Source organism: Lolium rigidum, chromosome 6, assembly GCF_022539505.1.
Source record: "Lolium rigidum isolate FL_2022 chromosome 6, APGP_CSIRO_Lrig_0.1, whole genome shotgun sequence".
NCBI classification, from domain to species: Eukaryota; Viridiplantae; Streptophyta; class Magnoliopsida; order Poales; family Poaceae; genus Lolium; species Lolium rigidum.
Genome location: NC_061513.1, coordinates 158,553,127 through 158,625,215, shown reverse-complemented (window position 1 = coordinate 158,625,215; position 72,089 = coordinate 158,553,127). Strand labels below are relative to the sequence as shown.

General features: G+C 45.3%; 3 protein-coding genes and 1 long non-coding RNA gene across 4 annotated transcripts; 2 read left to right on the top strand and 2 right to left on the bottom strand.

Moving 5' to 3' along the window:
- Window positions 1-34,399: 34,399 nt before the first annotated feature.
- LOC124663947 lies at window positions 34,400-39,132 on the bottom strand. The gene is made up of 5 exons (XR_006990431.1): window positions 38,914-39,132; window positions 38,026-38,194; window positions 37,886-37,941; window positions 34,848-35,144; window positions 34,400-34,694 (listed from the first exon to the last, which is right to left on the bottom strand). It is a non-coding gene; the product is annotated as an uncharacterized LOC124663947 (long non-coding RNA).
- On the top strand, window positions 35,543-39,547 carry LOC124663946 (polygalacturonase At1g48100-like). Its single transcript, XM_047201574.1, has 7 exons — window positions 35,543-36,094; window positions 37,123-37,254; window positions 37,643-37,819; window positions 37,905-37,946; window positions 38,036-38,243; window positions 38,610-38,800; window positions 38,944-39,547. The coding sequence occupies exons 1-7, from the start codon at window positions 35,546-35,548 to the stop codon at window positions 39,337-39,339; spliced, it is 1,695 nt and encodes a 564-aa protein (XP_047057530.1). The 5' UTR covers window positions 35,543-35,545; the 3' UTR covers window positions 39,340-39,547.
- Window positions 39,548-41,841: 2,294 nt separating this feature from the next.
- Window positions 41,842-45,629, bottom strand: LOC124667263 (peptide deformylase 1B, chloroplastic-like). The gene is made up of 7 exons (XM_047204564.1): window positions 45,407-45,629; window positions 45,170-45,308; window positions 44,631-44,823; window positions 43,233-43,343; window positions 42,889-42,951; window positions 42,189-42,300; window positions 41,842-42,095 (listed from the first exon to the last, which is right to left on the bottom strand). Exons 1-6 carry the CDS (start codon window positions 45,615-45,617, stop codon window positions 42,202-42,204), a joined length of 816 nt encoding a protein of 271 aa, XP_047060520.1. The 5' UTR covers window positions 45,618-45,629; the 3' UTR covers window positions 41,842-42,095; window positions 42,189-42,201.
- Window positions 45,630-58,549: 12,920 nt separating this feature from the next.
- On the top strand, window positions 58,550-59,357 carry LOC124663462 (MYB-like transcription factor EOBII). The gene is made up of 2 exons (XM_047201160.1): window positions 58,550-58,697; window positions 58,786-59,357. The coding sequence occupies exons 1-2, from the start codon at window positions 58,559-58,561 to the stop codon at window positions 59,355-59,357; spliced, it is 711 nt and encodes a 236-aa protein (XP_047057116.1). The 5' UTR covers window positions 58,550-58,558.
- Window positions 59,358-72,089: the final 12,732 nt, after the last annotated feature.

Here is a 72,089-nt window from a genome sequence, read left to right as displayed (position 1 = left end):
GCCAGTGTGGAAATTTTGATAAAACAACTTAAAATCCACGCATAACAGTATTAAAATAATAATAAATTAGAAATATGAACCTAACTATTGTTTATTTTACTGCGTCATACGCTCTCACCCGAAATCCGAATCAATATAACCCTAAATTTGTGTTGACCGGGCTTAGAAGTTGGACATGTCTGTCTTGAAATCACCATTTGAAAAATTTCGTAAACAAATGTAGCCAAACATAGCGGTGAGTTTGAAATCCAAAATCATATAATAAATTACTTATAATCATTTACAGAGCTTTTTCTAAGATGTTTCTTTAAAACATTGCAGTCTATCGAATATAATTTATCTAACACGTGGCTTATTCACTCTCCGAAACCAATTAGACAGTTTCCTCATAATAACTGATTAACAATGAGTTGTGATAAACCCCATGGTATGTATGTGTGATGTACACACAGTATCATGCACTCACCATGCATGAGTGTGTGCGCTTAGGAAAATGACCCGCCGTATATTACCTGAAATTGTGGAGAATGACTTGTATCCAACGCTTCGAGCTAAATAATTGTGGAGCTAGATTCGTGTGCAATATTTACGGATAATATGATTTTTTTATATTATACATACACGTGCTCTACTTTTCACTACCTCCTGGAAAGGTTGTTCTAAGTTTTTTAATTTTAAATAATCTATAAACTTTTTAATGTAAAAATACATCTGAGTTTAGAAAAATCTTCTACATTCTTCTCAAGAGGGAGGGATTAATTTTTTTCCTTCCAATTGTTTAAATATACTCAATTTATGGATAATATAAATCACTTCACACTATTTACCATAATGTCCACCATGGTCTTCTGGGCTGCCGGGCTCGACAACGGAAAGACGGCAGCAGCTCGACACACAACATGTTCTCCTCAGCGGCACTCTCGATCCGCGGGGGTGGCCTATGGTGCATGTGGTTACTAAAAAATCTGAATTCTGATTTTTGTATGTTTCACGTTCTAGTCTAGAGATGTTGCCATGGTATTTACACGCGACACGTTTCCAGCTCTTGCATGGTACACTCATCTGAACTTTTTAGAAAACTAGGACAAATGACCGTGCGTTGTCACGGGAAGACAAAATATATTGAAAGACAAAATATATTGAAAGGCGAATTCAGTTTGTTGTGCGTACCCAAATATGGTAACTTATAGTTTTTGAAACACATTTTTATCTTCTTACTAACCCTTTGAGGACCAACAACAATACTTTTATAGCCTTTTCAACATGCATGTGTCTTTTTCTATAGCACACAATCTTGCAATTTCCACCATATTGGCCACTTTTGCGTAGGACAATTATTGGTATTTTCATTGCCTAAGTGTCCTAATTCATTGTCTAAATCAATTACAAAAGTGCAATATGACACTGAATGTGAAGCAACGGGAAAGAAATATAACATACTAATTTTTTTATACACTGACAACATTTTTTTTTTTGCAAGAATAGTAACTTATTCAAAAATACATTTAAAATTTCTTGCAATGCAACCTAGTAAAAACCTATCCTCATTTTTCTTTCCTCCAAGGAGGTATTTGGTTCGCGTCTGAAATCGTGTTTTCGTCCATTACATCGTTACCACTTACCGTTAATCATGTTTGATTCAGTTCCTCCGAAAACAGGTATCTTGTAATTGAGTCCCAGCGCACAGCTCAAAACTGTTACCGGTCAGTCCCCACTGGAAACGAAACACGTTACGAGAGCTAGCCGGGTTGAGCGGCCGCTTCTGATCTCGACCCCAACTGCTACCGATATCGGTTCTCCTCGGCGTCCTCTATTTCGGTAACAGCGATGCCTCACGGGCATCTCGCCAGGCGACCCTCTCCTGTGTTTTAGGCAGTCTCCTCCAGATCCCCACCGCCTCACCGACATTCTCCGTCGGTGGCCACGCGTCCACCGGCTCTTCATCTGGATCTCAATTTATGTTATAGAATCCATGCACATGGATGATTAAGTTGCTTCTGTTTTACTCCCTGCAAAATAAAAAGTTGCTTCTTTTTACCTTTACAAATTTCATGTGCCGATCAAGTTGATGCAAGTTAATGCAACCATTGCACTGCCATGCTGCAACTCATATTCACGGTAGTAAGTAAATAAATGGTAAATCCAAATATTCCATTGTTGATCTGGTTTTGCACTCACGTATCTCATTTTCATTGTTACCGGAGCTACAGTAAGCAAACATGATCAATATTTCTCAAAAGAAAACAAGCATGATTAATCATGTACTGGTTGAAAGTTTACTTTAGAAAAGAGCGAGCATCTTGCACACCACCCAAGCCGACGCTCTGCGGGAACAGCTCCTTGGTCTCCTTCCTCCCAGCCTCCTCACCCTACCCTCCGGGCAAGGTAATATTCAACCTCACCTGAAACACAACAAACAAAGCCATATTCAGATGGCATAGATGAATCCTCAATTCCCGGCGCCCGCCTCAAATTCCAGCCTAGATCACCCGAAATTCCAAAAATATACACAGATCTCACACAAAACCTCCCCCAAGAAACCAGAAATTTTCACACAAATCAGAACGCAAACTCCCCCAAGCAAAAAAAAAAAAAAAACTGAACAAAAAAAGGAGAAGCTGACAATTGTGAAACCAATGTAATTCTACCTGCTTAAACATTGTCTATGATGTTCTCCATGGCTTTGATTTGGTATTTGAAGTCACCTGGACTTTTATCTCTGTTACCATCCACACAACTATTCAAGCATGAGTAATCTGAAATGAAGCTTTAAATACAGCAGCCCTAAGCATGAGACACTAATGCTTCTAACCACCTTATTGTGTGTGAACTTCAGAAGCGTGTACACCCTTTTGAGGATGGTCTCTAAACATAAGGCAACATAATACTTGAATTTTGCAATAAGAACTAGATGGATTGGATTTATACTGAACAGGCCAATTATGATCTAAAATCATCATGTGAATTTTAGGGGCAGCTACCTTTTCGTGGACAAACAAACAAAAAATAGAAGAATGGAACTGTCAGACTTCTACAGGGCATGGGAAACAATTAGTCTTACAGCTTTATCTTAAGATTCTCAATGGATTGTTAATCTTCTAGTATGCATATATGCACAGTATAATTGAGCATAGCATCAACAATTCTTTCACGTTTTATGCCCGGGAGAGGTTTTATTCTCCTTTTCTCTTCTCTTCCTTCCGTGTCCACCGATCGACCTGCTATTGTGTAGATATGGATCACAAAAATTCTTGACAAAATAATTCAAGTGCAAATTTAAAGTTAGTACATTACATTTAGAAGCTACAACTTTTCAACATATTTTAATCTTAAGCTATACCACCAAGGGCCATTAGTATATGTATACTTAGAGAGAGAACCTAATAATCCCTGAAAGCGCTAGTTCTGAGCATTTAGCACTTAATTCCGTAAAAGAAATTCCAAAATATATGTGAAGTATTTAGAGACCATATAAAGGTGAGTTTTACATGTCTAAGCTCTATTGTGGACTTATCTTAATAGTATGTCAGTAATTGGCTCAAAATAATCACATACTTCAAGTTGGGGGAGAAGGAGGCACAATGCATGAGAGCGGCTAATGGAAATAGCTGGGACAGTCATTTTAGCCAGCCACGTAGAGTGTAGGAGGCACGATGATGGAAGTATCAGTCAGATTACAATATCATTGACCTTAAAGAGATCAACTGAATATCTCTGTGGAAGTGGTTGACAGTACTTTCACCAATTTATGCATGCACATGAAAATAGGAAACTAATTTTACAATCAAAATATGAACTTTTACTTTTGAGAAATCAGATCCGTTTAAGGCATAATTGTTCTGCATATATGGACATACATATATGAGTCCAGAAAATTTTTCAAAATAAAGGGAAGGCAACCAAAGGAGGTGGCAATGCATAAAAACTACAGACAACCAAACAGTACAACAATAAGAGGAAAACGTGAATCAGGAACTAACATGGAATATACCTATGCTTCACTATCTGATAGAGGATGCTCAAACAACGTGGTAGAAGATCATGTTATTGTTATTCAAATGAGTAATCTACATGGACTTGAAAACGAATCAATTGAAGTGCTTGGTCCTCAAATCAAGAAGCATCTGCTAGCAAGACCAGAAGGTCACTGACATATTTTCTCTAGTATACAAAATACAGTGAAAGGGGAAACATACCATTAAGTGAATATTACTAAACAACAATTGTATCTCCTATCCATGATTGCCCACAATCTGCATCATGAACAAACTTTCAGCTGAAATAATTACTCAACAATATTCTAGCCAAATTTAACTCAACATGCAATGCACTACCATGAATTCTAGTTTGATGAAATTGTGCCTGTAACATCAAGTTTCTGGACAGGGCAGTACAGAAACCTATTTGAATTCAAATTATCTGAAACTGTGTTTGGGGCATGAAAGGTTTGATTACCGCCGATGGCAATGAGGACTAATATGCACATCAAGGTTTGATTAGGGGGTGGATCCAGACTCCAGAGCGAGCTACCGGAAAAAACATAAACATCTAGCTAGCTGCATATCCACTCGCTGGATGACCAGCAACCTCAAACTTCCAGGAATACAGTGGACATAAAGATGTTTCATGACCAGCAATGAGGAACCAGAAACTTCCCTATGCGCGTGGATCCCAAAGACGCAGATACAAATATGTGCAGGAGATCGAAGAATTCGTGTCGCCTGCGTCGTGCTACCAGTGCATCCCGTAGACGGCGGTGACCATCAGCAAACCATCCCGGATCCCTCCTCCGGCTACGTGCAAAAGGAAGATCCCATTTTTTCAGAATTGGGGAGAATAACATTGGTGGCTACGGGTTGGGGCACGGGTCATACCTCGAGAAGCACCTGCGGTGCTCGACATCCCGGCGCCGGCGACGCCATTGGACGGCACCATCCGCACGGCCATGGCCTGCAGGCGCGAGGACCCGGTGGTGAAGCGAGCAAGGGGACGGAGCAGCGAGGCGAGGAAGGGTACGCGGAAGACATGGGGGAGATGCCACGCGTGGCCTGGCCCACGCCGTCCTCGACGCCGATGACCTAGGGTTTCACGACAGCGAGGTTTGAGGTTCGATTGGAGGCGCGTCGGCGACGGATTCTGCGGGAGGGGCGGTGCCGGAGCTGCGCTAGACTGTGGCGAGGTCGGGGTCGCGCGGCCCGCAACGAGAATGGAGCGCCGGAGCTGGGGTGAGGCGGCATCGATCCGTTCCAACAGGGCGCGCTAGGGGTGCAGGGGCGGGGGCGGGGCGACAATGGGAAGGAGCCAGTGGTTTGGGGCGGCGGGGGTCTGCGTGGACAACGAGATTGAGGTGACGGAGAAGATCGAGAAGGGAGTCGGGACTGGGATGGAGGGGACTGTTTTGCGCGAGGGTGGGAGGGGCGAAAGGATGTCGAGCGACGAGGACGACCAAAACATTTGACCTATCGAAGGGAGGGGAGGACGACCAAAGGACGACCAAACTGGGGGAGAAGGGGGAACATATTCGTTCTTTTTAAGTAGTAGAGATAGAGATTAGTCTGGACAGGATAAGCAAATAAGTACGTAGGTATATGGCTTACTCAGATGTGATCAAATAGGACTCCTACGGTTAAAAAAGGCAATACCCTTTAATCGTACAGGGAAGAGACTCAGATTTCCATGTTTTTAATTAAACTACACTTTTACGTGACTTGACTTCCCGTGTCAAATAGAAAAAATGGTACTATTTTTTTTTCCATAAAATCCCAGCCGTGAGTTATAGACTTAATTGTGATGGTCTGGATATTTTGCCAAGAAATAAATAGATCGTGTCAAGTTCACGTCCGTGTTATACATGTGTACGTTTATGTAATTATTCATCCCTCATTAAATCCTGACCATGCATTACAGATCCAATGATAAATAATAATTTGGGTGATGTGGATTAACCTCGTGTCTCTATTTAAAACCCCTTATTTTGCTTTTAATATATAATAGATATAGTGATCAAGATCGATATGTTTATCTAGTCTTTTGCCTCAATCTTAGAACTTGTCAGGTACCCAAGATCCCGAAAATTGATAAAGGTAAAAGGCGAGGAGGTGACTACACAGCTAAGGGCATACCTCCTTGATAGTAGGGTAGTAGGCTAGTTGTGAGTTACTTTTTAGGAATAAATGGTGAGTTAATAGCTCTTAAATCTTTGGAATGTCAATCTATGGTTAGAAATTTAAGTTGAGCCTCTGCATACTTAAAAATGGAAAGTACCCCCTCCCGAAAAACCAGTTCTGAACCTCAGCTCATATGCTACTGGTTGATTAAAAATTTGAAAAAATAGAAAAAAAATTCAAAAAAAAAAAACTGAAAACTTTGTAAAATGAACATGAACAAGTGTTCTAACTGTACACTTGTTATCACCAGAATTTGACCGAGCCAGAGGTGGGCCGCGATCAAGATGGATTTAAAGAATATACATGGGAGAAATATGTGAATCGGCCTTTATATGCAAAATGTGGGCTAGTTGGCCCGTGTATCTGTAACATATTAGGATACCTGTCGGTTAGTTAGAGTTTTACCCGTGCACGGTTAGGTGCACCACCTAAATTAGAAAGTCCCCTGGACTATAAATATGTATCTAGGGTTTATGGAATAAACAACAACCAACGTTCAACACAAACAAATCTCGGCGCATCGCCAACTCCTTCGTCTCGAGGGTTTCTCCGGTAAGCACCATGCTGCCTAGATCGCATCTTGCGATCTAGGCAGCACAAGCCTATCTCGTTGTTCATGCGTTGCTCGTGCTTGAAGCCTTTTTGATGGCGAGCAACGTAGTTATCTTAGATGTGTTAGGGTTAACATTGTTCTTCGTATCATATGCTTGTCGTAGTGCGACCCTCATGCATCTAGCCGCCCTTACACCTATCTTAGGTGTAGGGGCGGCACCCCGCTTGATCATAGTTTAGTAGATCTGATCCGTTACGGTTGCTCCTTGTTCGCAAGGATTAGTTTAATATCCGCATTAGTTAGGCCCTACAAAGGGTTGGAGGATCCAGCGGCGTGTAGGGTGACGTTCGCTAGCCCTAGAAAGGATGTTCCGGGGATCAACCTCGTGTTGGTTTTTAGGCCCTCGTCTAGGATCGGCTTACGGTCACCGTGCGCGAGCGCGAGGCCCAATCGTGAGTAGGATGATCCGATTATGCGGTGAAAACCCTAAATCGTCGTAGATCTCATTAGCTTTATCTTGATCAAGCAGGACCACCATATATTCGGACACCCTGTTCGAATCATGGGTGGATCGGCTCTTTGAGCCGATTCACGAGGATAACTCGAGAGCCGATCGAGGCTCGTATTTAATGTTTACGTGTATGCCATGCAGGAAACTAAGCGAGGCATCATCCAACACCTTCCCGACCGGGTATAGGTCGGGTGGCACGCCCTTGCGATAGCATCGGACGTGTGACCGAGGAGGCTTTGCGGGCCGCCGCTCTGAGGGACTGGGGCCAGCCGCAGCCCTAGTTGTTCCCGGCTCTACTGTGTTGCCCGTCGCTGCCCGCCAGTGGGTTTCTGACGTCAACACATTCTGGCACGCCCGGTGGGACGACCTTCGACATCCGCCACATCGCCATCTACATCCGAGATGGCGGAAAGCACTCCGGTCAAGTACGAGGATCTGCCTGATGAACTCAAGAAAAAACATGACGAGATCAAGGCAACCCTCGAAGCCGAACTCATCGGCTCTTTCCACGAACCCGCTCCCATGGCGTCGGTGGAAGGGGTTCACACTCGAAGGCGCACTCGATGGAGTGGACCTGTCCGCCCCGTCGGAAGAACGCACCAGTGTCGCTGCGTCGGGAGATCAACTACATGGTGGCTCATTCGCTGCACCGCCACTGCGAGAGCTCGGTGAACACTTTGGAGCGTGTCGCTCTGCGCGTGGTCCAGGAAATCATGAGCCACCGGTATTCTCCGTCGGGACCAGCTCTGTGGACTTTCAAAGGAGAGATGCCACTCCAGTCCCATCCGCCGCTGCCGTTCGCATGGGCGGCACCGGAAGCGCCGAACTCATCGGCGTACGTCGTCTACAAGATTGGTGGTGATCCTAGTGACTACCAATTCCTACCTGAGGCACCCAAGGAGATCCCGCACGGATACGCGTGCGCATACGTACCAGACTGCAATACCGGGCACTCTCGAACCAGGTTGCAACAGCGAGGGGCCTCACGGAACAACGGGAGGAACGTCGGGAGCAGATCTTGAGAAGCAAACGTGGCTAGCTAAGTACGCCACTCCGACAAACCTCCAGAGCCCAGCTCCTGAAGTTGGCTTAGAACCGGAAAAGCAAGCATGGCTGGTTAAGTATGCCACCCCGGCGAATCTTCAGGGTTCGACACCGTCAGCCATCACCGCGGATCAGATTTGTGCAATCCTGAAAGATCAGTTCGGCATGATGCCGAAAAGGAAGACGTTCGGCTATACCAAGCCGTACCCCAACGACTACGAACTGATCCCGCTACCACCCAAATATCGGCTCCCGGACTTCACAAAGTTTAGTGGATCGGATGGTTCCAGCTCCATCGAGCATGTGAGCCGATATTTGGCACAGCTGGGCACGATCTCAGCATCAGACGAGCTGCGTGTGAGGTTCTTCGCACAGTCCCTCACAGGATCGGCTTTCGGGTGGTACACATCGCTGCCACCGAACTCCATCCGGACTTGGAAGCAGTTGGAAGAACAGTTCCATGAACAGTATCACTCAGAGGCTTCCGAGGTTGGTATTGCCGATCTAGCACAAGTACGATAGAAGCGCGGGGAGACAGTGTCAGAATACGTCCAGCGCTTCAGGACCATTAGGAACCGATGCTTTTCGGCTCATGTAAGTGAAAAAGAAGCGGTCGAGTTGGCGGTGGTGGGTCTCTCATCATCGATTAAGGACGTGGCCTCCCAAGCAGACTACCCTTCATTGGCGCACATGGTGCGTAAGCTGTCGAGCATATGAGCGAGCGCCACCCGGATGTCTACCAGGACAAATTCAAGCGTGCGGTGACCCTGGTTGAGGCGGACGAGGATGAAGGTGTCTGCGGGAGATCGAGAGGTAGCAGTGGCTGAATGGACTCGAGCGGCAGGCCCCGTGTCCTGCAAATGGGTGAAGCCACAAGGCCCTCCAAAAGGGTTCGACTTCGACGTGACCAAAACTGAGCAGATTTTTGATCTCTTACTCACGGAGAAGCATATAAAGGTACCCGAAGGCCACAAGATCCCCACGGTGCAAGAACTGAACGGAAAGCCATACTGCAAGTGGCATAACACGTTCACCCACACCACCAACGACTGCAGGGTGTGGCGGCAGCAGATCCAAATGGCGATAGAGAATGGACGGTTAATTTTCAACCAGTACACCATGAAGGTCGACACACACCCCTTCCCCGCCGTGAACATGGTGGAGTATACTTACCATGGAGGGTGCCGGCCGGATTTCTCGTGCAATATCAACATGGTAGGACCCGGACACCACTCCGGTAAGGACGGAGATGAGGGCAAGCTGCTCTCATAGCAAAGATACGAGAGGAAGCCGCTCCACGCGATCGGCTCCGCCAAGACGGCAAGCGCTACGTCACAGAGGGAGAAGTGAAGAACATAAGATATCAGCGACCTCTCTCTGATCACCTCCTCAACAAGTACGTGAGTCAGTATGATCAACGCCGGCGATACGGCGATGATGATGAAAGAGATCATCTGGCCAGAGAGGCCAGAAGACATCGTCGGCACGATCGCGAGGAGGAGGAGCACGAGCGCCGTGCCAAGGAAAAGTTGGGGGAGCGAGTCGACGAGGATAGGCACTGGGACTGTCCCTTCTTCAGACACTGCTGGGATTCAGGAATGAGCCGATTGCCCACAATCGGCAATTGCCCGAAATGCAACCAGAAGAAAAGGAGGCAGCCAACGTGTCCGTATTCAAGCGCCTAGGACCTCTCCCGCCACAAAGCAAACGTCGCTGAGTCCCCTCGGTTAGAAGATCTCGAGGATTCAGAAGACGAGGGGAAGAAGAAGACGGTACCACCGGCCAAGGTGGTGCCCCGATGGGCTCAGCCGTTCCCAGAAGCGCAGGGTTCAGCGATTGCGCGGCCTGGAGGAAGCCGAAAGGCTATACTTGCATACACTAAGGAAGGCACGACCTGATCTGGCTGCGAAAGTTCAGCGAACCCTGGATGAAGAAGGTCGCCCACGGAAAATGGAGTGACGCCCCAAGCAAAGGAAAGCCGATGATGAAACATCGGCTGGCACAAACATGGTGCTCGTCCTTCCGACGAAGCTTAGTACTCCACGTTTACACGATGCACTCAAGGTGGACGACAGCAAGCGCACCAACATGATAAAGTCAGAGATTGGGCTGGTTTTATCTACCGGCCTGAACGAGTAGCAAGAGCACGTCAATGAGCAAACGTGGCGAGGCTGATCCTTGTGATCGGCCCCAAAAAATTTATGAAGGGACATTACAAAACCTTCACCGAGCAAGCAGCGTGGAGGCCGATTCCAGCAATCGGCCAAAATTATCCTCACCATCCATTCTGCCTGGGTTCAACATGTAATCCAACAGAGCCGATACCATCAATTCTCTTGACAGAATCGGCTCGGGGGGCACCCAGGTGGATAAAACACGAGGATATGCAGTAGAAGCGTCTCATCCTTTGGTGATGGGTATTGGAGTATGGGGGCCGATACATAAATCGGCTAAAAAATTCGAAATTTTTTAAGCACAGCCGATGCAGCAGACATCGACTTAAGGATATAAAGCCGATGCAGGGCCATCGACTCGAGAGGTATAACTGTGATAATCAGAGGATCAATGGAGCAGGAAGTGGATCCTCTCTTCAAGGATCTCCGGGGTCTCTTTGCGAGTATTCGTGTTTGCAGTTTGAGGATCATGACCCTGACCAATGCCAAGGACAGCATGGACGTGCAGATCAGGTTAAGGATGGATTGCATCAAATCCGCCAAAGGAAGGAGCTGATCTGACCTGCAAGGCGCAAGAAGTAGACTGAAGAAGCTCGGGGGGCAGCTCACCCTGAAGGTTCTCTACTCTCGGGAGCCGATGTTGTTAAAATCGGCTGGCTACGTCATGATTTGAGGCTAATGGCGGCACATTTGGCTGATTCGCCTTGATTAAGGCTCGGGGGGCAGCTCGCCCTAAAGGTCCTTGCTGCGGGAGCCGATTTGGTTGGAATCGGCTAGCCCTACATCGCAACTGGTCTGGAGAGTGGTGTTTTTTGTTACGGAGTCATCAGTTTGAGCATCCAAGACAGTTCCAGGGCTCTCTTAAAGACGCCTGCTCAAGATCAAATCGCCAGCCTACTAAGATCGGCTGTGCCATCGTCATCGGCAGAATTGGCTAGCTTGGATGGATGACTGAATTGGCATGTCTTGCAGATTATCGTAAGAAACCGATGTGTTGCCTGATACGTCTCCGACGTATCGATAATTTCTTATGTTCTATGCCATATTATTGATGATACCTACATGTTTTATGCACACTTTATGTCATATTCGTGCATTTTCTGGAACTAACCTATTAACAAGATGCCGAAGTGCCAGTTCCTGTTTTCTGCTGTTTTTGGTTTCAGAAATCCTAGTAACGAAATATTCTCGGAATAACATTGGCGCTATGTCCGAGGATGTAGTTGTTGATTACATTACGCACCATACTTAATGCAATTGTCTGTTGTTAGCAACTTAATACTGGAGGGGGTTCGGACGATAACCTGAAGGTGGACTTTTTAGGCATAGATGCGATTGGATGGCGGTCTATGTACTTTGTCGTAATGCCCAATTAAATCTCACTATACTTATCATGTCATGTATGTGCATTGTTATGCCCTCTCTATTTGTCAATTGCCCAACCGTAATTTGTTCACCCAACATGCTTTTATCTTATGGGAGAGACACCTCTAGTGAGCTGTGGACCCCGGTCCATTCTTTAATTCTGAAATACAAATCTGCTGCAATACTTGTTTTACTTGTTTTCTCTCGCAAACAATCATCTTCCACACAATACGGTTAATCCTTTGTTACAGCAAGCCGGTGAGATTGACAACCTCACTCGTTTCGTTGGGGCAAAGTACTTTGGTTGTGTTGTGCAGGTTCCACGTTGGCGCCGGAATCCCCGGTGTTGCGCCGCACTACATCCCGCCGCCATCAACCTTCAACGTGCTTCTTGGCTCCTCCCGGTTCGATAAACCTTGGTTTCTTTCTGAGGGAAAACTTGCTGCTGTGCGCATCATACCTTCCTCTTGGGGTTGCCCAACGAACGTGTGAAATACACGCCATCAAGCTCTTTTTCTGGCGCCGTTGCCGGGGAGGAAAGGTAAAAAGGCACTCATACTTCGGTCCCAGGTAAGAGTACTTTTCTGGCGCCGTTGTGTTTGTGCTCGAAGCTATTTTCTTTAGATCCTGCAATTGCATCTTTTTGTTTCTTGTTTACACTAGTTTGGCATAATGGACAACAATGAGCTTCTTATTCTATTTCCTGATTTAAAACATGGATTGTTTGATGCGAAAATTAAAAACCCTATGAAATCTTATTTGCATGCCGGTAGTAATATTAGTATGAACGCTTTGAACACCATTGTTGATAATAATATAGAAAGTTCTAAGCTTGGGGAAGCTGGTTTTCATGATCTTTTTAGTCCCCCAAGCATTGAGGAGAAAATTTTCTTTGATGATACTTTGCCTCCTAATTATGATAGTGGTCCTTTGATACAACCTACTATGGAGAGTAAATTTTATTGTGATTATACTATGCCTCCTACACTTGATGAGAATAATAATGATAGCTACTTTGTTGAATTTGCTCCCGCTATTACTAATAAAATTGATTATGCCTATGTGGAGAGTAATAATTTTATGCATGAGACTCATGATAAGAATGCTTTATGTGATAGTTATATTGTTGAGTTTGCTCATGATGCTACTGAAAGTTATTATGAGAGAGGAAAATATGGTTGTAGAAATTTTCATGTTACTAAAATGCCTCTCTATGTGCTGAAATTTTTGAAGCTACACTTGTTTTATCTTCCTATGCTTGTTACTTTGCTCTTCATGAACTTGTTTATTTACAAGATTCCTATGCATAGGAAGCATGTTAGACTTAAATGTGTTTTGAATTTACCTCTTGATGCTCTCTTTTGCTTCAAATACTATTTCTTGCAAGTGCATCGTTAAAACTGCTGAGCCCATCTTAACGGCTATAAAGAAAGAACTTCTTGGGAGATAACCCATGTGATATTTTGCTACAGTACTTTGTTTTATATTTGTGTCTTGGAAGTTGTTTACTACTGTAGCAACCTCTGCTTATCTTAGTTTTGTGTTTTGTTGTGCCAAGTAAAGTCTTTGATGGTAAAGTGAATACTAGATTTGGATTACTGCGCAGAAACAGATTTCTTTGCTGTCACGAATCTGGGTCTAATTCTCTGTAGGTAACTCAGAAAATTAAGCTAATTTACGTGAGTGATCCTCAGATATGTACGCAACTTTCATTCAATTTGAGCATTTTCATTTGAGCAAGTCTGGTTCCCTTTTAAAATTCGTCTTTACGGACTGTTCTGTTTTGACAGATTCTGTCTTTTATTTCGCATTGCCTCTTTTGCTATGTTGGATGAATTTCTTTGATCCATTAATGACCAGTAGCTTTATGCAATGTCCAGAAGTGTTAAAAATGATTGTGTCACCTCTGAACATGTGAATTTTTATTATGCACTAACCCTCTAATGAGTTGTTTCGAGTTTGGTGTGGAGGAAGTTTTCAAGGATCAAGAGAGGAGTATGATGCAATATGATTAAGGAGAGTGAAAGATCTAAGCTTGGGGATGCCCCGGTGGTTCACCCCTGCATATTCTAAGAAGACTCAAGCGTCTAAGCTTGGGGATGCCCAAGTCATCCCCTTCTTCATCGACAACATTATCAGGTTCCTCCCCTGAAACTATATTTTTATTCCGTCACATCTTATGCACTTTGCTTGGAGCGTCGGTTTGTTTTTGTTTTTTGTTTTATTTGAATAAAATGGATCCTAGCATTCACTTTATGGGAGAGAGACACGCTCCGCTGTTGCATATGGACAAATATGTCCTTAGGCTCTACTCATAGTATTCATGGCGAAGTTTCATCTTCGTTAAATTGTTATATGGTTGGAATTGGAAAATAATACATGTAGTAATTCTAAAATGTCTTGGATAATTTGATACTTGGCAATTGTTGTGCTCATGTTTAAGCTCTTGCATCATATACTTTGCACCCATTAATGAAGAAATACTTAGAGCTTGCTAATTTGGTTTGCATATTTGGTTTCTCTAGAGTCTAGATAACATCTAGTATTGAGTTTTGAACAACAAGGAAGACGGTATGGAGTCTTATAATGTTTACCATATGTCTTTTATGTGAGTTTTGTCTGTACCGTTCATCCTTGTGTTTGTTTCAAATAACCTTGCTAGCCTAAACCTTGTATCGAGAGGGAATACTTCTCATGCATCCAAAATACTTGAGCCAACCACTATGCCATTTATGTCCACCATACCTACCTACTACATGGTATTTATCCGCCATTCCAAAGTAAATTGCTTGAGTGCTACCTTTAAAATTCCATCATTCACCTTTGCAATATATAGCTCATGGGACAAATAGCTTAAAAACTATTGTGGTATTGAATATGTACTTATGCACTTTATCTCTTATTAAGTTGCTTGTTGTGCGATAACCATGCTTCGGGGACGCCATCAACTATTCCTTGTTGAATATCATGTGAGTTGCTATGCATGTCCGTCTTGTCCGAAGTAAGAGAGATCTACCACCTTCATGGTTGGAGCATGCATATTGTTAGAGAAGAACTTTGGGCCGCTAACTAAAGCCATGATTCATGGTGGAAGTTTCGGTTTGGACATATATCCTCAATCTCATATGAGAATAATAATTGTTGCCACATGCTTATGCATTAAAGAGGAGTCCATTATCTGTTGTCCATGTTGTCCCGGTATGGATGTCTAAGTTGAGAATAATCAAAAGCGAGAAATCCAAAATGCGAGCTTTCTCCTTAGACCTTTGTACGAGCGGCATGGAGGTACCCCATTGTGACACTTGGTCAAAACATGTGCATTGCAAAGATCCGGTAGTCCAAGTTAATTAGGACAAGGTGCGGGCACTATTAGTATACTATGCATGAGACTTGCAACTTGTAAGATATAATTTACATAACTCATATGCTTTATTACTACCGTTGACAAAATTGTTTCATGTTTTCAAAATAAAAGCTCTAGCACAAATATAGCAATCGATGCTTTCCTCTTTGAAGGACCATTCTTTTTTACTTTTATGTTGAGTCAGTTCACCTATCTCTCTCCACCTCAAGAAGCAAACACTTGTGTGAACTGTGCATTGATTCCTACATACTTGCATATTGTACTTGTTATATTACTCTATGTTGACTATTATCCATGAGATAAACATGTTACAAGTTGAAAGCAACCGCTGAAACTTAATCTTCCTTTGTGTTGCTTCAATACCTTTAATTTGATTTATTGCTTTATGAGTTAACTCTTATGCAAGACTTATTAATACTTGTCTTGAAGTACTATTCATGAAAAGTCTTTGCTATATGATTCACTTGTTTACTCATGTCATTACCATTGTTTTTGATCGCTGCATCCACTACATATGTTTACAAATAGTATGATCAAGGTTATGATGGCATATCACTTCGAAATTATCTTTGTTATCGTTTTACATCGCTCGGGACGAGCGAAACTAAGCTTGGGGATGCATTGATACGTCTCCGACGTATCGATAATTTCTTATGTTCTATGCCATATTATTGATGATACCTACATGTTTTATGCACACTTTATGTCATATTCGTGCATTTTCTGGAACTAACCTATTAACAAGATGCCGAAGTGCCGGTTCTGTTTTCTGCTGTTTTTGGTTTCAAAAATCCTAGTAACGAAATATTCTCGGAATTGGACGAAACGAAGACCCGGGGCCTATTTTTCCACGGAGCTTCCGGAAGACCGAAGAACATACGAAGTGGGGCCACGAGGTGGCGACACCACATGGCGGCGCGGCCAAGGGGGCCCGCGCCGCCTATGGTGTGGGCCCTCGTCGGGCCCCCGACTCGCCCTTCCGCCTACTTAAAGCCTCCGTCGCGAAACCCCCGATGCGAAAAACCACGATACGGAAAACCTTACCGAGACGCCGCGCCGCCGATCCCATCTCGGGGGATTCGGAGATCTCCTCCGGCACCCTGCCGGAGAGGGGATTCATCTCCCGGAGGACTCTACACCGCCATGGTCGCCTCCGGAGTGATGAGTGAGTAGTTCACCCCTGGACTATGGGTCCATAGCAGTAGCTAGATGGTTGTCTTCTCCTCATTGTGCTTCATTGTTGGATCTTGTGAGCTGCCTAACATGATCAAGATCATCTATCTGTAATTCTATATGTTGTGTTTGTCGGGATCCGATGGATAGAGAATACCATGTCATGTTAATTATCAAGTTATTACATATGTGTTGTTTATGATCTTGCATGCTCTCCGTTACTAGTAGAGGCTCCGGCCAAGTTTTTGCTTTTAACTCCAAGAGGGAGTATTTATGCTCGATAGTGGGTTCATGCCTGCATTGACACCTGGGACGAGTGACGGAAAGTTCTAAGGTTGTGTTGTGCTTGTTGCCACTAGGGATAAAACATTGGCGCTATGTCCGAGGATGTAGTTGTTGATTACATTACGCACCATACTTAATGCAATTGTCTGTTGCTTTGCAACTTAATACTCGGAGGGGTTCGGATGATAACTCGAAGGTGGACTTTTTAGGCATAGATGCGGTTGGATGGCGGTCTATGTACTTTGTCGTAATGCCCAATTAAATCTCACTATACTTATCATGTCATGTATGTGCATTGTTATGCCCTCTCTATTTGTCAATTGCCCGACTGTAATTTGTTCACCCAACATGCTTTTATCTTATGGGAGAGACACCTCTAGTGAGCTGTGGACTCCGGTCCATTCTTTAATACTGAAATACAAATCTGCTTGCAATACTTGTTTTTACTATTTTCTCTGCAAACAATCATCTTCCACACAATACGGTTAATCCTTTGTTACAGCAAGCCGGTGAGATTGACAACCTCACTTGTTTCGTTGGGGCAAAGTACTTTGGTTGTGTTGTGCAGGTTCCACGTTGGCGCCGGAATCCCTGGTGTTGCGCCGCACTACATCCCGCCGCCATCAACCTTCAACGTGCTTCTTGGCTCCTCCTGGTTCGATAAACCTTGGTTTCTTTCTGAGGGAAAACTTGCTGATGTGCGCATCATACCTTCCTCTTGGGGTTGCCCAACGAACGTGTGAAATACACGCCATCATTGCCATCAGTCATTAAGCGTGGATTAGGCCAACAGTCGACAAGGTCAGATGAGGAAAAATCGGCTAAATCAGCATGAAAGAAATCGGCGAAATCAAGTTAAAAGGAAATTCTTCATTAATATTGGGATTTCTTACAATGAAGAGCCGATTGCTCAAAAGAAGAACAAAAGAAGAGCCGATTGCTCAAGGGGCTACTGGTCCTACATAACTACTCCTCGCTAGCGTCATCGTCGGCGTCGCCATCGGCGCTACTGCCGGAGAAGTCCTCGCCGCTGCTGTCCCAGCCGTCGGCTGGGGCTTCCTCCTCCTCGTCGTCATCATCATCATCCTCGCTATCCGCCCAGCTGCGGAAGCGCTTCGTTGGAGGATACCCAGCGGAGGAGGAGGAATCATCTTCCTCCTCCTCATCTTCTCCTTCCTCGTCGTCATCGTCGTCCTCGCTGTCCGCCCACATGCGGGAACGCTTCTTCGATGGAAGCTTGGCGGAGGGGGAGGCCTTGGCCTTCGCTGCTTCTCCTTCTTTCTTCTCCTTGTCGGAGGAAATGGGGTTCGCCCCGGAGTGGAGGTCGTCCTCTTTCTTGTTCTTCGGCGACGATTGAAGGGGGAGGCTTGAGGCAGAGGAGGAAGGGGAGGACATGGTTGCAGGAGAAGAGGGTTTTTTGGCGCTGGTGGACAGAGCAGAGCGAGGGGATGGAGTGGTGAACCGTTTGGCACAGATAAATAAAGGGAGTATAGTGGAGATTTAATGCCATGACGGTTCTCGAGGACGTGATGCCGAAATTGTCAATTCATACAGAGAAGCCCAGGAGGCGAGGCGTAATGATGGAAGATTCTGCAGTTTCTGCTCTGCCACGACATGACCCGACGAAAGAAAAGCGTAATGATTTTGGAAATTTCATTTCCAAAACCAGGGGGGGAATGTGTTATCACCAGAATTTGACCGAGCCAGAGGTGGGCCGCGATCAAGATGGATTTAAAGAATATACATGGGAGAAATATGTGAATCGGCCTTTATATGCAAAATGTGGGCTAGTTGGCCCGTGTATCTGTAACATATTAGGATACCTGTCGGTTAGTTAGAGTTTTACCCGTGCACGGTTAGGTGCACCACCTAAATTAGAAAGTCCCCTGGACTATAAATATGTATCTAGGGTTTATGGAATAAACAACAACCAACGTTCAACACAAACAAATCTCGGCGCATCGCCAACTCCTTCGTCTCGAGGGTTTCTCCGGTAAGCACCATGCTGCCTAGATCGCATCTTGCGATCTAGGCAGCACAAGCCTATCTCGTTGTTCATGCGTTGCTCGTGCTTGAAGCCTTTTTGATGGCGAGCAACGTAGTTATCTTAGATGTGTTAGGGTTAGCATTGTTCTTCGTATCATATGCTTGTCGTAGTGCGACCCTCATGCATCTAGCCGCCCTTACACCTATCTTAGGTGTAGGGGCGGCACCCGCTTGATCATAGTTTAGTAGATCTGATCCGTTACGGTTGCTCCTTGTTCTGCAAGGATTAGTTTAATATCCGCATTAGTTAGGCCCTACAAAGGGTTGGAGGATCCGGCGGCGTGTAGGGTGACGTTCGCTAGCCCTAGAAAGGATGTTCGGGGATCAACCTCGTGTTGGTTTTTAGGCCCTGTCTAGGATCGGCTTACGGTCACCGTGCGCGAGCGCGAGGCCCAATCGTGAGTAGGATGATCCGATTATGCGGTGAAAACCCTAAATCGTCGTAGATCTCATTAGCTTTATCTTGATCAAGCGGGACCACCATATATTCGGACACCTCGTTCGAATCATGGGTGGATCGGCTCTTTGAGCCGATTCACGGAGATAACTCGAGAGCCGATCGAGGCTCGTATTTAATGTTTACGTGTATGCCATGCAGGAAACTAAGCGAGGCATCATCCAACACCTTCCCGACCGGGTATAGGTCGGGTGGCACGCCCTTGCGATAGCATCGGACGTGTGACCAGGAGGCTTTGCGGGCCGCCGCTCTGAGGGACTGGGGCCAGCCACAGCCCTAGTTGTTCCCGGCTCTACTGTGTTGCCCGTCGCTGCCCGCCAGTGGGTTTCTGACGTCAACAACACTACAAAGAGTGAATTTGGTGATCAGGGGATACGTGAGCACGCCCTAGTCATCGTTGGATCAACGTTGAGATTCAATTTTAGGCTAACAACAACCATACGGCGTGAATACGAGCATGTGAGTGCTGCTCCCGGAACCGTGAGGTGACACTTCTACATATTATTAAAAAAGGAAGCGTGGCCCCACCCACGTTGCTTTCCTTATCCTCTCCCCGAGCCCAATTCTCTACCTGCAGCGGCACCCCTGCGCAGCCTCCTCCCTGGCAGCCGCGCACGAGGCGCTCCGTGCGCTCCACACCCCGCCACCAAACAACTATAACGTCACCTAGCTAGTGCCTTGGACCTCCGCATCCCAGCTTGCGACTACCCCGACCCCGTACTCTTCCCCAAGCGTGAGCGGGATTTGGGATGGCTCGCATGAGGGAGTAGGGGAGTGGTGAGCCATCGAAGATGTACGAGCTCGCGGCCTAGGGCGGAGGGACGCCAGAGCTCGTAGCCTGAATGCTTCCTACCGGAGGAGGGACGGCGCTGAGTGGGCCCGATTTTCCCAAATCAAGGATGCCTGGTCGCCCATCTCCAATTCCCGCGGCGAAGAATAGTGCTCCTGGTCGATGGCCGTCGACGCGCGAGATCGACTCCCGCCCCTCCTCTGGCTAAGACGCTCAACCACTACAGCTCGAGCAGGCCGATGAGGCCAAATCTCCATACGCGGCGCAACCACCACTCCTCCGCTTTATCCCCGACCACCGCGCCCGAGCTCCCGTTGTCAGCCATGGCCACCCCTTCGAGCACCCATTGACTCGATTTGTGCCGCAGTGGCCGCCCCTGGAACCAGTTGAATCGATTTGGAACTTTTTTTTGAGATGGATGCTCGATGGCGTCGATGTGCTGCAACGGGTGGGCGCGGGGCGGGTGCGTCGATGTGTTACAGTGGGTGGCCCGGCGAGCTTGGCTGGCTTTGTTTTGATGTGCAGGTCCTATCCCGTTCTTCCTCCCTGGATGACTGCAAGTGGGCGGAGGAATACACTGGGCGGAGGGCGCCGTCACGCCAGAGATTGGCGGAGGGTGCCGGGGTGGGTCATCTCGAGAGCTCCGTCGTTCCCGGAGGTGGGCGCAGCAGCCGGACTGGGAAGCTCTGCCCCAAAAGCTGCGAGACCGCGCTTGTTTCTGGGGGGCGCTAGGAATCAGAAGCCGATTTCAGCTTCATATCGGACTAGTAGCTGGCCGTAGGATTAGAATCAGGGTGGCCGCTGGATCATCAACCAGGCCATGCACAGTTATTTCCGTGATTCCAGCAGCTAATTGCACGCTTCCATTTAAACTGCTACCATAATACACGCGATCTATCCAAAATAATCCCATAATTTTAGGAAATATATTTGGGAAATAATGAGTTGTTTGCCACTAATAAAGATAGCAAATTAATTGCGTTTTTGCCTAATCACATCAACAATTTTTTTGCCATAAGCATTATTTTTCATTGACGGAGCATCATTTTCTTCTGTCAAATATACTTTATAGTGAAACTTAAATTTGCTTCCTACCAAAATAATTTTGCTTCCCGTTGGCCAACAAGATTGCTTCCAAGGCAACTGGAGGTCGTTACCTTATTATTTCCATAGTAGAAAAGACGTAACAAATATTTGCTTGTACAAACATTGCTTCCATGCGGTGACCCGTTGGCCAACAAGATTGCTTCCTACCAAGATAATTTTGCTTCCCGTTGGCCAACAAGATTATTAATTGTTTCCCTGTCATTTGGGTATTTTTTTTAGAATTCAAGTTTGATCAATAAATCAAACTTCCATTTTGAATTCATGTAAATTTCTTGGTGAATCTTTAATTCCCATTTTCACAAATAGCAACAAAGGTTATGTTGCTTTGTATTTTCACACGCTAGTGATACTAGATCATGTAGCAAGAATACAATGCTCCACACTTTGTGTTTTAAATTTAAAAGAAAAAATTTCCCCACATTTATGAATGCACAAATCCTACTTCTACCCTTTTGCGTTCCTAAAACCTAGGTTGTTACATTCCAACGGAGAATTTTTTTTACAAATAAAATAGCGTTTGCTTCCAATGTAACAAACATTGTTTCTATCAACATTTGTTTCCATAGGAGCATATATTTCTCTTAGGAAAGAACTGTATCTGTTGAAACAAATAGCTTCCTACAAAGGATATAACTGCTTCCCACTAAAATAGTTCATGCTTCCTTTAATATAATAACTTGCTTCGGTATACAGTAAGAACTGCTCATAGGGATTTTGCCATTGGGCACAATTCCCTCCGCCTGCCTCTCATGGCGAAGCCACATGCGCGTTGACGTGAGCATCAGAGGCTCGTCTATGACCTGCAACAACAACTTCATGCCTCCACTGCCTCTTGGAGTGCCTACATCTGAACACCATGAGGAAGTCGCTCATCTCAGCAGCCGTGCTTCACACAGGTGATCTTGATCAACATAATCTCTATCTTGAAGTATAGTAGCATAATCTCGACCTTGACATTGACTAGCATAATCATAACCTCGACGTGCCAATAGTCAATGTCGTTGTATCCTGCCAATAGCACTCATTGAGGGACAAAAAGGTAATCTGGAATGTGTATCATGAGCAGCATATATGAGAAATGTAGGAAGCATGAGGCAATGCTTAAAACGCATTGTTATTGACAATTTGGACAACGAAGGTAGAAAGGGTTCTAATTACGAAAACTTTCAGGAACAAACACATACATGATTTAGAAGCATCAACTTGTGATGCCTCAACATAACTAGTACCACATTGAAGCTTGGAAGCCTGAAACACAACTAGGAACACGAGGTTAATGTTTAAACTACAATGGTACTGAATATGAAAATAACAAATCTAAAAGGAGGAAGCATGGTTCTATGCAGCAAACTATCTAAACCAAAAAAAAACATATAATGACATATAATAATGGAAGCATTGAGTTAGGAAGCATGGAAGCATATAGAGTTACGTATAGTGATACAGGGAGTCCCACTCCCACACGAAAAGTATGATGAACACAAATAGAGATACAAGCATAGCATAATTGGCCTCAACTACATATGCCGTAACACTATAAATAAAAAGCTAATTGTACAACATGAAGAGGCGTTGCAAAAATAAGACAGAATTCACACAGGCAATGCCATGGATCTGTTGCAGCTTAAACGAGAATTACAGGAAGGATGATAGTTTAATATGTATGATTATAGGAAGCACACATAAGTACTAAAGAAGCCAATATATTGGATATAGGAAGCATTGATTCTCTGAATTAGTAATTTGTTGCCAACCAACGTAAGTGAGACATATCAGAAGCATGGATTTGACAGTGTAAAGTAGCATGCATTTGCCCTCCATATACGCTTGTAACTTTTTTGATATACCGACCAATTTCATCCAACATAATCGGGATTTTTGTCAGCTTAATCAACTAAAAGATGCACAGACAAAATCGGAAGATACAAATTTGAATAAAATACAGTCTAACCTGACTACATGATTTGGTCTGTATTACGCCAAGTTTAAAGAATCAATTGGTACCTTAATGCTTCGAGGTTGGATATAAATCACAGCCTAGAAAAAAATGGAGATGCAAGCACGGCTTGGTGCAGGTGTACGCACCTGCTGCCGCTGAGGTTGTCGCTAGTACCTTCTCCAGTTCTCCCCGGATCTTGAAGTCGTCGAAGTACGGGGTGGAAGCAGCCTACGGCCTGAATATTCGGACAACGTCTCCCAGCCTAGAGCGTCATGCGTGCCGCCGGCGCACGAGACGAACAAGGCGGAGGCAGAGGTGACGACCTAGAGGGGAGGGAGCGGCACCGTGGGAGAGATCTGGGCCATGTGCGATCCTGGGGAGAGCAAGAGCAGAGCGACGAGCACGAGAAAATCGCTCGGCAGCGCGGCATGATTTAGGGGCGATTGGGGAGGCACCAAGGCAGGGATCTAGAGGTGTTAATGACCAAGAAATTTAAGGATCGTGCGTAGTTGACAGGGGAAAAAAATCAAGGTGGAAGAAACCCAGGCCGTTTGATAGGAACCAGATGGACGTCGCTCGAGAGGTCCGATGAATTGTTTTCCATCGGGCTCTGATAGATAGTATTTACCTTGTTTCTGGGCCGTGATGAGGATTGACTCGCTGTTTTATTATTGTTTACCTGATTCGGCTGTCATCCCTGGAAAAGATAGCGAGCCAAAGCTAGTACAAGCGATTCTCCCCTTAACGTTTTCTTGACGGCGTTAGACACCTGTTGAACAGCTAACGCGTGCTCGCGTATACACGTGATCACTGAGCTTCGTCCGGTACACCAAAAATTTCCAAGAAAATACATATGCAGTGATCTGTGCAAAAAAAAAAAGACAAAATACGGTGATGTTTGGAACATCTAGATTTGTTGCTTACATCACTCTGATTTGTCTTTTTTTGCACAGACCACTGCATATATCTTTTCTCGGAGATTTTTATGTGCAATTAGAATACTTGTTCATGTTTATTATACAAAAAATTTCAGATTCTTTCAAATTTATTTGCTATTTTTGCATTTATTTTATTTATCAAGGAGCATATCAGGAAACGCCTTGCCCCCCCCCCCACCCCACCACCCCACTACCCCTGTTTGCCTACTCTGTTTTTTTCTTCAGAACAATCTAAGGTAGCCATAAAAACTGTTGTTAAGTAGCTGGCTTGCTCTTTGTACTAGATGTTGGACTGCAGATAGAAGGAAATAGAAAGGTCTTGATGATCTTGACAGTTGCACTGTGTGTGATCAACCCTTAAATCATAGACCACTTACTTATGCAATGCCCTTTTGCTAAAGAATTTTGATACCAAATTTTCTATAAGTAAAAGGTATGGATGTTATCCCAGACTACTTCATGAAACTGATCTATGTTGGTGGTCCTATCTTGGCAACCGAGACCCAACATTGCAAAGGAAGATAGTTAAAGCTATTGTCATTGCTGGACTGCGCAGTGCATTGTCCAACTTGATAGTGTTGCCGACGAAAACCTACGGCGCATTCAAGGCATGTCAGTAGAGTATTGTGTGCCGGTGAGGATGAGGAGTAGCAGGTGACACTAGCATGGTTCATGTGGGTGGCTTGGCTACCTGTAATCCTCGGTAAAACCCTCTCACTCATTCTTAAGGAAAATGATGAGCAGCCATTGGTTGCCATTTTGAAAGAAAAAACTCTAAAACTTGTTTTAGATCGACACGCACGCGCGCGCACACACACAAGGGATGCTAGCTTCGGTCCTTATGATCAGTTATGCTCAGCTTGATCCGTGAGAAAATGATAGCGAATTTGGGACCTAAGGTAAATAGGTTGGATAGAATAATCCCAAGATCTTCACAAACCGACTCATTTCTAATTTTTTAGATATTAAACGCCCAACCGTACAGGTGGATTAGGAATGGAAGAGTACTAGGCTATCCATGAGATGTATGGCTATGAACTTGTGAAATTCAGCCTACTAACAACCAATTTTAGTGTCTTTAGCATACTGACCGGTCCAAATTTTCATGCCAAAATCCGCGGTTGATCGCCGGTCTATGGTACGGCAAATCAAAATATCAACGGCATGGAAAATCAAAGCACTAACATGAGTCAGCAAGTATGCACCCACACAGCCCAACAACAAACAAGCATGCATGCTGACCCAACACAACAACACCCCCTAAGAAACACAACAACAAGCATGCAGCGGAAGCGCATGCACCACAAGTTCGCGACATGCAGCAACAACAAGTACGAGACTACATGATCCAAGAGGGATGGAGGATGAGGGGAGTGCAGGCCTTGGGAAGGTGGGAAGAAGTTACCATCATAGCGATGGGAGATGACCGAAGCAACTTCATGCGGGGTAGGGAGCGAATCGAGGTGGTGGCGAGCGACACCAAGTGATAGAGACGTAGGAAGAGACTTTAGGCCGAGGCGGCATGCAATCTCGGTCGCTCGGTGGTGAAGGGATGCTAAATAGGCAAGGCAGTTCGACCGAAGGAGAGAGAGCAGAGGAAGTTAATCGGGAGAAGAGGCGCGAGACCGAGACATGGTGGATATGCAAAATGCAATCAACGCAGAGGACCCGACTTGGAATCAACACATAGAACCAACTTGGTATGTCACCGACATGTAGGCCCAAACCGAACGTCCACAACAGCTCAATTTCAGGGAGCTTAGATAGAGTTGTTTTAAGATTCCCATCCAATCCGCAATTTTATTGGTGCCTTACAATCTCGTAAGGAGGAAGTGCATACGATCGACTCACACGATGACCGAAACATATTATTAACTTATAAATACACTCTAAGAAATAGCTTAAGGAATTGGTTCCTTCTCTCCTTTTTCTTTTTTCTTTTTAGGGAACTTCTCTCCTATTTTCACCCCATGGATTTGGATTTGGGATGGGAGGAAATTTGGTGAATCTCTCTCTTTCACCCAATCCCTACAATTCTCTTGAATATTCTTTTCTAAAAAGGAGAATTTTAAATCTAGGCAAAAATAAAATAATTTGTTGGCATGGCTCATGATTACTCGATTAACTATCGGAGATTTTTCGGAATTTAGGATTATCCCGTCCTTTCCGTTAAATACACTCAAAACACTAGAAATAAACAAGTCCTAAGAGTTGCATTATTCGTCGCCGGGGGATGCAATGCGGGCAACCGACGTACTCAGACTTTATGCGCGCCTTTCAGTAGTGTCGCGATAGTGGTAGCCGTGGAAGCCAGTTCCATGGTAGCAGTTATCTCCTTGTCGATGGGGCTCTGGTTCTTCGCATACACGTACGGTAGAAAGCACTGCTCCGGCATGTTTTCGGCATATCTTAGCTTGTTCACTCCCGCGTCGATACGGCCGGCACGGAGGTCTTGGATCCCGCCCGCCACCGTTTCGCTCATCTCTTTGTATGCCTGGAGGCAGCTCTGGAGGTTGCCGATGAGTTGTTGGATGAAGGCCTCCATGTTGGTGACGTTGGCGGCCGTGAGGTCTGCCGCCGCGATGGCTACCCCGCGGAGGTCGACGGCGGAGGCAGCCTCCGGGTAGGCGGAGAGCATGCCCACGCAGTTGTCATAGACTGCCTTGGCGCCGGTGTCCTTGGCGACGGCGGAGCACGTCGACGTGATGACGGAGGAGGGGCCGCCGGCCGCAAGCCCAGCCCCGGCTGAGATGACGGTCAGGAGGAGGAGAAAGGACATGCTCTGCTGGATCGTCATCCCTTGGATCTCGCTAATAAATCGGTACTGGTGGCCGGGCGGCATCAGCCTCTATTTATCCTTGCATATGCGAGGCCGGCTCCATCCGTGTTTCCATATCCATCTTTTTGACGTTTCGGTTTTCATGCTTAATGGCGGCCAATGAATCCAGAGTACACTAGTAGTATCCTTTTCTGGCTCGCTCTATTAATGCTGCTACACGTATTTCCTGCGTTTCCTTGTACACCTCTTAATGGCTGGCTACTAGTACTAATTTTGTTTCCAAAACAATCAATGTGGAGAGGATCTCCATCCACTGAATGTACATTACATCCTCCGATCCATATTAAGTGTCAAGTTTGTCAATCCAGTCTAGGAGCCAGCCCTTCAACTCAGCATGACACACTAGTCTCTTTGGTGGTGCAGTCCAAGTGATCCCTGTTAGATCAGATAAGAGAGACCAAGCTTACGCTGAATGAGGACAGGTCCAGAAGCGATGAACTAAACTCTCAGTTCCGCCGCACGCAAGAGAGACAACGCCGTCTTTTATCTTCCTATGACTAAGTCCAGCTCCCACTGCTAGCCCATTCTCAATTAAGCGCCACATGTGGACCTTCGATTTCCCTGGAACTTGAGCTTCCCACAATGCTAGCCAACCCTTATGTTCTTCAGTAGACCTTGAAGATTCAGCAGTGCCCTTGGATGCCCTTTTCCACTGTACCGCAAGGTGGTATGCGGATTTAACAGTAAATATGCCATTCTTGGTGAAATTCCATGACTGGAAATGCAGGGAGCCTGGCCTCCCCACAGTAGTGCGCAGGATGTCAGTGGCATCGACTTCAAAGAAATGGTCCTTTACCTTGTTTTCATCCCATGCACCCCCGCTAGGAATAATGAAATCACCCCCCATAGTTGAGCACGTTTCCTGTCGCCGTCCCAGTGGACGTTGTGCCCCTGACCTAGGGATCCAGTTGCCCTCCCCAACTTTGATAGATGAACCATCCCCAATAAGCCATACTAGCCCAGCCTTGAGTAGCTTGCGTCCATGGATAATTCCTCTCAGGTCTACGAGGAGTTGTTTGGACAACATGCATTCAAGAAACCACCTCTTTAAAGTACCTCGCTTTCAGCACTCGCGCACATAAAGATTGCTTCTGTGATTATTCTCCACCCCTGTTTAGCTAAGAAAGCCTGATTAAAACATTCATAGTCCATGAAGCCCATTCCTCATCTTTCCTTGCTTTTGCACATTCTTTTCCATCCAATCTAATGGACCTTTTTTTTTTGTTCCTCCCTGTCTCCCCACCAGGAGTTTGAAGAGATCGAGCTAAGCTGCTTGCACAAAAATTTCGTCAGCATGAAGCAGCTCATAGCATAGGCCGGCACGGGTGCTCCTATACATCGCTTAAAGCGATGCAAGGGGACCGAATCGCTTAACGACTACGACCTGGGCCGGCCCATTTGGGTCCGCGGTCGCTGGACCTTCGATCGTTCGGGACTGAAAATCCCAGAATCCTATCGTTATGATTGTCTGTTGTTGTTTTTTTTGAATATTCAAAATTTAAATAAATGTTCGAATTTAGAAATTGTTCAGACTTTGAAAATGTTCAAACTAGAAAATTGTTCAGATTTGAAAATTGTTCAAATTTGAAAGCTGTTTAAAATTCAAAAATGTTCACATTATTAAAATGTTCAAATTTTTTTTTTCAAATTTGAACATTGTTTACTTTTAAAAACAAAGAATTTTAAATCGAACAAAATTCATATTTGAACAAATTTAGAATTTGATCAAGATTCAAATTTGAACAAATTTCAAATTTGAACAAATTTCGAATTTGAACAAATTTCAAATTTAAACAAATTTATAATATGCACATTTTAAATAAGAACAAAAAAACAAATTTAAAAATTGTTCAAACGCAAAAAATGTTCATATCTAAAAGTGTTCAAAATAAAGATTGTTTAAATTTAAAAAAGTTCAAATCTAAAAATATTCAAACTTAAAAAACGTTCAAATTTAAAAAAATTCAAAATTTGGAAAGTTCAGAAAAAACCAATCAGCAAAACAAAAAACTGGAGAGAAAAAACCAGCAGAACCAAATGAAAAACCAGTAGAAAATGAGAAAACTGAAGAAAAAACGAAGAAAAACCATTTCCGTCCCTAATGGGCCGGCCCAACTCAGTTCCGCTCTGAGCGGAGCGACCGCTCGCTCCCGCTTTGAGCGGAGAATAGGGATCCGCGGCCGGCACCGCTTGGAGGTTAGGTATTATGCTACTGACAAAGTGTTCCTACATGTAGTCCATTGCCTAGGGCTATCACAAGCCCATCGGCCCAATTTCGCAAGTACGGGCCTGCTGAGAATATAATCCTCCTCGATCCTCTACTCACCAGTCTCTTCCTGTACTACAAAATTGTCGAGAATCAAAGCTAGCCCTGAAGTGGAGTCGCATCGCATCATGTCATACCAGCCACGGGGTTGCAGCCACAGTGTCGCTGTGTCGGCCAAAACCAACGTGCGGAGGCGAGAAACCAGAAAGCGAGTGGTTGGCCGTGGACGCAAACCGGCGGCGGCGAGGCACCTACTGCAGGCTGCAGGTGTTGGTGGCGGCGACGGGGGCTTCACGAGGGTGGCACGGTTCACGAGCGCGCGCAAGAGGACAGCGCTTGCTCGAGACTTGACGCCTGCCAGCTTTCCCCGATCCATCTCGTGCACGGCGCGCCGATCATCAGCCCAGCCGTATCAGATCGCTTCCCTTGGAAATGCGTGGCGCCATGGCCTTCGCTCAGATCAGCAGTAGTTGGGCGCCTCCCCCACAAGATCCAAGCTCGATCCTACACGTACGTCCAGTGTTTGTTTTCGTGGACTGAGCCTAGCCAACTGTGGAAGGGGAGGATGTTGTGCAATCTGTTTCTGTTTGTTGCCCCCTAAGTTCAACAATGCATTAGAGAATAAATTTAATAATTCAAGCCCCATAATTGGTTGTATGCATTAGAGCAAAGTACATGACCAGGAGGATAGACGAGAGAGGAAAACACAGTTAACTAAACTTGGAATCGATTACCAGAATAAGAACACATGATCAATACAAATCTTTTTCATGTGGACCTCGACACTAGTAATCTGTGCGTTGCTACGAAGTTAAATTTTATTGAATATAACTATATGGAAGCCCTTATTTGAAAACCAAACATTTCATGCACCGTTCCGACCGAAACGTATCACCCACCCAAGAAAATCTCGTTGACCCACCCTTTGTCTTTCACATTAACCCCCGAGAGAACTTCCACCCTTTCACCCTTTGTCTTTTTTGATGTTCTCAAGAATCACTAATGGCGGCATATGCTTGTGTAGAGGTGAGGAGAACGATGAATGCAAAACCTTTGATGTCCGGTGTGGAAGCACCGGTCATGAGAGTCCACCACTCGAAGAGTCATCGCATGCCAAGTGTTGGGGTTGAGGAAGAAGAGACCGAGCCACGCCTTGATGAGGCTCCAAAGCTTTTGGGTGAAAGAACAATGGACAATGAGTGCCACTGATTTACTAGACGTACCCCATTTATCTTGCTAGCGATCGAGGCCGGAGAGTGAAGAGACAAAGAGAACCAGACCAATTGGATATACGCAGTACAGTACTATGTATATGCAGAGCTTTTGCTTTGTGGTACACAGAGACTGTCAGACCGACAGCTCGCGAGACTACGTACTTTGCTACTTGCAACGCTGGATGCGGTACGGAGTATTCTACATCCAGCGTTCGATTTGTTGTTTCACTGGCAAGTTGCAGCGTGTATCCATCTGCATGTCCGTAGCGTGTTTGCGCTTAGAATTAACCAGTCGGCGTCAGGCCCTGCCGGTGCGTTTGTCTTTCACCGAGCAGGCGAGCATTTGCCTGCTAAACGCCGATCAATCGTCAAACCTGCAGGTTGCCACTAGCGATAGAAACATTGTCACGTGATTCTATCGGTCGTCTGTCAGTCATTTCTTCAGGCTACGATCAAACCTCATTTGTAACTGTATGTGCACAGTAGGGAGCACTTATATGCCTTGTGGTGGGTTGTGCCTCTACACTGTATACAAAATCTTATCAGAACTGCACTGAAGTAGCACGATTGATTATACAAATGTACTACGACAGTGTAGATTATCAATGCTGATGTCGTGACCAGGGCACAAATGCCTGTGTATAAAGCATACACCTGTCGAATGCCACCGTATAAGAACAGAACGTAGAGCGGCGGCATGACAATCAGAGCTTCAGATTCTCGCAAAGTGGACTCTCGAGATATCCAATAAAGGAGTACTACGACTAGGACCTGTGCAAGAAATCAATGAAAATCCTTCCGGGCAAGCAAGCGAGGCTACGTGGCTGACAGCGCCAACACGACAGGACAGATAGGCCAGATGTGAAGCTAAACCGGTAGCCACATACCCCTAATCCCTCCTACGTGTCTGTGAACCTCTGCCTGTCTGTGACAATGGAGTACGCCGACCGCCTAGCGTCGAGCGTAGGGCGATGATTGTTTTAGAGAAGGGCATGTGGAATATCAGCAGGTGGGTTCGATTCAGGGCCTCTTTACTGGCATCCGTCGTGCCGTCACAAAAGTGCATTTCTTACATTACGCTGAAGTGCATACTATCGTTGTGACTTGGTGCCTGTCCATTTTTTACATCAGGCTAGCTACAGTGCTAGTATCATAAGAAGTATCATGTATGACATATTGACAAAAAATTAATGTGATATTATAATTAATGAGGAGATATATGCTAGTGGTATCATAATATTATACTGTATCATAGCACGTGAAACTAGAAAATTTAATATCAAATACATCCTATACACACAATTACATTGAGATTTTAGAAATAATTAAATATCATAAATTATGATACAGTACTACTAGATGATACTAACCACTATAGAGATAGTATCATAGACGGGTACATGATACTTTGCACTGTGGCCAGACTTAGGCTGAAGTACATTTTTTGGCGGGCAGGCCCCGACGAGAAACAGGAGACACGCGCGGACGTGGCTGTTGTGCGCCGACACACATTTTCTTGAGTAATCTAATTATTTGTATAGAGTATAGAATAGGTGCCTAGTAAAAATATGCTTAAATTCTCTGCGCATCCCTTCTAACCATCTTGCATTCACATGGTTGTATAACTTTGCTTAGCAGATAGATTTAGTTAAACGTGGATATAATGCTTAGAGCATCTCTAGCAGAGTTTGTATATTTTTGAACCAAAAACGCGGAGTTCGATCTCCGAACAGTTCAGTTTAGATGGTTTTTGTCGTGACGCATATTAGAAACCGAACTCATGAACTGAAAAAACGAAAATCAACATCGCGGAAAAATGTGATGCGACGATCTTGCGAAATTGAACCCATTTTGCTCCGATCAAGCTACATTCATCAATAATATACATTTAAACTTGCCAATATACGTAGCAGTTCGAGCTACATTCGATAATTTGAGACCTAAACTAATAGATTAGGCCCCGAATCATCACCCGGGCAATTCTTGCGGCGGCGGAGGGTTTTTCCGCGCAGGCGACTCCTACGCGACGATGACCGCGGCCAGCCCGAACGCTGCCGCCTCCGTCGAGCTCCCGCAGGCTAGGGGCGGCCCGTCTGCGTCATCGTCATCGCCGTGCGGGGGAAGCGCCGGCAGCGGCGGGCTGCACGAGCCAGCCGGGGGCACCTCCTCGGCTTCTCCTTCGCGCTCCTCCTCGCGCGCTGCCCGGCGCGCGAAAGATCGTGGTCACTTCCGTGCCACCCGCTTCCAAGCGACGTCGGAGCGCACCTGCCTTGCGCCGTCCGCCTCTGATCGTGCACCCAGCGGACGCGGAGCTGGCTTCCCGTGCCGATTCGGTCCCCTCCCCTATCTACGCGTCTAAAGCGGCCCATTGCGGACGGAGGGGTGGTGGCAGCAGCGGCGGAGCGACGACGACGGCGGCTCAATTGCTCGCCGGAGAGGAGGCAGGCGCCGGTGGAGGAAGTGGTAGCGGCGGAGGGGAGTAGGGTTTGGAAACCGAATTCCTCTCCGCTGCCCCTTTTAATACGGAGCGGCCACCGAGTTTCTCGGGCCCCCGAACTTGTTTTACGGACCAGGTCGCAAGTTCGGGCTTCGTTCTGGCCCAGTTTCGGCCTAAACCCGTATTTCCGCCCGACTTTTTTGATTTCGGCCAGTTCTACGGATTCTGTTATAGATGCTTTTACAGGAGCTTACGGCCATACCGTGTGCAGCTCTAGCGGAAGAAAGACATACATTTGGTGTAGATCTACCGGCTCCCAAGTGATGGCAAAGATGTGAGGCCAGCGTACGTGCATCGTTATCCTGCGGGTCACGGCTGGTGAATGAAGTCACCGACCGACGACAGGGGCACCCTGACCCGGAGGACGCACGGCCGTGAGCGGCAGGGCGGAGGAGGAGACGGGCGGATGGATGCGTGAATGATTGATTGGACGAGGAGTACGGGGAGAATCGGAGATGGCGACGGCGTCCGCTTGCGGCAGTTGCTGCCGGACAAAACGCGACGCCCGTGACCGGCGTCGCCCATGTGCCCATTCAAGAATCAAGGGCAGCGAGGCACATGTGCGGCCAGTGCGCCACGTTCGATCGTCTCCTGCCGAGCCTAGCTATCTTTCGCTGTGCCAGGGCGGTGGCTGCTCGTTTCGGGCAAAAATCACTGCCGCGGGGCACACGGACGGAGCTACGTGCCGGTGTGTTCCGGACCACACCTGGATCCATTCGTCTCCGTCGATCGCGAGATCGAGCCACGGAGGCTCTCCTCCCCGGTTATCCTCGGTGGACTCCGTTGGCTCGAAAAAATAGTCAAAAAGACTTCATTTCATTATAACGTACTATAAAATTAAGAAAATGACGGGAAACCGGCATAAAACCGTAACACCCCTCACCAACCTTTGCGAGGGTACACAGAGCCACCATAGCCTACCCACACATACAACACATAGAACCGAGGCAAAGGTCATCTTCACCACTCACATATCCTCAAAGATCTTGCAAAAACAAACATGAAGCCTACATTAGCATGTACCAAGTAGAAGCCCCAAAAGAGGAAAGCGACACAAAAACGACGCATGTCGCCCGACTCAAAGGGTCTAGGATTTCACCCAAAAAGCTTGCTCCAAGGTGAAAGAAGTCGAGGAAGAACTCTACAACGGCGTCTCCAACGAGAGAGCGACACCCGTAGATGCGGCAGTGGCAAAAGTTAGGCAAGCTTTTTCTCTCTCAACTTTCGGCCCCGCACCTCCCACAACAGGAAAGAGCTGGCCCACGCCCATACCCATTCCATTGTGATCGTGCCAACAACACGTCGAGGTCTCCACCAACCCTACCCTCGAAAGTCAAATTTGGTCATCCAAATTCGGCGACCACCCACAGGCCACCGCCACACTTGAGCCGATGCCGAAGAGCGCCAGCACCATAGCCTTCGACCACCGAGCAAAGTTGTTGAAGGAGCCCAAGCCTCATTCGACGCCACCGACATGGGCCGCCGCCCCGGGAACCCGACTCTGCTGCAAGAGATAGCTGAAGGTCGTCATCCCCTTGCCGCCACCATGGTCAAAGCCAACAGGAGGACGCTGTTGTGGCGGAACCCCGCAGCTGATTGGAGCATGCTCCCCTGGGCACCCCAATAGACGGCACGGCATCGAGCAAGAGGGAGAGGAGCGGGCGTCAAGGGATGGAGCAAGGGGTAAACCCTAGCGGAGGAGTTGTTGGTTCGAGATTCACCTTAGACGTACAACGTTGTAGCGTGAGCTCGAAACCGTTGGGGCTTGGCTCCCCTGACGTGTCACACAGTCGATCTACGAGCGTATGCTTCTCGAACGGCCTAGCATGAGCTAGCTGCTAGCTCGTCCGGTCAGCGATCACATGCTTGCCTTTGGTTTTTTGCAACCGGTCGAAAAGTGGGCCCAGGCACACATAACTGCACTGCATGCACGGCCATGACAGAGCCGCATAAATGTTCCACGAGCTGAAAACAGAAGGGCAGGAATGACCAGTCATTAGATTAGACGTACATATAACCCTGTCGATCACTGAACACGCGAAACAAAACCAACCAAGGATGCCTGATTAACAGAACAGACTGTCAAATTTGCTAGAGATGCTAATTGTGCCTACTCACCTCATCGTTTCTTTGAACAGAACAGAGTTGTTTCACCCAACTGGAGCAGGAGTAGGTAATTCCGTACATCGGCAAGGTGGCCTCGCTTAGGTTAATCATTTTCTGGTAGAGTATTCTGCATCTTCTTTGGATTAGCTGCCATATTGGACACACTCGCGCTCTAATTGCACGTGATCTCTTGGACCACAGGAGAGCATATATGCTACAAAGGATATTGGTGGTTTTGTTTCTCCACAAAATCTGGTGCCCAAGTTATCCATCCCCACTCGTGAGTAAAGTGTACAGTATGCTTCATTCCTGTTTCAGTAAATCAATGTCAAGGACGATACAGATCAAATGGTACAAATGGGGATCAAGTCAGAGAAATAATAGCAATGGCATAATAAACAAACAAAAAAAGTTAACCGACGACAAGTTCTGACTGAATGGCTGTAAAGGAAATTGCAAAGTGTATATAGTAATTTACTTGAGAGAGAAATTGCGAAGTATATTTATATGATTATGGCGAGGAACAAAAGCAACAAGAAGACACTGCGCATTTCCTGTGCGGTTACAAGACCTTGGCATGCACGTGATCTTGCGGCCCCATTTCCTCCATTTCATTTTCATCTAATCCTGAGAGGCGCAAACATGGCCTCCCCTGAAGCTTATTACTTAAACTCCCTCTCTTTCCCTCCTCACAACCCACACCTCGATGCATGTTCTCTATCGTCCTCCCAAGTCCCAAGCACATAAAAACACTCCTCTCCACACAGCAAGCAGGTACAGCCAGCAGGATGAAGCTCAGACTAAAAGGCTTCGGCCTCCTCCTTCTCCTTGTCCTGCTTGCTCTCTGCTCCACCATTGATGTCTGCGACGCAGCAAGGAGAGGCAAGCATTGGAGGCCAAGGAGCTCACCAAGCTCCTCCATGCTCAAGAGGAAGGGCAAAACAAAGAAGGGCAGCTCCCATCGGCAGCACGGAGGCAGCCGGCCGAGCCCCAAGCAGCCTGTCAGCCCGCCGCCGGGCCCTGGTGCTGCCAAAGGGTACCAGACGCCATACCAACCAAGCCCCAATGCGCCGCCAGGTCCAAGCCCGCAGCCCAGCCCTGCTAAAGGCAATGGACATCAGAGTCCTAAACCTCCGCCTCCAAGCTGTGGAAAGGGCAATCAGCCGCCGCCACAGCCACCACCGGCCACCTCGGAGGGCGCTGTCTTCAACGTGGTTGATTTTGGAGCCAAGGGTGATGGAGTTTCAGATGATACAAAGGTCAGCATCTTTTTTCTCAGGGAGAAAAATAAAAATTTGTCAAGCATTATGCATTCTCTGGTTAAATTTCTCACTAGCAATTCATTGTTCCCTCCAGTTTCCTTTGCACATTTGTTTTGCGTGGGTCCATGTTGATCAGGCCAGGAAAAACTGTACCATTGGGATGGGCATTCCCAAACAAGAATTTTGGTTTTTGTAAATTTGTGATGGCACTTCAGATTGCGTGAATATTTGGATTTTCGCCATGCATCGTAGCATGTTATGATGGTTGATAGACATTTCAGTGATTTCATTGGGTCCTACGAGCCATGATTTCAATGATCATCTACCATTACCCTTGCATGATTCCTGATGCTGAACCGCAGTCCGCGGACTAGTGCCATCTTTTCTGTAGTCACTATTTGCAATTTTGGATGACCGCGTGTGTTGCCAGAAATTTCATTTGTTCCTTTTTTTTATTGTTCTGTTCCTCCCACATGTCCGCCTTTCTAGCTGGTTACAGCTTTCTTTGTTTTCCCTTTTGGAGGAGTCAGTTTTGGAGACGAAATTGGGCATCAAGTAAGGGCCCACACAAGAAAATATTGATAATGTTTCCACAATAACTGTCGCTTCGCTATGGTTACATTCATAATGAATCAACAATAAATAGTTAGTGTTGAAAAAAAGTTTTAAAATTTTATTAAAAAAGGATAATATAAAAGCACACCTCACAATCCAAAGAAGAGACCAGAAAAAAGATTTTGTTGTAGTCAAATTGATGGCAAAATGGGAATGCACTGTAAATTTGAGTTCTATCAACATTCAACAGTGTACTTGGGTAGTTGGGTTCCTTTTCAGCAAAAAGCGAACTCCAATTTTTTTGCCAGCAGCACCATAAGGGCACAATGAAAATAGTAGACTATAATTGGCTTAGAGATCTGAGCTTTATAAGTGTGTTTTGCAGCTGGGTTCATTTTGTGGTACTCGAGTCTAGACAAGAGGACAGTCTCTTCTCAGAACAAACCTCTAATGAATTACTGTACATGCAGGCCTTTCAAGCGGCGTGGGCTGCGGCGTGCAAGCAGGGGGCATCGACAGTTCTCGTACCATCAGAACTAGAGTTCCTTGTTGGCCCAATCTCGTTTTCTGGGCCTTACTGCAAACCAAACATTCTTTTCCAGGTAATCTACATCTTCCCCTAAAAAGGTATTTCTGGACTAACGCAAAATAAATAACTGAAAATGGTTTTCTCAGATAGCTGCATAGCCTGCATTGGGTTCTACACAACTATTTCTTTATCATGTAGGGAGAAAACTCTTGGTATTTAAGACAGGAGCATGTAAAAGATTCCAATGCTACAATGATAGAACATAATACTTCAAATTATTTTTATGTCTAACATGCCACTGCCACAACAAGTTTCAAGTAGCGGGATATTTATATTTACAGAAGATGGAAGGATTGTCATGTGATTTGATCAGTGCACAAAGAGCAGCCAAACTGTATATTTGGTAAAGATGAAATGAAACACAAAACATAATGGGGTTAAATATGGTGCTTATTTTGCAGCTGGAAGGAACGATCTTAGCCCCAACAAATGCTAAAGCCTGGGGTTCTGGTTTGCTTCAATGGCTTGAATTCACCAAACTAAATGGATTATCAATTCAAGGAAGTGGTACCATAAACGGTAGGGGGCAACAGTGGTGGACCTACTCAGACCCAAATGACGATGAAGATGATGACACAGTAAGACCTGACGATATAGTATACACTATATCATACAATTCAAAGGTTGTTCTATTAATCACTAACCTTGGATATATTCTTGCAGTACAATCAGGAGCTTGAGAGGATGCCACAGGTTAAACCTACGGTGAGAATTAAGATCACTATCTTAGTGCATAATCAATACTGCATACCAAAGCAAACTTCTGCCAATTTTGATTCCATACTCTTATGCAGGCATTGAGGTTTTATGGTAGTTCCAACGTCGTAGTGGCTGGTATCACTATTGTCAACAGCTCACAGTGCCATCTCAAGTTCGACAACTGTCAAGGAGTGCTGGTCCACGACCTGACAATATCCTCCCCTGAGAACAGTCTCAACACTGACGGCATACACCTGCAGAACTCAAAAGATGTCAGCATTCATCATACTAATTTGGCTTGCGGTAATTTCTCTTTATGAATTAATTTAAGAATTAGAGCTTAGGCATCTAGCATGCATTCATAAAATTCAGGAAGTTTGTTTTGCCAAATCTTGAACCCGTGAATCATATCTTCAACAAGAATTTGAGAACACAAGACAATTTATATATTTCGTTGAGATGCTATACTATAGTATCAGTCATATGACCAACTGAAAGCATGTCTCTCTGCTCTGCAAATTGTGCAATGCAGAGGACATGTTTCATATTTATGAGGGTATACTGCAAAACTGTAGCGACGAGTATCGAAGCATCTTTTGCAGTTACACCAAAATAGTACAACAAGTGTATAACACATACACCATGGCATCTTTGTCTTGTTCCATGCAGGTGACGATTGTATCTCCATCCAGACAGGATGTAGCAATATTTATATACACAATGTCAATTGTGGACCAGGCCATGGAATCAGCATTGGTGGACTAGGCCGGGACAACACAAAAGCATGCGTCTCTAATGTTACAGTAAGAGATGTCAACATGTTCAGAACAATGACTGGTGTCAGAATCAAGACCTGGCAGGTAAGATCAATAATTCAAGCATGTATGTACAAACATAAACCTAGTTTAACATTACAGATATGAGACATTGTTTTGTCAAAAGAAAGGACGCGGAGTAAGGTCATAATACTTACTGAGCTAAACAAACTGAATTCTCCTTGCAGGGTGGTATAGGGCTGGTTCAAGACGTAAGGTTCTCAAACATACAAGTCTCTGAAGTTCAAACACCTATTATGATAGACCAGTTCTATTGTGACAAAAGAACCTGTACAAATCAAACATCAGCAGTGGCAGTGTCAGGCGTTCAGTATGAGAACATCAGGGGAACATTCACGATCAAGCCAGTCCATTTAGCATGCAGTGATAGCTCACCTTGTTCTGGAATCACACTTACTGGAGTACAACTTAAACCAGTGCAAGTACCCCACTACCACCTAAACAACCCTTTCTGCTGGCAAGCTTTTGGGGAACTCTTCACTCCAACCATCCCTCCCGTAGCTTGTTTGCAGATTGGAAAACCTGCTGGGAACAACGTGCAGTCATACCATGACATATGCTGAAACACAGAAAGTACCGTCAACCATTAGTTGGTGCTTACCCATGAGTGGTCGTTGTGATGCTTCCGACCCCTTTGCACCATTGCTTGGTCATGTGCATATTAGCATATACACAGTTATTTTTTATGTTCTGTTATCACAGCATGTGTGTCACATTTGCCGTAGAGCAAACATATATATTCTCATATGAAATGGTCAGGCAGCAAGGTTATATGTGTGAGCTGAAAAACTAGCGAGCATATTATTCTAATCCGAAAAGCTGGTAAAATTTATACCACAACATTTCTGTACACTGCTACACGTAATTTAGTTAAAATGGTGTCAACATAGTAAAGGTGAAGCAAATGTTAATAAATGGTGTCAACATAGTAAAGGTGAAGCAAATGTTAATGACGCAAGGATCCCGATGAAAATATTCAGTACAACTGAATAACCGCATTACGATTCAGAAAAAGATTGCTACGATATTATAAAGGTTTGGATAACCAACAGAGTATACTGATTAATCGAAGGGGAAGTTTGTTTTGACACTTGGGCTGAAGGAACATAAACTGTTTTCAAAATAGTTAGAAAAACGACAAGTACAATACAGTGAGCTTTTAGGAAACAAATGATAGCAACATTTGCGACATAGATATTATGTATTCAAGAAATGTAGTACTGTACATATTATGTATATTCAAGAGATGTAGCACTGCAGCACGAAAAGGACACATGGTTTATTGGGATTAGCTGGAAAGATTTTGACAAACAGATAGAAAAATGTTCCAAATACATCAACATAATTAGATAATAATAGTTTACAAATAGGATGAGTGAGCTAATCATGAGAGCCTGACAGATAAGTGACCACTGGTTAACTAGGGTATAAATAACATGTTCACGCATAAAGAATTTGTATTGTCTTTCTATCCGTTACTCAACAAGAATCAGTGGTCCTCGAACAGGGGAACCGATGATAACTTATAATTCTACATAAGGTATGTTAGTGCAACACTTACTGAACTTCAGAATGTGATCTCACTTCTAGGCTGACAAATAACATGTTCACACTCAAGCCATTTTACCATCTAAATCATAGCATTATAACTGGATGAGAATCAGACATCACCAAACAACAATGGAACCGATGCTAAGCTATAATGGTAGGTAAGGTAGATAAGTGCAATACTTGGTGAACCTTAAAATGGGATCTTACTTCTAAAATCTAAACTAACAAAAAAGGTCAGGCTTGATAAGCTGTTCGAATGGCCTTCAATAAGCAAACAAAAGGGAAATTGTGTATCATGATTTCGCAATGTCAAAAAAACTATGAATGATCAAGTGATACCAATGGCCTTGAATAAGCAATACAAAAAAGGAAATTTTCATAAGAACTATAAAAATTAATAAATCATAAACATCACGTACATTGCTCGTTCTCGCTTTTGAACTCTACGAAAATATCATAATCCTCTTATACCATATATGGTAAGAATACTAGTAATAATCAAACACAGCATGGTATAAGTACCACGCAGTAATTTCTTAAAAGACATTGGCATGCAAGAACAATTAGTTTCTTTGAATCTGGCAACTAAGGACATGAATGTGTGCCCATAATCAGAAAAACGTGGGCGAGCTGGGATATTTATTTTTCAACACTGGATGTGCCACTCTTCTAGTCTTAGTTACCTGTCCTTCCCATGCACACAGAACAAGGGGGTTTTAACTTTTGACATAATTCGCCCCTATAGCTTATATTACCATCTCTATATATAACTAGCAACACTAACTAAATAACATGCTGCAAACAAAAAAAAAATCAAAATTACAACATTTGCAAACTAAAATAATTCAGTAATAGAAACCTATTGCAGTGCATGCTATTATCTACATTAATCACACCTTTTCAACTACAAAAACTTAATAATTTAAAATAGCTATGTACAAAGATCACATGAAACAATATTATTAGGGAATTTGCATCATATATAGCGATAGGCGATAGCAAACATGTAAAATCAGCGGTCGCCCGATCAACACAAAAATGGACCACATCGACCACTCTCATTGAGATATTACAACCAATGTGCTTTCAAGAAACAATTTTTCTGCTAACAAATAATCAAAGTAAAACAGACAATAATCCTTATTTATGTCGGTCAAATATCATGTGAAAAAAATTCAAGTTTGCATGGGGTTCATTGCACCAATTTAGCCAGGAAAGCTTGGAACTTCTTCACTATTTGTTAAACAAATACTGCTATGCAAGAAATAAAAAATAGCAAAAAAAACATGGTGCCATATGACTATGTTATACAAAGATATACGAGCATATGATGTGTTTCGAGTATAATACATATGCTGTCAACAAGAGAACAGATGCACCTGTGTCAGTCATTGTGTGTTATTCTTAGCAGTTAAAAGCCATGCACTTGTCATCATATAAAATACTCATTCATGTCTCATTTATTTGTTTGCCAACCAAATTTTACTTTGCTTTAAGAAATTAAGAAAAGAAGAGATCAAAATAGTCTTGCGGAAAGAGAGAAAGTACAATTTATCATAGCATGTAAACAAAAATACTACTCAGACACTCATCCTTGGAAATAATACTTCATTGGTAAATTGTAAAATTTCCTTCTGTAATTCAATTGATATCGCAATATCTAGACATGCAAAACTTCCATAACTAGAATGACCGCAGTATGCACAACAAACTGTTCCACAAACTACTCAATGTGAAGCTCGGCTTGACGAAACATTTGGAGCAGAACCTGTTTGCACAATAGCAGACAAACATTTCAGCTTTTGCCTAATTCAAATGAAAAGTGTCACACAAACTATACAGGTTTAAGGATAAAAGAGACCGATGCAAAATCATCATCTTGAAAAACTAATGACATCCTTTGCCCCTCTGTAGTTTTCAACAGTTTCGGGGCTTTTCTGTCCTGTTGTTTCCACGTATTTGTCCTCCAGGTCCTATTTTAAAAGAGAAAGTTTGACTTCACGTAAGCAAAAGTTGCAAGACTATATATATTCTATAACAAATGTAACTATAGGAGCACATGTTTCAAGAAATAGTTCGGTAAACGTTATTCACAGTTAGATTGAAGGTGCCTTCTCTGTTACGATGCAAAGATATAGGAGGACATGTTTCGAGAAATAGTTCGGCAAACATTATTCACATTTAGATTGAAGGTGCCTTCACTGTTACAATGCAAAGATGGAAAAGTTACAGAAGCAATAGACCAAACCTTTCATACCAAAAACCCAAAGTCATGTAACTCCAGCAAAGAAAGATTAATACAGTAACAAAGAAGTAGCATATCATTATCATGAATCAGTTCTACTGATAACAATTAATATAGGCTTCTATGCTCCCACAAACTGTGAAAGCACATTTTTGAAGCATATTAAGGCATTATTTGCAGCGGCACTCTGTTCCATTACTAACAACAGTGGTGTAGATTTGTGCTATTCAGTTATGAGAGAGTATATAAGCACAAGAACTACTATGATATTTCCAATGCATCTACCCTGCATTGGGCTAGAATTACATTTACTAACCTTCAGCTGTTCACGTATGCTCTCAACAACATCCATAGTCATTCTGTCGAAGAAAAGAATCCCCTGCAAATCCACAACTTGGTGAGTGGTCACTTGACTATAGTACTGAATGTGCCCCATCCCAATACCTTCCATTACGAAAATTGAGGTGTCCTTAGACCCCAGTTGGTATGTTGGATCAAAAGTAACATGGACAGTGAAGTACAGAGACACAGACTTGACTTAGCGGAATATTGAATATTCAAATATGTCATCCACATAAACTAACTTGAGCGGAAAAGTTACATCAGATATCTTGCAGACAAACATGACATAATTAAGTCTGATCATGGTTCAGCACATACCAGTAAGTGATCAAACTCATGCTGGAACACTCTTGAAGATAGTTGAGATAGTTTAACTTTGATCTTTGCCCCACTAACATCTTGAGCATTAATTTTAACAGTGTCTGGTCTCTGCAAGAGCACAGTAGTGAAAGACAATCGCAAGTGACATAATCCCATAAGAGTAATTAGATAAATGACACCTTTTATTTACAAGCACACAAAAAATAAACACAAAAAAGTACCACATAATAGGATCAGCAAAGGCGGATATTGACTACATTCGTTAACTGCGCCTATCAAGAACTAGTTCCACCATTTGCTAGGTATATATAATACTTCCTTACGTAACATAGATTGTTAAGAAAATAAAAGCATATGAATGTTAGTTAGCTTTAAACCTAACTCTCATGTTCTAATTCTTTTGAGTCAGCATGTGAACTTGTGAAGCATAATCTATTTGTAATAATGAATGCCATACTTGCTTTAAAGCTAAGACAATTGAAATTATTGTTAGAAAGTCCGTGCAAGTTTAATTTCAGTTGGCTAGATGGCTGATTAATGTCAACTTGATTCTAAGCATAACACAAGATAAAAATCACTTTCGTTTCGGGTGCATATAAAAATGAAACAAGTCCATTTTTTTAACCCTACTGTTGCATAAGTTCACTTTTCAATCTTGAACTCTGACACCGGTTGTTTTATCCTTCAACTCTTGAATCAGTTTATTTCACGCCCTTTGGCCCTATCCAGAGCAGTTTTTTGCTGACTGAGATGACACATGGCACTTTTACATGTCAGCACCTTGCCATGTCAGCGATTTATTTAAAAAGTCATCTTGGACTAAAAATCAGGAAATATATGGTTAGTAATATCACTATTTTTAAAAATTCAGAAGCTAATAAACTCCAGGTGCAAGCTTGTAAGTCAGGATGTGCGGGCGAGACACGAAGTGCACCGAGCGCTGTTTTCCCGACTCCACAAAATGCATTGCGGTTTCGCTCTACTCCAGGTTCCAAATCCGTGCAGTTCTCACTGTTTGGTGCTGCTTTGCCCACTCCGATGGCAGAGTGGAGCCCTGAATCTGTTTTTTCGGATTGACTTTTTACTATTTTCCAAAATTTTGGAAGTTTCAGAGTTTTCCAAATAAAACTAATAGTTAGAAACAACCGATTTTACAGTGACCTGATTCAAGATTTTAAAGTTAGAAACAACCGGTTTTATAGTTCACGGATAAAAACTGAACAGCTGCAAGGGTTGCAAATTGGATATTTCTTATTATGTGGAAAGTATGCAGAATCGGGAAGCCAGCAACAGCACATGACAAATGAAACGCACAGTAACTTTAAAACATGGCAGATGCAACCTTCTCGCTGCAAACAGCAACACAGCTTGTATTGGTATGGAGATTGTTCTCACCAGCACATTGGCATATATCCCAGGGAACGACAAGCACCCCTCTTCATCGACCACCAATCGCTTTGAGAACTTGTACACCTCTGGGTTGACAAGGACAATCTCCTGCCCTTCCCCTTTCACCCCGGCTTCGTTGAATACCATGAGCTGCACGTTCACCCCGACTTGCGGTGCCGAGAGACCGATGCCATCAGTCCTGTGGCATGAAACCAAGACGGTGAATCAATACCTTGCGCGTGTCAATCCTACGTGTGCAGAAATCTGGACTGAAACAAGGTCCTAACCGCCTAGCAACTCCAAGGGTGTACAGTACACATTTGTGCAAAATAAGTGAAAACCAACACGCTCATGGGTACTTGATGTATACATGGATGGCGACGTGGATTTATACGAGTCGCTGTGCATCAAATCGAAAAATTTCGAGGATATTCGTAAAAGAAGTGGCGCAGCAACCTCATCCGCATTTCAGCAAACAGGTCCGGTGCACACAACACAGCAGAGGCAAAAAAGGGCGCATGGCCCTACTCTAGTTCCAGACTCACTTGTACATGACGTCGAACATCTCGTCGGCAAGGGAGCGGAGGTTGCCGTCGAAGGTGTTGATGCGCTTGTTGCGCGCGCGCAGGACGGGGTCGGGGTACAGCACGATCTTGAGCGGCGCCTCGAACTGCAGGTCCGCAGCTACATGGCGCAACAGCAAGAACAACCGAGTAAGATATAGAACTATAAGCTACTAGTACGACGAAGTATGGATAAGTTTTCGGGAGGCGGCTGCTGACCTGTGGCGAAGTCCTCGGCCTCGGCGGGCGGCGCGGCGGCCATGGAGGAGCCGGCCCCGCGACGGTTGCGGGCGGCGAGCGGCCTGGCCGGCCCCGCGCGCCGTAAGGGCGAAGTCCTGGCGTGGGTCGCGGCGAGAGGGCGGGACGTGGAGGACGCGAAGGCTCGGAGGAGGCGCGGGCAGAGGTGAAGGTGCACGCGCGCGGCCGCCATGGGAGTGTCGTGAGCTCGTGACCCTCGTGCTTGGTTCGATTTTTTTCTTTCCCCGGTAACGCCTCGCGATGTTTGGATGGGGAGTGGTGTGCAGACACCGCGCCGTGGACAACGCTGTCCCGCTGAATCGTGATCGGACGGTGACTGGCTGAAGTGAAATCCCTATCGTTTGTGCTCTAACTAACTAATCTTGATCTAAACAAAACCATGGACTTATGTTTTAACAGAAAAATAAAATTATAAATTGGTATTATCACGGCCTACATTGGATAGGAGATGAATGGATAGGAGATGAATATGATAGGCAGACATGTCTAATATGTAAGAAGAATATTATTATTTTCCCGGTTCAGCGAACAGGTCTAAGATTTGATTTAGATCGGAGTTAGATAGATCAGGATGCAAATGACACTAAGGGCTGTTTGGTTGAGGGGATATGTTCAGGGGATGAGGGTATCCCAACCACCTGGTTAGGGACATCCATTTTTCTTTTTTTGGTTATCTAGGATGAGAGGTGGCTAATCGTAGCCATTTTTTGTTTGGTTGGAAGGATGAGAAGTGGATGAGTAGTTGTAGAGACCTTTTTTTATTTAGACTAGTAAAAATGCCCGTGCGTTGCATCGGGAAAAATAAGGACTTAAATGCCGCGGTGAATATGACCCGTGATGACACTTCTCCTCTATGCTATCCTGGATGAAGATGGTCACATTTTCTACTATTCATGATGAATATGATTAATCTTAAGAAGATGATCTTGGAAGACTGTGAGCTGCATGCTTATAATGACGTAGACTTGTCCAGATGGTTGTCGCGGACCCTATGCAATTTAAACTTGTTGCATGCTTTGTTTGCACTTTGTATTTCTATGTACTTATTATGATGGTTTGCAACATCCTTGTCTGGTCTACTCTTGGTGTCATGGAACAAAGGTCACTTATTTAAATAGGGATGGTTTGAGAGTTTAAGAATTAGGGTTTCTTTGAAAACCCTTTTACTACTCAAATTTTGGCGAAAACTCGATTGATGTTCCTAACTGAATTTGAGTGTGCGGCTGTGTGCATCTTAGTTATGCAGAGGCCGGGTATATTGCGCAAGTAATAAAATGCCCATTTTCGAAAAAAAACTGAATTTGAGTGTGGTGCCACAGACTTTCTAGATGCTATATTTTGATCCTTCAACAACAGCTATATAGGAAGTCTCGACATAATGACGTCAAGGGCTATGTGCTTTGATCACTTTTTAATCGTCATCTTTTGTCAACTTGTGTTCCGCAAAACTAAAATATATTTTAAAGTAATATTTATCCATAATATATGCATTACTTCAATATTATACACTGAAAAGGAAAATGAGCAATGAAGAAATGAATTAAAGATATTTATATTATGTACATTTATATTTTTTTACTGAGTAGAATAGTCACACTCTATCGAAAACAGTAGGTAGCTCATAATCCCCTCTCTTGTCCACTGCCGTTGTGTCCTCCGCTTTCTGGCATTCGGCCAGCTGATTGCAAACGTACGTATATCGCGGCGCCCCACCCGGGCCTGTCGTTCCTCAGGCCAGCACCCCTCCTCCCGAGTTCTATGTCCACCACCAGCCAGCGCCGCGCCAGCGCGACCTCGAGCAGGAGTAGATGCTACGACCTGCAAGGTGGAGCTTGACTGTCGGACACCTCCCCTCCATGTCCAGCAGGCAGCACTCCAGACTGAAGCGCATTGGTCGCCTCTCTCCAATTTGTCCTCTCAACCGTCTGGTATGTAGAGCTAACAGTTGCTCAAGGAAATACAAGCTAGCAGTGCAGCATGTGCAAAGTAAAGGAGCTTGAGTTCATATAGCCTTAACATGATTCAGTGGCTTACTTCTCTTCCCACGTGTTGGGGTGGCTGGGCTGCACCCTGAAGTGAATGGCATCTGCGCAGGAAAATTCATATCCTGATGGTACCCGAGATCCATATCCTGATGGTGCCCGAAATCCATAGAGTTGTGCCACGAGAGTTTCAGATATTCATTTTCACCTGGTTAGAAATATCGTGAAGAAAATAATACTGAAGGCATTGTACTTATTAGGTTCAGTTTACTAAAAAATTGAAGTTTAGTACAATAGCAGGTGATTAACATGAGATAAAGATCAGAAGGTCAAGTAAAAAAAGAACTACTATTCTGTATTTATTCAGTAATAACACCTTTTGGAACGGACACAGAGAAGATAATGTATAGAAAATAACATGCAAGAATCAACCACAGAACTTGACAAACAGAGAGCCATAAATATCACTGTAAGGATAGAAATTATCTGAGCTTCAAAAGGGTTATCTTTATTCCTAATCTCTTGGCATTACTAACCGCCCCCGTTTGTTCAGAGAATCATATACATAAGAAAATCATGGGCCGCGCAATGATGAACTGAACATACAATATCAACATTCAGTTCGTAAATAAGAAGTATGTAATATCTAAATTCCAAGTAACGTATGACAATATCAACATTCGCTGGTCCCTCCAATCATTCTCCCTCTGCTAGACACTCAACTCTTGAGTTCCATTATTGATCAGTGGCAAAACTGAACTTACAAGGAGAGAAATGTAAAATAGCAGAAGACCTTCTAATGTCATCAATGGAAGTTACTTGCCGTAATGCGCACAAGACCCCTAACGATTCGTCTATAATGGGCTGTCGCAATAAGCAAAAGAGCTTGAATTTAATACGTCCTCTACAAATCTTAATCCTTGAATATCACATGAAAATGGAAGTATGAAACCAAGCTCAGAGATCACCCACATTCATCATGTTCATGATCCAGACTGAAGTAGGTATTGATCATTGTCTTCTTAATCCTCAAACAAGAAATATTGCCTTGCATTTTCATTCATCACATAATCTAACTCCACTGCTGCGGAACAAAAGCACTAAAGAGTACAGTGCACCATCAATTGGAAATCGTGCAAAAGTGCTAAGTACTGCACCCTGGAAATAAATAACTAAATAAATAGTTGAGCAAAAATTCTGGCATAGATACATCTTCATATTTTTGCACACAATGAACAAAAATAGAATACTCTAATGAAGAAATCCTTCCATTTTATACATGGCTAACCAAAATTAATCGATGGCTGTATATGATAAACCAAAACATAATACTCCAAGGGGATAACCTTCAATTTTAGCCATGATTAAAAGGAAGTGATTTCCTGCCTCGAGAGGTAAAGCAGGAACACGTAGTAAAACAGAATACTCTAGAGGAGCAAGCAAATCGGTGCAAACCGCTGCATCAAGTGAAACCAAAATCGTGTCTTGGAAGTCCTTTGTCTTGAACCAAAATATCTTCATTTGAAATAAATCGTGATCTTTCTTCTTTTTTCCCGCAAAAAGAATTGAAGAAATCGTGGTCTAGTAGAATGCAAGAAGCAGCTAGTCTAAATCTTGATGGGCTGGCAAAATTTCTGTCCGATAACTTGGACGTCCTATCTTTATATTATAAACACATTCACGTAAGCAATACATTACACGGCCAACGATGGAGAATGTATACACAACAATAGTGTTACTTCTAGGCTCTCCTTCTCATCTCTTTGCAAAAGAACAAAGCACCTGAAGATCAAGAGCTTACGGAATGAGAGCTGACTAAGGTATAAGAAAACCATTCAATTATTAACATAGATTTGTGTAGTCAGCTTCTTGTCAATGCAAATTATCATGCAAACTCAACATATTAACATGCTTGTGTCAATGAGTCTCAGTTTCACCATGAACGAGCTACCACCTAAGTAAATTTGTAGCTAATGATCATGGTGCTCTGGTAACGGCTCCGTGCGTTCAAAACTGGAAAATCAAATGACCGAAACAGTTACATGCATGTGTTGCACAAGCTTGTTCAGTCTGTTCATGCCCCCCATGTTTCACCCATGTTGAAGAAGTGTCAGACCAATACAACATCTGTGTGCCCAAATTCATAACAGGGTGCAATGTTTGATAACTAACAAAAAAAACAGTAAGAAAAAATGAAGTTGCACATTGTTCAGAACTTAAGAACACTAAGTAAGTGGACAGGTAGTGACAGAGTTGCTTGCCATTGGATGCAGGAAGGACTCCCAGACCGTTCCAGCCATTGGATGCAGTAAGTGGACAGGCAGACAGAGTTTCTACGGGTGTGTGCGACTTAGGTATTGTGGAAGCAGCCTGACGGCAAGGCCGAGCTTTTCGACCTTGAGAAAGTATTTCTGAGCATGGTTACGTAGCAGCGGCAACATTACGATTGGCAGTTTACCATTACGATCCAAGCATTTGTCAAACCATTTTAACGATGCTTGTTGATCGATACTGAATTTGGATTACCAGTACCGCTATTTATTCAGCCAATTGAGTATCCGCCATGTGATCATCATATTTATTTGATAAACAACTTTTTTAAAAATCTATAGTAGGTTAAGGAGATGTGACGGTCTGCCACATACATTCCGAGTCTACATGCTGAATTAACTTAGTTATTGCAGAGTTCTCATTTAAAGGCATAGCATTCGAAATCCTTTTCAGATTTTACATTAAATATGCTCTATTAGTACCCATTCTTTAAATAATTCCGATTGCTTGATAACTCTTTATCCATCCAGCAAATACTTTCGTTTTTTTGTTCACACAAAGCTTTGGAAAGATTGCGGTGTAGTGAAATTTTCTGATGGGAGACCTTTAAATTTCTGTGTACCTGAAATCTGTCAATGTGCAATCCTTGCACTACTTTTGAGTTCCGACGCTTGTGGTTTTTTCTTATAACAGTACCACTCATGAGTTAACTATTCCCATTGTTGCTCCATGCAGAAAATGCATGTTATATATAATTTATAATGTTGGCAGCAGTAGTTAGAAGGTAGTGTGCACAGAACAAAGACTCTAAATATTGACAGTCTTGACAAAGCAAAGAAAATTGTTTTAATTCAAACAGAAAGTCTAAAAGCAGAGCATAGTCAGACTAACCTGAAACAAAAGAAGCAGCCCCCATAGGCCTACAGGTGCAGCGGCAAGAAGATTGTCTGCATATGCAAATGCACCAGCTATCCCTGAATTTTGACAATAATGGACCGGATAGAGATACTACTCTGCTAACAGATAGTCAGGTCTGGAGCAACGGTTCCTCTGTTGGTCTTTGTCTTTCTCCCAAGCAGCGAAGAAGGATGGAAGTCACCAGATTAATGAAAATAGATGATTGAAAGAACGATTCACGTTACTGCCAGAAGTTTGTGAACCAACCATATGTACTACTTCTGGATTGTGACTGATGTATGCCAAGTTCCATCACTTCCGGTTGAACCCAAGAGTTGAGGTCAAATACAACTATCCATTCTCAACATCAATCACTGGACCATTGCTTTTTACAGGAATAACCATTCTCAACAGATGCAGCCAAACTTCCATCCTTGCAAGCTAATGAAGTATTGACTCTACCAAATACATCACAAACTTTACCATATAACTTCTCTTTCATGAGTTTTAATAGCTAGATACCCGTTCATGAGAATTGAAAATCCCAAAGCTCTGACTCAAATTAGTGGCATGAGGCTTGCTAGCAAATACACCATATGTCTTCCACAACTCATGTGTGAAGATGCCCAATATATACCCTGGCTCCTAGGATTCCTTGCATAATGACATGCTGGTTCGGAAGTCTGAATTTATTTTCACCTTCGTTCGTCCCAAACAAAAAGACAATAAAAAGGAATACCAAGATATGATCAAATCCAGATCTGACGTGCTCCTCGATCATCTTCCAGGCACGGCCGAACCATATTAGTTGGATTCATATTTGTTCAGAGCAGAGAAAAAAGAACAGGGCACGTCCCAGTGGCATGTCGTTGCACTGACCTGAGGAGGGTGTCGAGGAAGTGCTCGTGCTCATCTAGGCACCGGCTCTCCCTTGGCCTGGAGAGCCTTCCTCACCTTCAGTCTGTCCGCCCCTCTCTCTCCCCAGCACGGGCGCGGGCGGGGATCTGCTGGACGGGGGGCTAAGAACAACAAGCCGGCGGCACCCGCTCTGGGTCCTCTCCCCGGCGGCACCACCCCGTCCTCCCACCTCCAACAACGATGGCTCTTCTTCCTCTCTACTTCGCGACCGACCTGAGCACGATCCAGCCATTGATGCGAGGGAGGAGGCTTCGAGATTTGCCCCTTCGCCACTTCTTTGACGTGTTAGGACATCAGACGATGCAGGGGCACCGGGGCCCCGGGGGACACCATGCCGGCCGTGGTGGCGCCGAAACCCTAGGCTGCTGCTACGAGGAAGAAAGCGAATCGAGGAGACTTGCTCGGGACTCAGGGACGCGAGTCGCGAGGCAGGGACGAACGAGAACGAGACGAGGCTTGCGTTTTAGTTGGGCCTGGCCCATATGGGCGCGTGCGGGAGTACCACAGGGACGACGAAATCTTGACGTATTGGTACGTGGGCAGAATAAGGAACATGTTCCTTCTTTTTAAGGGGAGCTCCTATATGCCGAGCTGATCGGTGCGGGGAACGCACCGCACACCCCCTGGGCGTATATGGGCTCGGCCCATTTAGTTTGATCGTTGTTGGGATGAACGTACGCCCCCGGCGTGGCTTACTGGGCCCGGCCCAACAGAAACAGGTAGGATTTTCTTTTTTTCGTTTCTTTTCTGTTTGTTAAATTTTTACTATTTGAATATTTTTGAAAAATAAAAATTATCAAAATCTGAATACTTTAAAAATTAAAATTGAGCATCTCTGCTTTGAACAATTTTTAAAAGATTTTCGCTTTTTTTAAAAAAACTTTTGAACAATTTTCAAATTGGAACAAATTTTAAATTTGAAAATTTTTAAGTTTCAACAATTTTCTAATCTGAACAATTTTAAGTTTAAACTATTTTCTAATTTGAACATTTTTTAATTTGAACAATTTTCTACTTTAAACAATTTTCGATGCGAACAAATTTTAAATTTGAACAACTTTTACATTTGAACATTTTTAAATTTGAACAAATTTTAAATTTGAACATTTTAAACAATTTTTGAATTTGAACAAATTCATATTTGAACGATTTTTAAATTTGAACGGTTTTCAAATTTGAACGGTTTTTAGATTTGAACGGTTTTCAAATTTGAACATTTTTTAATTTAATTTTTTTACAATTTGAACAATTTTTAAAAATTAAAATTTTCGAATCTAAAAAAATATAAACAAAACCGAAAACAGAAAAAAGAAAAAAAAAACAGAAAACAGAAAAAGAAACCAGAAAAGAAAAAAAGAAAAAGCAAAAACGAACTACACACACTAAATAGACCCAAATGGGCCTGGCCCATACCCGACCAGGGGGTGTGCGGTGGCCGGTAGCCACCGACCTGGTCGGTGTATAGGTTTTGCCCTTTTTAAGTAGTGTAGATAGATGTAGATGGTGATATTACCGTGTAGACATGAAAGAAGCTCGTTTGGGGATGCAATGCCACTTTATGCCATGATATAATCTGGCTATATTTTGTGAGATTGAGGAGACGCAGGGGAAAGGGATAGTGTAAGTTGTTTTTGTCTTTCGCGAGTGGGTGAGCCATAAGTGGTTGGCCATATCCGGCAGATTTCAGCGGATGGGCTCAACCACCATTTTAGAGGTACATTTCAGGAATCTGGTTATCCTCAACCTCTCACATCCTCCAAACCAAACAGAGGGCAACCACTTTTTTAGTGGCTACCACTAACCACTAGAGGATACCCTCTCAACCAAACAGCCCCTAATTTTGTGGTTAAGGTTTGATTCGGCCAACATTTACGAGTTGCTTTGAAATGGATTCTTTCCTTTTCGAATTGAAGGTTAAACCATAGCCATTTTCTTGAGTCTCAAGAAGAGAAGAATAGAGAAACGCCTCTCTCCCTCGAGAGTGGCATTAGTTCCTTGCACGGGAGGCCCCGTGCACGGACACACGCTCTCTCTCCTTCACCTTTTGTCAGATTCTTCTCCCTCCTTCCACACTTCATATGAATTAGTTTTAAATATTCAATATTCATAGCTTTTAAAGCAAAAGTTCAATTTTAAAACTGTTTTAATATTTGGATTTCTAATGAAGAGATCTTCGAAACAAGATTAATATTGAATATGTTTTGATATTATTTGAAAATCTACTTTTCAAACCTAATGATATTTCAAAAAACTTAATAATACATGGTGTTTTTTAAAAAAAATTGTTTCATTCCGTTTTAAAATTTGGTCATTGTAGGTACAAAAATAATTTGTAATTTTGTTAGAGTTCAAACTATATAATATAATGATGAAAAACAAGATAAAAATACCGAATGTGTTTCATTATGTTTCGTTGTAAACCATGGCGTTTCATCGTGTTTTGAAATTAATGTACTGAATTTAGTTAATTTTTGACTTGTTTAAGAGATATCATCGGAAATAAAAAAACATATGTTCAAGCAAATTTTTATTTTGATATTTATTCCACCACATATAGCCCTTTAAAACCTAAGATTGAAACTAAAATGTGTGTACTAACTACTAATAGATGAGAGAGTGCTACTGGTGGGGTAGGCAATGTGCTACGTGCATGCAAAAGATTCCCTAAAAATTATAATACGAAAGTAAGAGCAAGTCTAACAGGTTCCGTATTTTTTCGTCCCGTATAACGCGAGTAGAGGACCCTGTATCTCTGGCCGGGCATAAAAAACCGAAACCGAAGCCCGAACCCGAAAAAACCGGGACCGAACCCGAAATAGCCTGACAATCCGGTCTTCGGTTAGTGATCGGTCTTGAGAGGTAGCTAACCGAAATTTGGTCGGGCTGTTCGGTCATCGCGAGAAGAAGACCGATGCGACCGAAACGACCGACGTTTTCTTCCCCAGCGCATAGAGTCAGTCCCGCGCGCAGCCCATGGAGGCCCAGTTAGCCTCTTCACACTTCGTTTCTCCTTCACCTGCCCGACAACCAGAGGAGAGATGTCATGCCCTAGCGTCAGCCGCCGCCACATCTCCAGCCCTGCTCGCCGGCAGCGCACACCGCCTGGCCGTCAGTGTTTACCCCGCCGCGACGCCACCTGGTTGCCATCCCCGCGCTCAAGATCGACCCCGCAGTCCTCGCTGCATCTCCTACCTCGGGCGCCGGCAGCCCCACAAGGCCACAAGACACAGCGCCGCCGCTGCACCACCACGTCCCCAGACGCTAGTCGCCCCGCGTGTTTCCCCATACAAATACAAGTTGCCCTTTGATTTGGCTGATGGATCGAATAAGGTTGAGCTGCTGCTATACTCGATTTATTTATCTCCTGCGTGACTCAATCGATTTTATCTACCATGTACCGTAAGTATTAGGCATGTGTATGAATTGTAGATCTTCATATTGAGATATTCATTGTCATCTAGTAGTGAGCAGATTGCTGAAACGAATGTCCCGTGTTGACGAGGAGTATTATTTCAGTTTAATTTTGCTGGTCACTTTGTATTCCAGGGATGTGTATTTCCTATTGAGATTAAGCCTGTCCGCACAGATAAATGGAGAGTGAATTAGATGTTTCTTTGCTGCTTCTTTTTAGATGACAAGAATCCGAAGATGACCTGAACCAATATGTACATGAGGATGAACTGAACCAATTTTTTATATACTTCTGCTGTTATTTTTGTGGTGCAGACGCCTGAAATGATCATTGCGTTGTGCTGCCATTTTCTCTTTTTGGTCTATATGGTCATGACCGAAGACCGAACCGAAAAGACCGAAGACCGAATACAAAAAGACCGGAAAGACCGAAGGTAATACGGGTAGCATTTTTGGATGACCGAAATTCTAGAAGACCGAAAAGACCGGACCGAGCAAACCGAATAGACCGAACGCCCGGGCAGACCTGTATCGGGTTTTCGCCGGCCGAAAACTCGGATGAGCTAGCAGACCCCGTATCCCCACCCCGTAAAACAGAATATTCTGTTTTACGGGGTGGGGATACGGGTTCTGCTAGCTCGTCCGAGTTTCCGGCCCCTCAAAATAGGGTTTTAGACAACAATTTGCACAACAATTTCACATCAAACATAGCACATCCAAAATATGTGATGCATAATTCATAGTTTTAACATCACAACGCGATCATAGGCAATGTTCAAGCCAGGGAATTCCCAAATGTGATCAACCATCAACGGATCCATCGCCACCGGCGCCACCGCTCGCCGGAGACTCACCTTGATCACGAGCTTCACGCGCAGCCTTCTTCCTCGCAATGATGTCGGCCTTGGTCTCCTTCCACCACGTCAGCTGATCCTCGTCCATGCCGTCGGTGCGCATCATCATGATTTCCCTCTCCTCGGCCAAGAGCTCCTTCATGGCCTTGGCTTCTTTGGCTGCGATCATCTTCATGTCAAGCTCCTTCCTTGCTTGCACCTTGGCAAGCTTCACCACACTCTTCTTGTCGGTGATGAGGATCTTGGTCTCCAACGTCTTCATCGTCAATGCCTCCTTGGACTTCATGAGTTGATCCAACTTCTCCCGGAAGCTAGCTGCTTCAAGTTCTACCTTGACCCTCTCCTTGGACTTCTTGTTGCCCTCGGGCTTGCCGGTGTTTCTCCCACTCATGTCCTCCGCTTCATCATCCATGGTGAGAAGTGCCTCCTTCTTGCACTTTGGCTCGTTGTCCCTCAACTTCCACTTAGGAAGATGTTGAAGGATGGCAAAGAAATGTTGAAATTGAAAGTCCTTGTTCTTAGAGCCGGCCATGTCCTTGTACCTTTGTTTAGCATACTTGGGCTGCACAACAATAGTATGAGGTGATAGCTTGTGAGTTTCACATCATCAACACAAGGAAAACTTACATAGTCCTCCGGCACGCATCCACTAGGAGGGTTGTCGGCCACTTGATCCATGGCAGCACTCCAACGAGAACAAGCCGGCTTGATGATGTTCCATCGGCCTTCAAGGGAGCGGTAGGATCTGTCCGCCATGCTCTTCGTGCGAGGCTTCAGCCTGGTGGTACAGATCCTCAATGCGCCGCCAATAGCGCTTGCCGCCTTGGTCCACTCCGGTGCACGCATCCATCCCCACCTTGCTCCAAGCACGGACCAAGATGGTGTCTTCGATCTCGCTGTAGTTCGCCGTGCGTGGCTTCGGCGTCGACGAAGAACCGGCGGCAGCCGGGTCAACCTCAACCACCTCCTCCTCGTCACCCTCATCCTCCTCCTCCTCATCAATCTCTTCGACGTTGCACTCGGCATCGAATGCATGCATACCGGCGTCCAAATTCACCGCGGAATCGTTGAGCATGTCCATGTAGGATGTTATGGACTCAACATCGAACACCTTGTCTACGTCAATGGTGGATGGCGGCGGCGCAGGCGGCGCATCGGACGGAACGGAGGGAGGAGAGGGCGTGGCCTTGGAGGGCGGTGGAGGCGCGAGGCCGATGCGGTTGATGGCCTTTGTCCGCACCTTGGCTGGCGCGACGCCCCTCGGCCCGGCCGCCTTGGTCTTCAGCCTGGCCCCCTTCTTGGCAGCCGGCGGGGCTTCGGCCGGCGAAGCTGCGGCCGGCGCTGCTGCGGCCGCCACCGCAGGTGCTTCGAAGAATACCTTCGGGATCCTCTTCCTCTTCGACGAGATGGTGGCGGAGATCATGGCCGACACCACCCCGGCGTTCGGCGCAGCTCCGACGGCGACATCGACCACCGCGGGCGGAGGAGATGCATCGCCGGCGGCGCAGCGGCTCTTGCGGACGGTCCATGGCAGCGGGATCCGGCCGGGAAGGGCGCGGGGGAGGAGATCGGTCGGTGGCGGCGGCGGTTGGCTTCAGCGAAATGCTTTGCGCGCAGTGGAGTGGGCGATGCTGGTTTCACCCACTATCCCCGCTCCCACCCCGCACAAGTAGGGGGCGACGACCCGCCCCGTAGTCGAACACAGCAAAAATCGATGCGAGGGCCGTTTTTACGGGGCGTGCTAGACGACCGGGTAGACACGAAACCCTCAAATCGGCGGTTATTATACGGATTTGCCCCTTTTACGGGTCTGTTAGACCTGCTCTAAGAGTTGAGAAATGAAGGGTGCACAAATGCACGGGATGTCCCAGGACTTGTGCATTTCTCTCTCTCCCTCGTTCAGCTCAACCGTGGCATCTCTTTCCCGAGAGCGATGAGCATCTTCGTTTCGCACCAGGAAAACGTGCCTGCAGCCGAGACTGTGAATATCCTTCTGCAAATCCGGCATGTCGCCTAACCAGTTCCGGGCTCGATGCCGATGGGAATCACTTCCATTTTGGGGAAGAGCAAGTGGCGAGCAGACGACGCGAGAGCGAGCTGTCCACCGCCTGCACGTGCATGATGGAAACCACTCGGCTCGTCTGTCGATCGATCCGTCGCCAAACTGAAAGCGAGGGCGCTCGTAGGTACGTTCACTCCGATGATAAGATCCGTCCTCTGGTTTGGTGGACATGGCCGGATTACAGCTGTACTACGTCTTCTTCATCGTCACCGGCGAGTGCGTGACAGGGGAGGAGAAAAACGCAGGAACGGACTCACCTTTTTCGTGGCTCATCCCATGAGAAGGGTTGTTTACGAGACCAATCACGATTCCAAGTCTTTTTCTTCAGCTAACAACACCATGGATTGAAGAAAAAGCAGGCTTACCTTCCTCCAAACAAGGCAAGGTCTGCACTTGCACTTGTTGAACATGCGCTTGCCCTCCCGAAACGGAAGCGCCTCGACATAAAGCAGGCCTACCTTGCTCCAAACTAGGCAAGGTTGCGAGTGCCAAGCCAACAGCAAAATAGTGGCACATGGATCTCGTATACACACGTGCCGGTTACAGTTGCCAGTCCCGCCCCTCGGCGAGCCTATATAAACACCGGCGCCTCCGATCAATCAAAATTCAAACAAGCGCTGCTATCCGTCGCCGTCGGTACGACTCGTCTCTGCTCTGCTTCTCCGAGCACAACACTGGACTCTTCTTCAGTTCTGAAAGAAAAATCTGAGTAGCTAGGATGGCGAGGATGATGTGTGGCCGCGCCGGCGAGCCGGCGGTGCGCAAGGGCCCGTGGACGCTGGAGGAGGACCTGATCCTCGTCGGCTACATCTCCAAGCACGGGGAAGGCTCTTGGGACAACCTCGCGCGCTCTGCTGGTAAGGCTCTCGATCCTGACCAATTGTTTGCAACCGTTTGTACTGCATTGCTGACGGTTATCTCCGTGTGATGCGTCGATCCGATCAGGTCTGAACCGGAACGGGAAGAGCTGCAGGCTGCGGTGGCTCAACTACCTGAGGCCGGGGCTGCGGCGCGGCAGCATCTCGCCGGAGGAGGAGATGGTCATCCGGGAGCTCCACGCGAGGCTGGGGAACAAGTGGGCCGAGATCGCCAAGCACCTCCCCGGCCGGACAGACAACGAGGTCAAGAACTACTGGAGGACCAGGATACACAAGAAAGCACCCAGCTGCTGCCCGGCCTCCATGGCGGTGAGCGAGGTGACGACGTCGTCTGTGTCGGCGTCGACGACGAGCCAGGCCAGCTCCACAGTGGGAGACGAGTACACGCAGACGAGCTTCCCTTACCCCGACCTGGGCTGGCCCGCCGCCGACCACCACGACGTGGCCGCCGCAACGACGCGGTTCTTGTCGGAGTTCAGCGATAACTTCTGGAGCGTCCAGGGCAACTTCTGGGAGGATCTCCCGCCTTCAGGCCCGGTGTACGAAGCAATCTCCGGTAGTGGAAGCACTATAGACCCGGCGTACGAAGCAATCTCCGGTAGTGGAAGCACTATAAACCCGTCGCACGGCTGCAACTAGCTAGATATACAGAACGCGAGCTGTTGTTCTGTACTTGGATACTTGCTAGTATTTTCAAACTTGGTTTTGGTAATTCGTTTTTCTGGCGAGGTGAAGCCCTCCATTTTCTGGCCTTCAGGCACTTCCTAATTAAGCAGCTAATCTACAACATGGAACTTCATGTAAAAGGAGTGTAGCACCTGTAACTCCTTTTCTTTTCAAGCATACAATATGCTGCTATCTCTACTGGTATACAACAGTGTACCAACACTACTGCAAACGGAAATTTAACTATATGAGCTATGGAATGTGCAAGAAGTAGTGATGTATATAACTGGTCCTATGTGGCTATGTCTGTATTGTCGAATCATTAGCTCGTGACTCATGGTTGCTCACTTGCTCCGGTGAGTAAACACAGCTGGACCTACGTGGTTAGCAAATGCATGTGCACTCTTAATTTCGGACAAGCTCAATCAACGGTCTGTAACGTGCTCTAAAACCGGAAGTTTGGCGACCCCCTCGTTGCAAACCTTGTGTCCATTTTCTCGTTTCATGCTAACTAAAATGGACAGCACATGACTTCCTGCTTGCATCGAACTGTCGAAGCCTTTATCGAGAAAAAAATATCGAACTGCCAAAGCTAGAGGCAATTGTATAAAGAGCCTTCCTACTTCGTATATGCTTACTAAGTACTTTTCTTTTTCTCAAAAAGGACGCTCGAGAAGCTACATTTCCCGTTGCTGGAATTTTCCTTTGAGAAACAATCTGACTTTCTCGATCAATTAGCCAAAGCACGTCAGATCAAATAGTGTAAAATATATGTGAACAAAGAATACGATTTTCCATTGTGAAGCATAACAGAAAGAGCAACAAAAAAAAACATCTAGGTGCAAAGAAAGAAAGGCGCCGCCTAGTTCTCGAGTCAAAGAAAGAACTAGGGGTTTTAGGAACAGGAGCAAAACAACCAGTAAAGCAGTTCCCGAACTGAACATCCTGAAAAAAAATGATTTCTCGGGTAACCTAGGCTCCCTCGGGCCGCCCCCTCCAGGCGACTAGGGGACGGAACCCTAAATCCCCCCGCGGCCGCCCCCTCCCCCTCCTGTTGCCCCCAGAGGCTGCCGCCGGACAAGGCCGTGCGGCGCCGGTCGGTCAAGGGGGCGGCAGGATCTCGCGCATCCTGGCTTGGCGCGGGCTGCAGGGAGGGATCCGCCCGCTCTGTCTGGGGCGTCGCCGTTGGAGCTCGCTGCTCTGTGGTGGCGCCGGCCCGTCCTCCCGTGCACCACCACCGCTCTCTCATGCTACTCAACCTTGGGCGGGGCGTGGTGGTCGTCGCTGGCCTAGCCGGATCTGGCCAAAAGGGTTTAGTGGTGCCCTCCCCGATGGTTGACTGTCCCGATCTGGTGCCGTACTGGACCATGGGTCATGGATGCTGAGGCGGGGGCCCTTGGCAGCTTGGGCGACATTGTTCCAGGGCGGTCGGCGCTCGCGGGTGCCTGCCGGCTGGGGTCGCGTGGCCAATGCAGGGGTGGTTGCGGTAGCACCGTTCTCTCGCCGCCTCTCGTCACTCTCTTGGTGGGGCGCCGTCTTGGACAGACCAATCCGAGATCTAGTAGATGCGGTTGTCTAGATGTGTGCGGCTGGTGTTAGCGTTGAGCTTGCCGCGGATGACTGGGGCCTTGGTCACCTCGTCCCTTGGGCTGGCAATACTCATGGTTGTATTGCCGGCGGTGCTGGCTTTGCTCCCCCTCCGCGGTCGCGTGGAGGTGGCCGACTTCGGGTTTTGGGTGGGGCATCGGCGAAAGCCGTGTAAGGCCTTGGCCGGCTTCGGGTTTTGGGTGGGGCATCCTCGACGCCATGTTTCTTCTTGGAGGCGCCACCAAATGCTCCTCCTTTCTTGTAGCTGGATCACGCCACCGTGTTCAACTTGCACGCTTCTCCGGTGGGGCAAGGTTCCCTTCTTTGTCTTTAGACACACCCTCTTCACCTTCTTTGAGCTTGTCGCCACCATTGAACCCATGGCTACTTTTACACGGTGTTCTACCCGGTTTGAGCGGCCTCCTAGATACCCAGGGGTGGTTTCTCTGGCTGGCGTCATGCCATGGGCCGTGCCAGCGATTTATTCCTTATGTTGCAGGTCCATTGTGTCGTTGGATAAGTGTCAAAGTTGTGTCTTTAGGGGGGTGGTTGGGCTAGGGCGAAAGCTATGCAAGGCCTTGGCCGGTGCGGGTGACGACGACGCCCTTGGGCGCCGCTCTCCTCCTAGGAGGCGTCTCCATATAGCCCCCTCCTTCAGTTTCTCAAGGCATGAAGATAACTACGATTGGCCGGTCATGGGTGCGCTTTTCTCTGACATGGGAGATCTTTTGGTTCGGGTCAGCTTTGGCACCGTGCCCTTGCAATAGAGGATGACGCTTCCATCGACGAGCTCAAGCGATCTTCCTAGTGTAGCTAGCGTAGTGTAGCTTCGCTTCTCTTTTTCTATGTTGCTTCCTGTGTTGCCCTGTAAGCTGGTATCCCCAGCAGCCCGTTGTGTTTTTCTTTTCTGTTGTTGTTATCGTTGTACTCCTGGACAGTTGATGGCTTTGTTAATTCAAAGTCGGGCTTTCGAGCCTTATGTTTAAACATCCTGAAAAACTGCAAGCATAGAATAGAGCATCAACTTTTCGATCATCATCGATCCGAGATGGAGACTCTAGTACTTAGAAGACCTAGGTTGGACGAGGAAGGACTTGCTTCACACGCCGCCACTGCCACATCAACAAAGTTGTCAGCACCCTGATACGTCTCCGACGTATCGATAATTTCTTATGTTCCATGCTACATTATTGATGATATCTACATGTTTTATACACATTATATGTCGTATTTATGCATTTTCCGGCACTAACCTATTAACGAGATGCCGAAGAGCCGATTGCTTGTTTTCTCGCTGTTTTTGGTTTCAGAAATCCTAGTAAAGAAATATTCTCGGAATTGGACGAAATCAACGCCCGTGGTCCTATTTTACCACGAAGCTTCGAGAAGACCGAGGGAGAGTCGAAGTGGGGCCACGAGGTGGCGACACACCAGGGCGGCGCGGCCCAGGCCCTGGCCGCGCCGGCCTGTGGTGTGGGCCCCTCGTGCCGCCTCTTTACCTGCCCTTCCGCCTACTTAAAGCCTCCGTCGCGAAACCCTCGCGTACCGAGAGCCACGATACGGAAAACCCTACCGAGACGCCGCCGCCGCCAATCCCATCTCGGGGGATTACGGAGATCTCCTCCGGCACCCTGCCGGAGAGGGGATTCATCTCCCGGAGGACTCTTCACCGCCATGGTCGCCTCCGGAGTGATGAGTGAGTAGTTCACCCCTGGACTATGGGTCCATAGCAGTAGCTAGATGGTTGTCTTCTCCTCATGTGCTTCATTGTCGGATCTTGTGAGCTGCCTAACATGATCAAGATCATCTATCTGTAATTCTATATGTTGTGTTTGTCGGGATCCGATGGATAGAGAATACTATGTTATGTTAATTATCAAGTTATTACATATGTGTTGTTTATGATCTTGCATGCTCTCCGTTATTAGTAGAGGCTCGGCCAAGTTTTTGCTCTTAACTCCAAGAGGGAGTATTTATGCTCGATAGTGGGTTCATGCCTCCATTAAATGCGGGACAAGTGACGTGAAAGTTCTAAGGTTGTGGATGTGCTGTTGCCACTAGGGATAAAATATTGATGCTATGTCTAAGGATGTAGTTATTGATTACATTACGCACCATACTTAATGCAATTGTCCGTTGTTTTGCAACTTAATACCTGGAAGGGGTTCGGATGATAACTCGAAGGTGGACTTTTTAGGCATAGATGCATGCTCGGATAGCGGTCTATGTACTTTGTCGTAATGCCCAATTAAATCTCACTATATTTATCATATCATGTATGTGCATTGTTATGCCCTCTCTATTTGTCAATTGCGCGACTATAATTTGTTCACCCAACATGCTTTTATCTTATGGGAGAGACACCTCTAGTGAACTGTGGACCCCGGTCCTATTCTTTACATCGAATACAATCTACTGCAATTATTCTTTACTGTTTTCTGCAAACAATCATCTTCCACACAATACGGTTAATCCTTTGTTACAGCAAGCCGGTGAGATTGACAACCTCACTGTTTCGTTGGGGCAAAGTACTTTGGTTGTGTTGTGCAGGTTCCACGTTGGCGCCGGAATCCCTGGTGTTGCGCCGCATTACATTTCGCCACCATCAACCTTCAACGTGCTTCTTGGCTCCTCCTGGTTCGATAAACCTTGGTTTCTTTCTGAGGGAAAACTTGCTACTGTCTGCATCACACCTTCCTCTTGGGGTTCCCAGCGGACGTGTGTCAACTGCACGCATCAAGCTCTTTTTTTGGCGCCGTTGCCGGGGAACTGAAGAAAAGCTACACCACAAAGATTTCTAACTCCCACGTCAACTACACGCCAGCATCTTTTTCTGGCGCCGTTGCCGGGAAGATCAAGACACGCTGCAAGGGGAGTCTCCACAATCCAATATCTTTACTTTGTTTTTGTCTTGCTTTATTTTATTTACTACTTTGTTTGCTGCACTTAAACAAAACACAAAAAAATTAGTTGCTAGCTTTACTTTATTTACTGTCTTGCTTTCTATATCAAAAACACAAAAAAATTATTTACTTGCATTTAGTTTACTTTTGTTATCATGTCTAGCTCTGTACCTGTTACTTCTTCACCTGAGGAATTAGTTTTTACTTTTAAACAAGGGGATGAGAAAAGTTTTAAAGATGCTTGGTGTGGGGCCCCGGACTAGCTGTCCGAAACACCCGTTATGCATACACATTCACGATCCCATGATCAGTGTGTCGTGAAAGCATAACCGAACTGGTATCAAATACATCATCCATTACAGTACCGAATAAAAATATTACAACAGGTCACATGACCAATACTTACATAAGAGCCGCAATGGCAGGAGATCAACAAATCACACAGCGGAAATACTTCAGACGAAAGCGTTTGCATGGTCCAAGTCATGCCATAACCCTACAGGCAACTGACTGGGAAGACGTTCCTAGCTCGCATAGACGTCGTCGACTCCTTCTTCATCTGTCGGAATCCACCAAGTCTGGCCAAGTAAATAGCCAGGGACAAAGCCATGAGTACATTATGAATTGTACTCGCAAACCACCTTAGAGAGAAGTAAAGGATATGCAATTTGGCAGTAGCAAGGAACAGGCACTAAACTAGGGCGACAAGGAGCGAGAGGTGGTTCCTCTCGAGAGTTTGACATATCTATATTTTTGTTGAAAACTTTTTGTAAACCATTTTATTTTGCAGACTAATAGGTAAGGGTGACCCAATTTCTTTTCCTGCCATCTTATATGGCCATCAAAACCTTTCCAACTTCCACCGTACCTCTCAGGTACATTTCAACCAATTCCATTGACATCATTTTCCCGAAACAATTTTTGAGAAGAACACTTTTATAAATCAAAACTCCTTCAATGCCAAGCAGCTTCCATTCCCACGTCCATAACCGCGGACACGGCTATTCGAATAGTTTTACACTCGCAGAGGTTGTACACTTTCCCCACAAGATCCGAATACTTATCGTGTGGGCATCATCCCTGCATAATAACATATGCCACGACAAGTACCCGATCGTAGTTTTTCGCCCTGCTCGCCTTAGCCTAGGACATGCCGCCTAGAGTTGTACCTCCCAACACCAGAGTCCGAGGGGTCGTTTTCCCAGGAGTAGCAAATTCCCCGACCAGCTCGACCCTCCGGAATGCCGCGACCAACTACGGGGCATTATTCAATGGGAGCTCATAGGTTGTACCCCTGCCATCTGTCCGAGGCGGAAAGGCGTTCCCAGTTCGTCGGGAAGGCCACGGTCGATAGGTGTCCATGCTCGGACTACCCCTTACATTTGCAGGACCCAAACTAAGGCGAGACAAACTACTACACTACGCCCCGTCCCACTAAAGGGTAATGTGGTTGTACTGGCTAGGTCCGGTTAGGTACTTAGTCACCAAAGCTTTTCGAAAACAACTTTTCGTCTCCATTTGCCTCCAGCAATTTCTTTTATAAACCATTTTGTCTTTCATAAAACCACACTTGGGCAGGGCTACCCTGTTCCAAGGTTTTTCCAGAAAAATATCTTTGCTAGAAAACAAATTTCACAAATATTGTTCCAGGGCTCCCACCTATAGTCCAATTCTTCTTCGAAAAATGGCGACAAGGACGACAAGGTGATAAGCACCATATCACTAATAGAGGTGTGATCAGTAGGTACCAATGAGGGCTGCACCCTAAGGGTGGATTAATAAAACTCCGGGTGGCGTTAACCACCGACATAATAAATAAAAGATATGCACTTTAGAAAACCTGCAATAATGCAAGAGCAAGATATATAGGATCAGATATGCATCAAGAGGTGGCTTGCCTTGGTTGGCTATTTGTCCCTGGACTTCATCTTCATGAATCATCTGCTCTTCCTTCCTCTTCGAAATCCTCACCGAGATCCTCTCCTTCTCCGATAGCGTTCGCATTCTAACGTCGTAAAAAGAAGGAGAACAATCAACACATGGCCATAGCATCAACCACTCATACAAAACCAGTATCAAACCACTCAATCAGAGGCACTAAACACACAAAATAAATAGCACTTGGGGCCAGATGGTCATTCTATTTATAAAGGGGGCTGATTTTTACCGCTACTCGAAAAGGGCTTAACATAACAACTATAAGCTAAAATGGCTCTAGCTCACACCAAGATATAATCCGCACTAATACTGGTAGGTAATGAATCTTGGAAACCACCATAAAGGGTCTGGTGCCAAAGTTTATCACAAATCATTTTAAACAAAAACACCCCAATTTTTCCTATGGATAAAATAAGCACTAGCATCAATTTAATAAGCCACTCCAGAATAATACACACAAAATTTTGGTAAATTCACAGGGAGTAAATCTTGACATTATAAAGCTACAGAGATTGGATTCACTAAATTTGGGTTTATAAAATAATAGTTATGATTTTTATAACACCAGAAATGACTTAGGGACCAAATAAACGGCCTAAATCTTTCTGTGGCTCACAAAAATACATGCAGCATATCTACTGGAAGCTATTGAAATGTGGAACTCACATGCACCGGAAGTTTTCAAAAATAAGCTTTTAAATATTTTTAAACATTTTGACACAGTAGAAACTAGAGCCAACCATATTCAAGGAAGACAGTCATCAGAGCCTATACAACCAGTAACAAACATCTCACTTGGATATGTACTGAAAAATGTGATCCACCAAAATTGGTTTGACATTTTTCCGAGCCCTAAAATAATTACCACAATTATTATACTGAAAAGGTACTCTGTTTTAGATATAAAATTCCCAGAAATTTAACATCGCTCATAAAAATATTTCCTTAGGCACAGAATTACCCTATAGATATATCTACCGGTGGCACTTGGTTTTGTTTCAAAATCATTATTAGTTTTCAAACTAAAAATCATTTACTTGGCTCTCCGGACAGATTTTGTTTTCTAAAACAATTCAAATCCAGGAAGCTCCTGCATGTGAGGCTAGTGCCAATTTAAAGATACTTAAATACACTTCATAACCAGATTAACCTCATGCAAAAAGGTTGTATAAATCTCACACAATAATTAAAATACACAATCAGATACATTTTATGTTTGTATTTATCTGCACATAATAAACACACTAAATTACATGCACGTAATTATTTGTGGTAGAGATTTCATTCACGAGCACGGAGAAATTTGAATCACAAAATTTGGCCGCTTGAGGAATTTATGGTATTATCAAACCTGTAGATCTACTTACTGGTGACTTAACGGGAAAAAGAAAAAGAAAGGTGGCCGGGCCGAATCCCTGGACTGGCCAGATCCGGCCCAACTTCGCGGCCGACGCGCGGGAGAAGGGGTTTTGAAACGGCGGGGACGTGGCCGTCCGCGTCAGCGCGCGGGACCCGCGGCCACCCGCATGCATCCGTTGGATCTAAATCCAACGGGCACGGGCTTTTCTTCCCCGGCTCGTCGCGGATGGTTTGCAGGGCAAACCCTAGCGGTGTCTGGCGGCCAGCACGCTCACCTGGGGTCGCAGAACACGGCTAGGGCGGGCGCGTCGGGTGCGGCGGAGGGCCTGCTCCCAGGCGGTGGTCGAGTTGACCGAAACAGCAGTGGTCCGGCGACGGGCGACGGTGACGGGTCGCGGACGCTGCTCGGAACGCCGGCGTCCACACGTCCACCTAGCAAGCAGGGGTAGGCGCGTTAGATAGAGGGGACAGAGGGGCTTCCAGGGAGGGTGGTGGCGGCCGAAACAGAGACCTCCTGTCCGGCGTTCGACAGCGACGGTCACGGACGGCTGCGCGTCGCGGCGACGTCTACCGGCGCCCCTGGAAGAAACAAAGGAGTGCATCAGCATTAGGAGAAGGAAGAGCGTCCAGAGGACTAAGGGATGGAAAGAATGGTGAGGTCCTGTGACGGCAACCTCGACCGTGGGCTTGCCGGCGTCGATCATGGCCACGGCCAGAAGGAGGGGGTGGAGTTCCTCTCCGCTGTGGAGGAGAGCTTGTGGTGCAGGAGGAGTCTGGTGGCGAAGTGACTTGAACGGAGGAGTCCTTCGCCGTTTTATACCGCGCCGCGCGGTGCATGGTGTGCGAGTCCGTGGCGAGGAAGAGAGGGCGTGCGGCAGCAGCTCATTGGGCGAGCTGGGCGGCGGGGCGACGTGTCTTAGCCGCGGTGTAGAGTTTTGGAGGGAGGTGGGCGTCGGTGGCGTGAACGGCTGGTGTGCACGGTCGCGTCTAGTCGCGCCTGCCAGCTGTTCGACGGAGTCCTGCGGCGGTGCTTGGTCGCGTCCGTGCAGGAGAGCTCAGGGCGTAGCTTGTCCGTGCATGGGTGGAGTGGTGGAGGTGTCCTCTTCCATCTCTTGGCGGTTACAGTCACTGGAGAGGGGTGTGGGTCGGCCAGCGTGGACGTGTCCATGGTGACGCGCTCGCCGGCGGTTGGGGGTCGGCGCGCTGCAGGAGGGGTGATGGTGCACTGGAGGTTGGTCGAGGAGAGAGGAAGGGTTGCAGTGGCGCCGAAGGCTGCTGTCCTCATGACCTTGAGCAGCAGAGGGAAGAGAGATGGGAGTCGTCTTCATGTGGGTGACCATGGTGATGAGAGGACGGGAGAGGCTGCCTAGGTCGATAGGGGAGGGACAGGAGGGAGGGATAGAGTTGGAGTAGCTTCAGGTTTGGCTGCACTTGAGTGGAGACATGCAATTTTTTTGGCAGCGAGTGTGCTCCAAGCCCCGGCCATATCCTCTCCCCAATTTCCCTCTCACTCACATGATGTCAATGCATGCACACACATGTGAGCTGTGGTGGGGAGTGAGAGAGTGGAGAAAGGGAAGATGGGGTCGGCTGCAAGGTGGGAGAGAAGATCAGATCGAGCTGGCTCGATCAAAGAATCGAAAGGGTCTCAGGCTGCAGAAATTTGAGGAGCCACACTTCACACCTAGCTGCAGCTTGATGCAAAAGCATTCACTTAAAAAGGTGAACATCAAAGATGTAGAGGGGAGTTCCAGCTTTACCGGTAAATTTTCATAGAGTAAAACGGTTGCAGAACGAGGGAGAAAAAGAGTGCCAAAGTAGAGGAAAAATACTGCTGCGAAGATGTTAACTGAATTTCAGAGATGACAGCTTCACCGGGTCGATTTTGTCGAATTCCTGCTAACACCTCAGAGCTCGATTTGATGTAAAACTTGTTGCATGGCGAAGAGGAAGGTACCAAGTTTATCAAGAATTTTACGAATGAATTAATGGCGGAGGAATGAGGGAAGGAGGAAGGCTCAAAGTCGAGGCCGTAGATGAACCCGAAGGTCATTTTCTGAAGTTCGATGAGATCAACCGATTTTCACATTTTTCCCAGGAGCACATGGTTGCACCGAATGAGCTGAATTTTCTTCTCAGATGTTGAGGATACATCCAAGAACACAAGGAATTTTAGACATAAAAATTTGGTGGAGAAATGAGGGAAAGGGAGAGGTCGAAACTGGGGCTGAAAACAGATTACAAATGTCTTAACTGAATTTCGACACTTGTTCCACAATAGATGCCAAACTTCACAAAAATTTCAGTATTAAGGTAGAGAGGGCTGGGGTTTAGGGATTGAGGCCAAGCAGGTGTAAGAGTAGATATGCCATGATCATAAGATCGTGGTTGACCAATTATTTTCTTGTGTTTGTTATCTTTGACTAAAATTGACTTAGGTCAATTTAGTACACACATGCCGAATTTGCAAAGTTCAACCAACATTATTTTCAACCAAGAGAATATTGTGATTTTAGAAATAGAGGCATGAGAGTGTAATACACCAATCACCAAGTCACACACACACAACCACTAAAATGCACTCAAGCAATAATCAAGCAATGCCAAACTCAAGGTTGAGATACAAGCCTCGGATGAAGGAGTGATTTGTAGATACAAGATTGATATCAGGCAAGATGGTGGGTCAAAGAAATAAATAGAGGGGTTCAGAACACACATCCACTACCTATGCAGCCACAAAATAGGGGGTTAACAAGATAAACTAGGTGATCAGATCCCTCTTAGAAAATGAAAAATGAGGTGTTGATCAAAGCAGTATGCATGCTTAGGACAGATATGAGTGATGCTAAGAATAAGAGGTGAAAATGGAGATTAATCATTTGTTACACAAATGACCATCTACCAAGATCATGATTGGGTTAAGATAGTGATTTTAATAGGATTGATCAGAGAGAGGTATTAATGGCAATAGCAATGCCATGGACATTTGATCACAGATGAAAGAGTCATCAGATTTAGATTTGGTGTCAAAAGCTTTTATAAAATTTTGAAATTACACAAAGTAAGGGCAAGACATTTGGCAAATACTTTATGTCAGAACAACATAATTTTGGAAACCCTTTTTGTGATACTATGATCTAAGGTGGCCATAGCCACTTTAAAGTAAAAGGTTTTTGGCAAGATCTTTTGAATTAAAAACCTTGAGTCGTGAGACAAAACAAAAGAGGTTTTTGTTATTTGACATCAGGTTCGATGATTTTGAAGAGAGGAGATTAAGGTGATACAAGAGGGGCCATAGTATGAGTGTTTTTCTTGAGACTAAAAGATGTGGGTTGAGTTACTTCATTTAGCACCAACAATCATCACTCAACAAGCAAGACTAAACAAGCATTGCAATTAGAACATGTCAACACTAGAAAAAAAAAGTTTTTGTTCCCCCTAATTTTTGCACTTTGGACAAACAAACAAGGTTGCAAAAGTTGGGTTGTTACAGACCTTCCACCCTTAAAATAATCTCGTCCCGAGATTACTAAGCGTAGGACTAGAGAGGTTGTAAGGGTTAATTTAAATTAAACTCCATCTTCGGGTAGACGTGCAGTTGTCGGAAGATCACAGCTTCAGCTTCTGAGAGACACAGTAGATATCCGCCGAGGACAAGCTTCGTGAAGAGGTTGACTTCTCTATGCCGGTGTTGGATCGGTAGCTTCATAAAAATCTTCGAGGGGTCCATGATTTTTGGAGGATTAGAGCATCCAAACGGTGCTTTTACATAGGTTGAAAGTTTTTAGAGTTAGCTTAAAATTTTAGTGGAAGACGAAGTCTTCCACCCTTAAGATTGTTCATCGGGGGTTCAGAAAAATTCACAACTTCAGCCATGGTGTCCTGTCGGGCGCTTTTGAAGAAGTCATTGATCTCTCATCTTGAGTTGAAGAATCTTCAGGGGCGAAGTGCAGTCTGTAGCTCCAAGATGCACACACACAGTGATTACCACTTTGTAAGGCGCTTGTTAAGTTAGTGAGTCAGCGGAATTCTTGGTCAGTCTCCACATAAAGCAGCAACTTGTCAAAAACTGTCTTCAGCCTTCGGGTTGGCGCTGACTCCTATCAGTGAAGGAATGAGCGGGTGAAGTACACTAATCTTGAGTCTTGAATTGTCTTCAAAGGCTTCACTTGATGAGGACCAGATGGACCTTGTAGATTAACTTGGCTTCGATGCTACAGCTCACTTAGCTTGTTAGAGGTACGCCAAGGTGTAGTTCTAAGAAAATATCATCAAGGTTAACGAGATTATGCCATGGTTAGACAAACAAGTGTATGGCTTCTTCTTCTCGCAGGGTAGCAGTCAATCTTGAAGGCACTGGCTTCCGCTTCGTTGGCATCGCAGGGTGGCTTGAGTTGAATGTCGTACTGGAATTGGGCATTTCGGGAAAGCATGGTGGCATCTAGTTGTTACCCAAGTTAGAGTTAGAGTTTCCCGTAAACTTTGTAAACTAACAGTTAGAATTTCCACCCGAATTTTGACCGGATGCGAGGAAAACAACTTAGGGAGGGTTTCCTAGACAGGTTTACCACACAAAAAGTATTTTTCAGGCCAAATGGCCAAAACAAACTTACACACAACAAGCAATCACCAGCAATCACAAACACTCAAACAACCACCTTAGAAAACGTCAAACAATCATGAGACCCACACGAGGCACTTTAAGTACTCCGGAATGCCTTAATACGCGGGGTAGCTCAATCAAAACAATTGAGTTGGTCCTATCGATCCTATAGGCTTTAGTTGTTCAGAGATGTAGATGTCTTCATTTTGCTGATATTGACTTCACAATGATTCTTGTAGAAGTTGGTGCTGAAGTAGACCTGATGTTGAGCCGTCGATGTTGATTCGGAGGCGAAAGCTGCATAGGATCTTCTGG

Bases quoted from the DNA above. Each gene is read 5' to 3' on its own strand.
- LOC124663946 (XM_047201574.1), top strand. From the start codon at position 35,546: ATGTTCTCTATCGTCCTCCCAAGTCCCAAGCACATAAAAACACTCCTC. The intron at 37,255-37,642 runs GTAATCTACATC...CTTATTTTGCAG, and splicing joins AACCAAACATTCTTTTCCAG to CTGGAAGGAACGATCTTAGC. The intron at 38,244-38,609 runs GTAATTTCTCTT...TGTTCCATGCAG, and splicing joins TCATACTAATTTGGCTTGCG to GTGACGATTGTATCTCCATC.
- LOC124667263 (XM_047204564.1), bottom strand. From the start codon at position 45,617: ATGGCGGCCGCGCGCGTGCACCTTCACCTCTGCCCGCGCCTCCTCCGA. The intron at 44,824-45,169 runs GTGAGTCTGGAA...TTCATGCCACAG, and splicing joins ATGTTCGACGTCATGTACAA to GACTGATGGCATCGGTCTCT. The intron at 42,301-42,888 runs GTTAGTAAATGT...CTTTTAAAATAG, and splicing joins GCATACGTGAACAGCTGAAG to GACCTGGAGGACAAATACGT.
- LOC124663462 (XM_047201160.1), top strand. From the start codon at position 58,559: ATGGCGAGGATGATGTGTGGCCGCGCCGGCGAGCCGGCGGTGCGCAAG. The intron at 58,698-58,785 runs GTAAGGCTCTCG...CGATCCGATCAG, and splicing joins CAACCTCGCGCGCTCTGCTG to GTCTGAACCGGAACGGGAAG.